Here is a 72,089-nt window from a genome sequence, read left to right on the forward strand (position 1 = left end):
CTATCTCTTAAGTCTTCTGAAACTTGGTCTTGAGTCTTGAATGGTGCTTCATACAGACTTTGGATCTGAACCTTGATACTTGCTAGTTGTAGGTGCTAGTTCTTGAGCAGACCACCTTTGTTCTCTACTTCCGTAATTTGGGCTCTTCTCTTTCTTCTTTTTTTTTCTTCTTTTTTTTCTTGTTTTTTTTTTTTTTTTTGTTTTTTGGTGACCAGCTTTTGTTGATCATCCCAGACTGTTGACTTGCATTCTTGGGGCGAGCTTCTTGTTGCTTCTATCTTGGATTGAGTGCTGGGGATTTTTGTTGTAACCTTCTGCTTTCCAGTGGGTCACTGCTTGATCTTGAAAAATGTTTCCCCGTTCTACAGGCGGACTCCTGACTTCTTCTATCTTCGACACGCAACAACCTCCGTTCTACAGGCGGGTCCCTGACAATCAAAACAAACAAAACAAACAAAATTTCCTAACCCAGTTTGTACTGGGAAGATTTGTGAGTCGTTAGCAAAATCGTAACTCACTTACACTACTGATGCAATGATGAGAGTAAACTAAAGACTAGGCTAGGATGTGCATCTCCTATGAGTAAAACCAAAACTCTTGCTAGCAAATGTGTCTGCTAAAATAAAAACCTCAATGACTCAAACTAGAAAGTGTGTCTTCTATGGTTGAATCGGAATGAGCTAAACTAGGAAGTGCGTCTCCTAAGGGTGAAAACTTCAGTGACTAGAACTAGGAAGTGTGTCTCCTATGAATAAAATCTCGATTAGGAAGTGCGTCTCCTACGGGTAAACTTCAAAAACTGGACTAGGAATTGTGTCCCCTATGGTTGAACTTAAAATGAATCAAACTAGGAAGTACATCTCCTAGGGGTGAAATATTTTTAGGAAGTGCGTCTCCTATCGGTGAAACTGAACTTAGGAAGTGCGTCTCTTATGGTAAAACTGGACTTAGGAAGTGCGTCTCCTATCGGTGAAATATTTTTAGGAAGTGCGTCTCCTATTGGTGAAACTGAACTTAGGAAGTGCGTCTCCTACTGGTGAAACTTGCTTAGGAAGTGCGTCTCCTACTGGTGAAACTTGCTTAGGAAGTGCGTCTCCTACTGGGTGAAATATTTTTAGGAAGTACGTCTCCTATTGGTGAAATCAACTTAGGAAGTGCGTCTCCTACTGGTGAAATCAACTTAGGAAGTGCGTCTTCTACTGGTAAAACTTGTCTTAGGAAGTGCGTCTCCTATCGGTGAAATATTTTTAGGAAGTGCGTCTCTTATTGGTGAAATCAACTTAGGAAGTGTGTCTCCTACTGGTGAAACTTATCTTAGGAAGTGCGTCTCCTACTGATAAAACTTGCTTAGGAAGTGCGTCTCCTACTGGTGAAACTTGCTTAGGAAGTGCGTCTCCTACTGGTGAAATATTTTTAGGAAGTGCGTCTCCTATTGGTGAAACTGAACTTAGGAAGTGCGTCTCCTACTGGTGAAACTTATCTTAGGAAGTGCGTCTCCTACTGATAAAACTTGCTTAGGAAGTGCGTCTCCTACTGGTGAAACTTATCTTAGGAAGTGCGTCTCCTACTGATAAAACTTGCTTAGGAAGTGCGTCTCCTACTGGTGAAACTTGCTTAGGAAGTGCGTCTCCTACTGGTGAAACTTGCTTAGGAAGTGCGTCTCCTACTGGTGAAATATTTTTAGGAAGTGCGTCTCCTATTGGTGAAACTGAACTTAGGAAGTGCGTCTCCTATGGTAAAACTGAACTTAGGAAGTGCGTCTCCTATGTTAAACTGAACTTAGGAAGTGCGTCTCCTATGGTAGAACTGAATTTTAGGAAGTGCGTCTCCTATTGGTACAATTATTCTTAGGAAGTGCGTCTCCTATTGGTGAAATTATTTTTAGGAAGTGCGTCTCCTAGTGGTAAAACTGAACTTAGGAAGTGCGTCTCCTATTGATGAAACTTGCTTAGGAAGTGCGTCTCCTATTGGTGAAACTTGCTTTAGGAAGTGCGTCTCCTATGGTGAAACTGAACTTTAGGAAGTGTGTCTCCTATGGTGAAACTGACTTAGGAAGTGCGTCTCCTATTGATGAAACCTATTCTTAGGAAGTGCGTCTCCTAATGGTAAAACTGAACTTAGGAAGTGCGTCTCCTATTGATGAAACTTGCTTAGGAAGTGCGTCTCCTATTGGTGAAACTTGCTTTAGGAAGTGCGTCTCCTATGGTGAAACTGAACTTTAGGAAGTGCGTCTCCTATGGTGAAACTGACTTAGGAAGTGCGTCTCCTATTGATGAAACTTGCTTAGGAAGTGCGTCTCCTATGGTGAAACTGAACTTTTAGGAAGTGCGTCTCCTATGGTGAAACTATTCTTAGGAAGTGCGTCTCCTATTGGTACAATGGATCTAGGAAGTGCGTCTCCTATTGGTAAAACTTAACTTAGGAAGTGCGTCTCCTATTGGTGAAACTATTCTTAGGAAGTGCGTCTCCTAATGGTAAAACTGAACTTAGGAAGTGCGTCTCCTATTGGTAGAACTAAACTTAGGAAGTGCGTCTCCTATCGGTGAAACTTAACTTAGGAAGTGCGTCTCCTATTGGGTACAATAAACTTCAGGAGGAAATATATCTCCTATGGGTAAAGACGTGGAATGTATGCCTCTGTTATCTGGGCGGGCTCCCAACTTCAATACTTGAAACGTAAAGACTGAATGTATGCCTCTGTTATCTGGGCGGGCTCCCAACTTCAACACTTAAAAGTAAAGACTGAATGTATTCCTCTCGTTATTCAGGTGGGCGCCTGTCCAAACTAAGACATAAAAGTATTCCTCTCGTTATTCAGGTGGGCGCCTGGTGGTAAAGATATGAAAAATGATATGCCCGCATTATACTGGTGGGTGACCTAGAACAGAAATGAAAAGACAGAAATGTATTCCCGCGTTATACTGGTGGGTGACCTAGAACAGAAATGAAAAGACAAAAATGTATTCCTTTCATTATTCAGGTGGGCGCCTGTCTTCAATAATAATTCTGAAAATAAGATCCTATTTGAGGGCGGATGATCCCAACATATCCTATTTGAGGGCGGATGAACCCGACATATCCTATTTGAGGGCGGATGAACCCAACATATCCTATTTGAGGGCGGATGAACCCAACATATCCTGTTTGAGGGCGGATGAACCCGACATATCCTATTTGAGGGCGGATGAACCCAACATATCCTATTTGAGGGCGGATGAACCCAACATATCCTATTTGAGGGCGGATGAACCCAACATATCCTATTTGAGGGCGGATGAACCCGACAGATCCTATTTGAGGGCGGATGAACCCGACATATCCTATTTGAGGGCGGATGAACCCAACAGATCCTATTTGAGGGCGGATGAACCCAACAGATCCTATTTGAGGGCGGATGAACCCAACATATCCTATTTGAGGGCGGATGAACCCAACATATCCTATTTGAGGGCGGATGAACCCAACATATCCTATTTGAGGGCGGATGAACCCAACAGATCCTATTTGAGGGCGGATGAACCCGACATATCCTATTTGAGGGCGGATGAACCCGACATATCCTATTTGAGGGCGGATGAACCCGACATATCCTATTTGAGGGCGGATGAACCCAACAGATCCTATTTGAGGGCGGATGAACCCGACATATCCTATTTGAGGGCGGATGAACCCGACATATCCTATTTGAGGGCGGATGAACCCGACATATCCTATTTGAGGGCGGATGAACCCGACATATCCTATTTGAGGGCGGATGAACCCAACAGATCCTATTTGAGGGCGGATGAACCCGACATATCCTATTTGAGGGCGGATGAACCCAACATATCCTATTTGAGGGCGGATGAACCCAACATATCCTATTTGAGGGCGGATGAACCCGAAAGATCCTATTCGAGGGCGGATGAACCCAAAATATCTTTAAGACTTGAAAATGTCTTACCTCGAATACTTGCTGGGGATTGGGATGAATTTTCCTTTTCTACCTTCCCCAATTTTCTTTTTATTATTCTTTTTTTTATTCCTTTTTTGTTTTGTTTTTGCATAGCTTCTTCCTTCAAAGACTACCTCCCTTGATTTACTTACCTGTTGGGGGGTAAAATGTTATCAGCTGGGGGTACCTGACTTCCAGAAAATTTTCTAAATGGAAGGAAAATTTTCTGCCCCAGTTTGATAATATCCCTTGTGGCACGCAGTTCTGGCATCAATGCCATTTCCTTTACCTGTTTCAAATCAAACAAAATTGTTAGTTTAAAACATGGTGGTTGGTTGTGATACTCCTACTGGGATGGCTTTCCCTTTCACCTTCCTTGCTCTGCGTTCAACAGCTTGTTGGGGATGATCTTATGTGCTGGGGATAATCCCTTCCTGCTGGGGGATATCCCTCTTCTTTTGTGGCATAGCTTAGAAACTGGCATTTCCCCGACCTTTTAGTCTAGTATGGATCTCGCCAAATCACGCTCACCGCTTTCCTTGCTTTGTTCATGGGCCTTGGCCTTGAGGTTTATAACTTTTGTTTTGGCAAGGATATCTCTCTTGACGCTTGTCAATCCTTTTGTCAATTCCCTTTGCTGGGGATATCTTTTTGACACTGGCCTCGCGCTTGTTCCTCGCTGACTATACCATTTGAATATACTAGTCAGATCTCATCTCGGAAAGCTGATTGCCTAATTGAGGTCATTTCATACTTGTTCTGACCAGACAGACTCTATTGGGGATTTTTCTATGAAAGGAGAAAGATAAAAGGGAACAGAATATAAAGATAAAGGGGAAAAAACATGACTCTTTAACAAAAGAAACTATAAATAAAAAACCCTATCAAATGCAGATACCGACTCTAATGGCCATGACATGCGTATGTGGCTTATCCTCTACCGTCAATCATCTTTCAAAATCTTCAATTGGCGATTCCCCATCTGATTCTCAATCTTATTCGACTTGTAGTGCCCGGAGGGTTTTCACTATCAAGTCTCTCTCATTTTTGGGTTTTTCTCTCAGCTTTCATCGCCTTATGGTGCCTGTGAAGGTTTTCACCGATAAGACTCTCTCATTTGTATCACTTTCCAGCTGGGGGATTTGGAGTGTTGCCGGTATGACTCTTTCTGTTGGAGATTAGAGTCCTTTCTGCTGCGGAACAGAATGTTATGTTCGCCGGTAAGACTCTTCATTTGTCTGACTTGGCAACTTTTGAAGACTGATCGGAAGGTCTTTCTTTGGACCGTAATGGGGGTTTTGGACAGGCTAGAAAGAAAGGGTATAAAAGGCTCAAAAATACATTAATTTTTTTTGGGTTATTAGTTACAACCTTCGGAATTAGATTTATTTACAACGACCGCAACCTCTACCCCAGTTTCTTGCTTGGGGATATCTTAATTGTTTTTTTTCATTGTTTTTTCAAAACTATGACCGAGCCGTGAAGCGCCTACGTATCCTCTTTGAGGAATCAAGTCAAACGTAGTTCCCAATTCCTCTTTTCCATTTGACTTTTTTTTTTTTTGTTATCACTTTTCTTTTCTTTTCTCTTTTCCTTTCTCATTTCTCCTTTCTTTTTGTCGTTTTTTTTCTTTTTCTTTTATTCTTCTTTTCCCATTTTGTTGTTTTCTTTTATTTCTTTTCTCTTACCTGCCATGCTTGCGTATTTTATTCGCTGCTACTAATTCCGAACGAGGGGTATGAAAGAAAATAAATAAGGCTCAAAGGGCCAACGAAGTTTAAAGTGTTTGGGTAGCAGAACAAAATGCCTTCGTCATTCCAGTCTTCAACAATGCCAAGTGCAAACAACACAATTAAACAATAGATTTATAGTCTCTTCCGATGGTGCTGGACTTGACAATTATATTCAACATCTGTTTGTTCATTTGTCACTTCTAAAGCACCGTTGGGCGACACTCTCATTCTCATTATTATGAACGACCCTCATGCCAATTTAGGCGAATCTTTCTTTAACGGTTTTCTTTGTGTTTAACTTGCCCCAGTTCCACATGACTCGGGCTCCAAATAATCTCAAACCGTCCTTATTTTCTTTAAATGGTTTGACCGCCTTTCTGGGGTTTCATGATTAACTTTAAAGACTAGGCCCAAAGTGTGTGCGCATGTCATGTCACTAGAATCGGTGCTGAATAAAAATGACATAATGACTAAACAGAAAGATGACTGGGAATAATCAAAGACTGAATTTTTTGCATTGGACTGAACAAATGGTTTTAAAAACAAAGCAAACCGGAATAAAATCCTAAACAACTTGGACAAAACTTAAACAAACCGCTATGACAAAACGGAAAGATAAGCGGAAAGACATTGACACAAAACAAATCCGAATTACAATCCTAATAATCCGAACAACGGAAATGACAACAAAATAGACCATCAAAGATCCTCTCCGGTTGACCCAAAATGGAGTGTCTTTCCAACTATCCAAGCACGGCATCTCCGGCTGACCCAAAATGGAGTATCTTCCAACTGCAAAGCATGACATTTTAGCCATTGAGCTCTATATCAACATTGCCAAGACCATCCCCAACTTCAGTGTTATCAACATCAATCAACAAGTTCTCAAGATGATTCGCCTGCTCCATGTCACTGTCGTCGATCACAATTGCCCCTTCCTGAATCATTCTTTCGATTTCCTTTTTCAAAGAACGACAGTCTTCAATGCTATGTCCTTGGACATTAGAGTGGTACATGCATCGTACAGCAGGATTGAACCCTTTTGCATATGGATCTGGAGTATAGCCAAGGAGCGGCTCAATCAGTCCTGAAAGCTTTAGCTTTTCAAACAAACTTGCGTAGGACTCCCCAATTGGCGTGAAATTGTTTCCTTGCCTTTGTTTTCCCCCATGCCCCTGTTTTCTAGGGTCGTTGGGTGCTTGGAAACGATGTGAAGGCAAGACTGCATTACGTGGTGCTGGCTCTCGCCAGCAGGGGTGACCTGATGGTTGACCCTGCGACCGGACCTTGTTTGGAGGATGATATTGAGGCGGATTATATGGAGCTCGGGGGCAGGCTTGGGCATGATAGGCTGAAAAGAGTGGCTCTGATGGTGGGTAGTAGGGTTGTGGAAGGTTGTATGGAGTGCGTGGATTGGGCTGGTAGTGAGGGGAAGGACCTCTGAATTTGGACCCAGTACCTGCTTCGACTGATGCGACCTCGAGCACACCTCCCGCGCCGCTCTGAATAGCTTGGGTCGTTGCCTTGAGCGCTGAGTAATTTAGGATTTTGTCAGACCTTAGGCCCTCCTCTATCATGACCCCTATCTTTACCACTTCATTGAAGGATTTCCCAACCGTTGTCACCAAGTGACCAAAGTAAGTTGGATCAAGTGTTTGCAAGAAGTAGTCCACCATTTCTCCCTCTTTCATGGGAGGATCAACTCTGGCCGCTTGTTCTCTCCAGCGGAAACCAAACTCACGAAAACTTTCCCCAGGCTTCTTTCCAGTCCTCAGCAATGTGAGACGGTCAGGGACTATCTCGAGATTGTACTGGAAATGACCTGCGAAAGCTTGCGCCAAATCATCCCAAGTATACCACCTACTGGAATCCTGCCTGGTATACCATTCTAGTGCAGATCCGCTCAGACTCTGGCCGAAATAAGCTATCAGCAGCTCATCTTTGCCACCTGCCCCTCTCATTTTGCTACAAAATCCCCGCAAATGTGCCATGGGATCACCGTGCCCTTCGTACAAATCAAACTTAGGCATCTTGAACCCAGCTGGGAGTTGGACGTCCGGGAAAGGGCATAGATCTTTGTAAGCTACGCTGACTTGGTTGCCCAACCCGTGCAGGTTCCTGAAGGACTGCTCCAGGCTTTTGAACTTTCTCAATACCTCCTCTTGTTCAGGGGCTTTAACCGGCTTTTCAATCTCTGCCGGTACTTCCAAGTGTGGATTGTAAGCCTGTGGCTCGGGGGCATGGAATGTAGGCTCATGGGGATAGTATTGCGTATCGTGAGCCTGAAACAATGGCTCACTGGTCGTTCTTTGCAAGGTGGCTGATGTGGGTCCCACAAAGGTGGGAACATTTGGTGTTGGGAGAGGTTGATGGAGTGGTGGAGCTTGGGAATCATGTGGGCTTCTTTCCTGATGATAACGGGGATTCGGAAGGCTTGTTGAAGGGCCGGAATGAGGGTATTCCGGCATGTGCCCCAGTGGCTCAGGGCTCTTTTGTGCTTTGGCTAGAGCTAGCTGCATTGCATTCATCTCTAATCCCATCCTTTCTATTTTTTCCATCGCTTCCTTTAACAAATGGCTCATCGACCTTTCTTCCTCGGTACTATTCTCTGAAGTAGTCATGCTTGTTGCTATCGGTCCTTTGGATCTAGTTTGGTAAGGGTGTGTTGCCAGAATTGTTTAACAACTAACTGTCTGGATGTCGGAAAACAACAAACTTGTTAGCGTTAGAGTTTAACAGATTTGATAACAACACATTGAGGATGCAATGCTCCTAGGTAGTTAACCATTTCTAACATGCTTTGCTTCGAACAACATGCGTCATCCCGACTTGCTTATTTGCCCCTTTAAAGTACTTTGGGAACCCCTGTATTTTATCCTATTTTGTATTTTCTTTTTCTTTCGATTTTTCATTTTTTTCTTTTCTCTTTTTCGATTTTTTTTTCATTTTTCCTTTTTGATTTTTTTTCATTTTTCCTTTTTTGATTTTTCCATTTTTTTTTTGTTGTTGTGGTCGAATCTTATGGAGATTGCCTACGTATCATGACCCCGCATGAATCAGACCTTGCGTAGTTCGGACCACTAAAAGATAAACAATACTAAACATTTTTTCATATTAGAACAAACTGGGTTTCAAAGGTTTGAAGATGACCTACAAACTCGAAAATCAAACAACCCACATATTCTAATCAAAAGCTTTACAAACTCAAAAAACAAAAGGCTAGCTCCCTTTCTCTGTTCGACAAATGCAACCAAACGGTTATTTTTGCAAATGTAGCCCCTTCCAAATTTCACATAAATTTTGAGGCCGGGGAGGATTATTTTGACACTTTACAAACTTGTCCATTCTTTTACGAAAATAACCTTTCCACAACTGAAAGATACTCTAAGGCTATTTCGGCAAGAACGGTTTATGACGCGGCCAAATCTGGCTCGGCTTATTTTATTAAAATTCAAACGGTATTCACCTGACCGCCGACTCTTTGTTTTTCTTCAAATTATAATAAAAAACTGGTGTTGCAAACACGGCCTTTCGACGTCTCGGGGACGAAGCTTTTTAAGGCTGTGAGGGTCAACTGGACCAAATCTTAAAAAACGACCCGAAAGTGGCTGTTTATGCAACGTCAGCCTTCCGGCGTCCCTTTCGGGAACAGTCGGCTATTTATGATAAAACAACATCACCAAAATTAAAATTTGACATATATTTTTGTTATTTATTTATTTTTGCCTTTTTTAGCAAAAAGGTGGGGTTGGACCCGATGAGGGTTGCCTACGTATCTCACATCCGGTGAGAATCAAACCCGCGTAGTTCGGGCGAATAAACTATTTTTGAGAGGACCCTTTTCCATTTTCTATATTTTTTTTGTTTTTATTATTTTTCCCACAACAATCAAATAGACTATTATTTTTCATTCATAACAAACAAACAAATTAACGAAAAACATAAAACATTCCTTCTTCTTTTCTTTTTTTGAGAAGGTGGGGTTGGACCCGATGAGGGTTGCCTACGTATCTCACATCCGGTGAGAATCAAACCCGCGTAGTTTGGGCAATCAAGGATAAGTAGATGAACTACTTATTATTATCTTTGTGAAAGAACTACTTTAAAAGAAGAAAGGAAGTATTGATTTTCTTTTTAAAAGAAAGACTTCTAAGATATTTTTTTTTTTAATTTTCATTTGTTTTTTCTTATTCTAAAAGAAAATATTTTTGGAATTCTACTTTTAATAAAAGAAATGCTTCTAAAAAATATTTTTGAATTTTGAATTTTCTTTTCAATATTTAAAGAAGAGGGAAAATATTTTCGGATTTTTTTTATTATATATATACATTTTTTTTTAATAATTAAAAAAAACCTTTCTAAAGAAGCCAATAATGGAAAATATTTTTGGATTTTTGTTTTGAAAACTGGGAGTCTAAAAAAACTTTTCTAGACTTTGCAAGAAAATATTTTTGCAACAAATAAAGATATATATATATTTTTGGAAATAAAGAAAACTTTTGGATTTTTATATATGTATATTTGCAACAAATAATAAAACCGCTTGCAAAACAAACTATTTTTTTTTTTAAAACAAACTATTTTATTTATATTTTTTTTTGAACAACCAAGACAGAACAACGATTTTTTTTCCTTCTATTTTTTCCTTTGCCTTTAATAAAACAAACTAATAAGATGCTTTTTTTCATTTTCTCAAAATTTCGGCAGAGTTTTGACAGTATTTGAGTATTGGATTTTTTTCAACAATAAACAATCAATTCTCTAGCCGCTATTTTTTTTTTTTAATTTCACAATATTCATAATATTCAAACACCGGTCAGTGAGACAAAATAAATGCGCGGAAAACAAATAGGATGCATCAGGATGGTCTTTTCATATCAGGTTGCTAGTCCTAGACGGACCCAACCCCTGTGTTGAGTCCCCTAAGTCAAATGCACATGATGCAAATAAGCGTTCCTACTAGGGATCCGGCATGAGGCTTTGTTATACTAAGTTTTTAAAGCCTAGGTGTTTGTTCTAGACCTGGCTTACCCGAGCGGACAACTCGAGCCGAGGATGGGAGCTGTGTACCGGTAACCAAAAGGCCATCCGATTTTGCAACTCCACCGAATCCTCGTTCTATTTTGGTATATGACACTAACAGAAAGAAGCCACGACCAGCGTGCACTCCTCAAGAGAGAGAAGAGAGGGGTTTCGGCACAGTTTATATATACAGTCCAAATAATATCAAAGCAGTAAAAGCAGCATTTAGCACATTAGGCTCAAACACGTAAAAAACCAGATAATAAATAAAGCCAAATAATAACAATTATTTTAAGCTCGAATTCTTAACCCTGAACCAGTGGTTCTGGGTTACAGATCCCCAGCAGAGTCGCCAGAGCTGTCACACCTCCTTTTTCCGCACCCGATGGGGTGCAAGGGAGTTTTTTCCAATTAAAGGACAATCGAAACGGGATTGGTTTAATTATTTCAGAGTCGCCACTTGGGAGATTTAGGGTGTCCCAAGTCACCAATTTTAATCCCGAATCGAGGAAAAGAATGACTCCATATTACAGTCTGCGTACCAGAAATCCGGATAAGGAATTCTGTTAACCCGGGAGAAGGTGTTAGGCATTCCCGAGTTCCGTGGTTCTAGCACGGTCGCTCAACTGTTATATTCGGCTTGATTATCTGATTTTATACAAGTGTGAACTTATGTGCAAAATTTAACTTTTAACCGCTTTTATCATTTACTGTTTTTATCAAGAATTGCAACGTTGTGAAAATGTATCTCGAACCGCGTTACAATCAATGTACCCGTGGTCGTCGACACACTTTGACTCCGTTGAGATTTGGATTTGGGTCACATCAATGTGCACCCGAGTTTAAGGAAATTAAATTATTAAAGGCGCGCCTAAAGCGACTAGCGTATTTATTTTGGGTAGGACCGTGGAATTTTACTAAACGGTCCATCCCGAAGTCTAAACAATTTTTAAAGCAAATATTTACTGAGGGCCCCGCAATTTGTATTTTTATTTGGCGAGGCTCATCTCATTCTTATTTTTTTTTAATGAATTTGCAACGTCATGGACACGCATCTCGAACCACGTCACAATCAATGTACCCGTGATTAGAAACACATTTCGACTTCGTTGGGATTTGGATTTGGGTCACATAAATGTGCACCCGAGTTTAGGCAGATAGCATTACTAAAGGCGCTCCTAAAGCAACTAGCGCATTATTATTTGGGGCTAGGGCCGTGAAATTTGTTAAACGGCCCGTCCCGGAATCTATGTATTCAATACATATATTTTGTGAGGGCTCCGCAATCTGTACATTTTTATTTTTTGGCGAAGCTTGTCTCGTTTTTTTTATTATTTATTTTTATTTTTATATTTTTAAAAGGATGCCATTTTTACGCCTTTAACAATACTAAACCTTACGGCCTCTTTACAACTCAAATCCCATAACTTGTTAGAAGTTTAATAAAAGGAGTTTAGCGAATGAGTGTTTCGGGAAGTAACAACATGCACTAATACTAATAATTTTTTTTCGAATGTCCAAAGCAAAGGAAAGGATGAACAGATTAACGTCAAACTTGTGTCATAGAACGACTAGTCCAACCTAATTAAATGACATCAAATAAACAGGAGTAACATAACATAAAAATGAACCAAAATGCAGACAGTGAAACATAAGCAGGAAATTATCATATCAATTGATATATTGCAATTTCGAACATTGAACGTAAAATTTCTTTATCCAATACATCGAGGCTTACTAACCTGAATAAACAGAAACTTATAGATCCATGGACCGAACCTCAACATCGACTTCAACGGACAAACTCGACGCGCCGGACCTCGACGAACAAAGACGACCTCAACGGACTGCACGACAACAGTGAAAGAACCACGATAACATGGCTGGTTTGGCCGCGTTTGGATAGTATAACTGAAGCAGTGGTGTTTGGATGGTGTTCAGTGGTCGTTTGATCCACTGCTGGGCGTGAGGAAACGATAGGGACACTGGTTGTTTCTGTTGGTCGTGGTGCTGGGGAAGGTGACACAGCAGCGGTCGACGAACGGGAGGGAGTTGGTGGCGCGACGGACAGTGACGACGCAGCAACAACAGATGCTGCTCGTCCGGCTGGGTTATGGTGGTTTGGACAGTAGGGTGGTGGTGTTTGGACGACGAGGGAGTGAAGGACGCTTGGTTCGATTCACTGCTGGGGAGCGAGGGGTCGTTTGGACAGTAGGGTGGTCGTTTGGGTGGTGGTTATGGCGTTTTGAAGGGACGGGCTGTTTGGTCGTTGATGGTGGTGATGGTTGAGTCGCGCTCGGACAGTAGGGTGGTTTTGACGATGGAGGTTCGTTGGAAGCTTGGTGGTCAATGGTCGACGATGGCGGAGCTCGCAACGGCAACAATGGCGGATTCAAGGAGGAGGAAGGTGATGGTTTATTGGTGTCGGACAGGATGGAGCTGGTTGTTTGGGTTGGTTCTGGTGATGGGTGATGGTGCGTGGGGGTGTTTGGACGATGGGAGGAGCTGGGGTCTAGTTCCTAGGGTTTTTCTTTTTTCTTCAGGAAGAAGACGAGGATACAGTACCTCTTTTTTTTAAAAAAAAAAAAATTCATCCCCCCCCCCGTTCCTTTTATGCTTTTGTCCGTTTTTTGTACTGGGTTTTGCCCAGAAAAATGAGCCCACGCGTGGTGGGGTTCGAGGCATATGTCCCCCACGCGTGGTGGGGTTCCCCATGTGTCCTGGACACGGTTTATTATGGGCTAGGTCCGAAAATTAGGCCTAAAACCGGGTAGTTTGAACCAGAATATTATTCTTTTGCCCGGACCCGAGAAATAGGAACACGTTGCTTAACTAGTCCTATGTAAGCAAAATAACTACCAAAAATAATACTAGTATTTAAACAAAACTATATCTTTTTTAAATATTTTTCAAGGTTTAAAATAGCTACGAAATATTAATAAAACTATTTGTAATTTTCGTTTTTTAAATAATAAGATAAAATATGAAGTAATTTTTTTTTTTGTATTTTTCAAAGTTAAAATGACTATAGAATATTAATAAAACTATATTTTTTGTGTAATTTTCGTTCTTTAATAAAGACAAAAATATGAAGTAATATTTTTTTGTATTTTTCAAAATTATAATGACTATAAAACCTTAATAGAACTATATTTTGTTTTATTTTTTTTGTAATTTTCGAAATTATATAAAGTAAAAAATAAAGTGCAATTTTTTGATTTTTTCAAGTTTATGCGGGATACATAAACTAAAATTTATATATATATATTTTTTGAAATTTTTCTTTTTGCAACGAAATAAAGTAAAAATAGTTAAAATAGTTATACTAGACCCAATTTCACATATTCACGCTAAAAATGTGAAAATCCTCGGGGAGGGTCAAAAATCACGTGCTTACACCAACAACCGAATAATCCACCCCCTTTCCCTTCTCAAGGTACTAGTTCTTATGGTAATGATATGAGCATAATTGAAATGATGTTCGAGCAGATGATGAAGAGGAATGCGGATTCGGATGCACAGTTAGCTTCTTACAACACCTCTATCCAAAACTTGGAGGTGCAATTAGGTCAAATCTCTCAGTCATTGAATACTCGCCCGAAGGGTGCTCTACCAAGTGATACGGTAGTGAACCCAATGGGTGGGAACAATCATGTTATAGCGGTTACAACAAAAAGTGAGGGAGGCGGTGATGCGAATGCCTCTAAGCAAAAACATGTCGTGGATGATGATGTTGAGTTGCAAGATGACGAAGTCCCTTTGGTAGTTGAAGATGTGGTTGATGAAAATATGAACAATGAAGTGAGGATTGATATTCAAGCAGTCGAGATGGAAACCCAAAATGATGTGAAACCGTCTAGGGAACACATAATTGACATGCCGGAGCCGGTTGTTCCAAAAGCCAAGGCTGCTCTTTTGCCAAGGCCACCTCCACATTATCCTCAAAGGCTCGCGAAGGAGAAGAATGATAACTAGTTTAAAAAGTTCATTGATATGATGAAAATCTTATCTATTAATGTTCCTTTGGTGTAGGCACTTGAACAAATGCCGGGTTTTGCAAAATTCATGAAAGACTTGGTTACAAAGAAGCATTCTATGGATTGTGAAACTATAAAGATGACTCACCAAGTTAGTGATATAGTGCATTCAATGGCCCCGAAACTTGTATATCCCGGTGCTTTCACCATACCTTGCACCATTGGGAGTGCAGATTTTGCCAAGGCTCTATGTGACTTGGGAGCTAGTATCAATTTAATGCCCTTCTCGGTTTTCAAAACTTTGGGTATCGGGCAACCTAGGCCAAATTCAATGAGACTTCAAATGGCGGATCGATCGATGAAGCAACCTTTGGGAATTATTGATGATGTGCTTGTCCGGGTGGACAAATTCATTTTGTCGGCCGACTTTGTCATTTTGGATTGTGAAGTGGACTATGAGGTTCCTATTATCTTGGGAAAACCTTTCCTTGCAATGGGGAAGGCATGGTTGATGTTGAAGCGAGTGAGCTCACTTTCTGAGTGGGAGATGAAAAGGTCGTTTTCCATGTTTGCAAATCTATGAAGCAACCCAATAGCACCGAGGTGTGCTCATTTGTAGACCTTGTCACAGCTGTGATTGTGGATGATACCAGTGCTATGATCAATGTGGAGGATCCTCTTGAGCCCGTACTATTAAATCTTGATGTCAATGAGGATGCAAGTAGAGTGGAGTGCGTGAATGCATTACATGGGATGAGCTCTTATTCTTATGAACCTAGAAAATTGTCTTTGGATCTTGAAAACCGGAAAACTCCACCAACAAAGCCATCAATTGAGAAGTCACCGGTGTTGGAGTTGAAATCACTTCCTCCACACCTCAGGTATGAATTCTTGGGCTCAAATTCTACTTTAACAGATATTCTTTCTTCTTTCCTTACTAACATGCAGGTTGAGGCCACTTTGGCGGTTCTTCAAAAGCAGAAAAGGGCAATTGGATGGACTCTAGCTGACATTCAGGGAATAAACCCCGCATTTTATATACACAAAATTATCTTGGAGGATGATGCAAAGCCTTCCTTGGAGCATCAAAGAAGATTGAACGAGGCTATGTAAGAAGTGGTGAAGAAAGAGGTGATCAAATGGTTGGATGTCGGGGTTGTGTACCCCATTTCTGATAGCTCGTGGACTTCTCCGGTGCAATGTGTACTGAAGAAGGGTGGTATGATTGTGGTGAACAATGACAACAATGAACTTATTCCTACTCGGACAGCCACAGGTTGGAGGGTTTGCATGGACTACCGGAAGCTAAACAAGGTGACCCGAAAGGACAATTTCCCATTGTCATTCCTTGACCAAATGCTTGATCGTCTCGCGGGGCATGCTTTTTATTGCTTTTTGGATGGTTACTCAGGGTATAATCAAATCTTAATTGCCCGGGTGGACCAAGAGAAGACCACCTTTACTTGTCCATATGGAACCTTTGCTTTTACTCGGATGTCGTTCGAATTGTGTAATGCTCCAGCGACATTCCAAAGATGCATGATGGCTATTTTCACCGACATGGTGGAAGATATATTGGAGGTCTTCATGGATGATTTCAGTGTGGTTGTTGATTCCTTTAAAGAGTGTTTGGGTAATTTGGATAGAGTGTTGTCCCAGTGTGAAGACACAAATCTCGTACTCAATTAGGAAAAAATCCATTTTATGGTTGAAGAGGGTATAGTGTTGGGTCACAAAATTTCAAAACGAGGGATTGAAGTTGATAAAGCCAAGATAGAGGTGATTTCAAGGCTTCCTCCGCCCATTTCTGTCAAAGGGGTGAGGAGTTTTCTTGGGCACGCGGGTTTTTACCGGAGGTTTATAAAAGATTTTTCAAAAGTGGTACACCTCTTGTGCAAGTTGCTAGAATAGGATGCAAAGTTTGTGTTCGATGAGGTATGTATGCAAGCATTCGAGATTCTCAAGATTAAGTTGACCACTACCCGGATCATTACCGCACCAAATTGGAGCTTGCCTTTCGAGCACATGTGTGACGTAAGTGACGTTGCGGTTGGGGTTGTTTTGGGTCAAAGGGTTAACAAGATGTTTCATCCGGTGTACTATGCAATCAAGACCATAAATGAGGCTCAACTATACAGTCACCGAGAAAGAGTTGTTGGCTATAGTATTTGCAATGGAAAAGTTTCGGCCGTATCTTATGGGGGCCAAAGTTATAGTGCACATTGATCATGCCGCCCTTAGGTATTTGATGACAAAGAAAGATTTCAAGGAAAGATTGATGAGATGGGTGTTACTATTTTAAGAGTATGATCTAGAAATTGTGGACCGGAAAGGTAGTGAGAATCAAGTGGCAGACCACTTGTCCCGTTTGGAGGAGGAGGGGAGGCCTTGTGATGGCCTTGAGATCAATGATTCATTTCCCGACGAACAACTCCTTGCGGTGTCAATGAATGATATGCCATGGTTTGTTGATGTTTCCTATTACCTTGTGATAGGAGTAATCCCGTGTGAGCTCTCTTCTAACCAAAGGAAGAAGCTCAAACGGGATAGTTTGGATTTCTATTGGGATGAGCCATACTTGTTCAAGATTTGCACGGATGGGGTGATCATAGATGTGTCCCAGAGGAAGAACAATTGAGTATCTTAGAGGCTTGCCATTCTTCACCCTTGGTGGCCATCATGGTGGGGTGAGGACCGCCTCGAAAGTTCTTAGTTGTGGATTCTATTGGCCCACCTTGTTCAAAGATGCGGGTGATTTTGTGAAGAGGTGTGACGATTGCCAAAGAGCGGGCGAAATTTCAAAGAGGGATGAGATGCCTCTCAGTACCATTCTTGAAGTGGATATCTTTGATGTTTGGGGCATCGATTTCATGGGTCCATTTGTTAGCTCTTATGGGAATACTTACATTCTAGTGGCGGTTGACTATGTCTCAAAATAGGTTGAAGCCGTGGCTTTGCCGAACAATAAAGCCCAGAGTGTTGTTGCATTTCTTAAAAAGAGCATCTTCACAAGGTTTGGCACTCCTCGTGCGATTATTTGCGATGGGGGGTCTCACTTTTGCAATAAAGCTTTTGACACGTTGCTTTCCAAGTACGGTGTCAATCATAAGGTTTCGACCCCATATCATCCTCAAGCTAGTGGTCAAGTGGAAGTCTCCAACAGAGAAATCAAAAGTATCTTGTCAAAGACGGTCAATGCAAATAGGACGGATTGGTCGAAGAAGTTGGACGACGCTCTATGGGCATATCGGACAGCTTACAAAACTTCGATTAGGATGTATCCGTATCAGTTGGTGTTTGGGAAAGCATTCCATCTTCCGGTTGAGTTAGAGCACAAGGCCATGTGGGCTTTGAGGAAGTTGGACCTTGAATGGGATGTTGCAGCTAATCTTCGTGTTGAAAAACTCAATGAACTCGATGAATTTAGATTCCATGCCTACTCCAGTTCGTCCTTGTATAAGGACAAGATGAAGTACCTTCATGACAAATATACTCGTGGAAAGGAGTTCAATGTAGGTGATTTTGTTCTCTTGTTCAACTCCCGGTTATGTCTGTTTCTGGGAAAGCTCAAATCCAAATGGAGTGGACCGTTTGAAGTTGTGTTTGTGACCCCTTTTGGTGCTCTTGATTTGAGAAACAAAATTGGTGAAGTCTTCAGAGTTAATGGGCATCGGGTCAAGCATTATCTTGGAAAGTTTGATGACAGCCGCGTGGTAGCGCTCCTTCATTTCAAATGATGTGATGGTAACATGCATCGTGTCGCGACGTTAAATCAGGCGCTTCTTGGGAGGCAACCCATGTCTTTTTCTTCTTGTTTTCTTTGAATTTCTTTGTAGTGTATGATTGATTTTTGTGCTAATTGGTTGTGAGATGTTGCAGGGTTATGTTGATGCAGTGTAAGACATGATGGAAAAATTGAACAAGTCTCTGATGTTGCCAGTGCGGCCGCACTACACTTTGTGCGGACCGCACTGGTGTGAGCCAATGTAAGGACTCTCTGAAGTTTGTCACCGCAGCCGCATTACATTTTGTGCGGACCGCGGTGGACCTCTGCGGCTGCGGTCTGTTTTTTGCGGACCGCAGAAGTTGCCTTCTCAAACTTCTTCTAAACAAAGCCAGCGCGGACCAGCGGTCCATTTTGTGCTGCCGTACTGGTAGGTGAGAATGGGTCCCAGCGGCCATTCTATAAATAGAACCCAGGGACACCCGTTTACAATTTTCGCATTTTTAACTCTCAGAGACCTAAAGCCTTGTTCATCTTTTTTTCCTTTGATCATACCTGTGTATTTGCATTGCCTTGATTCATACAATTTCAATACCTGGTAACATTTCACCCAACTCTTTTTAGTTTAATTGTTTAATTTCATTTTAGCTTTATTTCTATTAGCTGGTAGTTTCTCCTCTAGAATTTCTTCAGTTTTTAGGTTAGTTCAATTAAAATGATGATTCTGATGAACTTCTTGAGTATAATGTAGTGGGTAAACTGAGTAGGGACCCTAACTAGGTGTAAATTTGAACTAAGTAGCTATATTTCTAACCCTAACTCAGTGCCATAACTGGGCACCCTTCGCGGACTGCGGTCAAGTTTGTGTGTTCCGTGGTGCCCTAGTGCGGTCTGCATTACCACTTTGTGCGGACCGCGACGATGAACCTATGCAAGGTGACCTTAAGCCCAGTGCGGCCGCACTACATTTTGGGCGATCCGCACTGGCCCACCGCGGCCGCAATACTACTTTGTGCGGTCCGCGGTGGTCAGATTCAGAGGGGGGTATTCTGAGTCCCACCCCTGTGCAGACCACAATTGTTTCTGTGTGGTCCGCGGTGGTCTCAGTGCGGCCGCACTCCTTTTTGTGCGGTCCGCACAGGCCATGTTCTGCAACTATTTCTGCAATTGTGTTATTCTGTTATGCAATTCTTACTACACTAATGTCTCACCGTCTCTGCCGATACTAACAAAGTTAGATGATTGTTCTTGCAGACAATGGTTACTCAAAGAGGAAGAGGCTCAAAATAACCCGGGAGAGGTGAATCCTCCCGGAGAGGCAAGGGCAAGAAGATGATCTGACGCAATCCCCAAGTGAGAGAAAGTATTAAAAAAATGTGGAAAACAATTAAAGCTGCTGATAGAGCTTGTGACCAGTCGGGGAGTGAGTACATGCCTTCCCAGGATATTTCCTCTGATTCTATGCCCGAATATGTCCCTAACTGGCCCGGGAGAATGAGATTGACTGATGATACTCCTCCACCCACACCCACTGCCCAAGAAGCAGATGATGTCTCCACTGAGTCATCTAAGGGCTCAGCAACCAGCAGTGGTGAGTAATCCACCTCCCCCACAGCTTCATTATCCGGGGAGAGTGCAGGCGGAGGTGATGAGGGAGATGAGGAGGTACTTGAGGGGGGTGAGCCTCAAGTTGGGGGGATTGCCCGTACTAGGAAACCCGAAGTGTGGGAAGACAGGTTTATAAGGCAAGTAGCATACCACAAATTCAGGAAGTGGTGGCCAGTGCGAAAACTGATTTTGGATAGGAGTTTCGTAGATAGAAATCTTCTACCCCTAAACCCCGATATGCATAGACAGTTTAGAACAAGAGTGGGGTGGGAGAACTTTATAGATGACTGCGGGAAGTCAAATGAATACTTGGTCAAGGAGTTTTACTGTAATATGGCCCACATCGTCAAGGGCTCTAAAGTGACTAAGGTTCGAAACAAAAAGGTGTTATTCGATGGGAAGTCTCTGAATGAATATTTGGGCTTCAATGAGGAAGATGAGTCTCTCTATATGGCAAAGCTGGAGATGGGCGAGGAGGTCCGTACATGGTTAGCTCTGTACTTGGAAATCCCAGGTACCGTTTCGGAGTGGTTGACTGTTGGGGTCAAAATATTACGGAGGACCCTAAACTTTGAAGCTAGGGGTTGGGAGACGTTTGTGTGCAGCCGATTAGACCCAACTTCCCATGATCAGACTCTACCTCTCCACCGGGATGTCCTAGTTGCTTCCATCATGGCAGGGTATCCCATCAATGTGGGGAATGTGATGTCCCGCATCATCTCGATTGTGGGTACTGAGACTGACAGGAACTACACTTTCCCCAACACTCTGACCATGTACTTCAGAGATTTGAAGGTAAAAAAGAGGCGGTTTGACATCAAGGTCAAGGCTACAGCTCCATTCTCATGGTATAGCTTGAGGGGACCAGACAACCCCAAGGACAAGAGCTACAAGGCACCCGCTTCCGCGCCAACTGGCCAGTCTGAAGAGCCAGTTGTGGTAAAGGCCCCCATTGAGCCTGCCTCTACCTCTACTAAGATGCCTCCCGGACCCTCCACTCTAACGTACAAAATGCGGGATGTAACATCTTTCCCCCCAGAAACATTCGTCCTTGAATGTTTAAACTTGCAAGATATACATATATACTCATCAATTATAAATGTATATATCTTCCCGGGCAGCCTCTCACGGGGTCAGACGTCGTCCCTCCATAAAACTATTTCCTAATCCATTTGTCACCTACGATTCTGTTTATCTATCTTCTAGTCGTTATCACCTACTAGTTGTAATCTTAATAATCGGGTTCATACTTTGCTTTAAAGCTAGCCTTGGTTTTCCTTAACCCTTCAGACGTAATGCTAAATCAATCTTATATTAATCATATTAACTGGACAATCTGCGTTGATAAGATCGAACATTACCCATAGTAACCGTACCTGACATCATTTGGTGTAGCCTCTGGGTCCTGATGACCTGCCAAAGCATATATGCGGTTCTGACTACCGCCGGAGCTAGATGCTCTACTCCTACCTCTACCTCTACCAGCTGATGCTTGCGGGCCTCGCTCTTGAGGGCGTACTAAGGAGGAGGAGACTGTTATAGATCTGGTAGGTTGAACCATCCCGCTTCTACCATTTATAGGACAATCCCTCATGTAATGACTAGGGTCTCCGCAGGTATAGCATACATTAGACCCCTAACGACATTGTCCAGAATGAGCTCTACCGCATTGACTGCACCGCGGAGAGGGCACCCTTATTTGCAGTGAATCTCTCCGATTCTGAAAACCCGAAATTCTCAAGCCCTGACCTGACTCAGAATAGACAGATCCTTCATAATACAGCTTCTGCAACTGTCAGACACTTTCAACAGGGTATGGTGACATAGGATCGCACAGAAAATCCTCAGGTCGCCTAGCAGACCTAGCGTTCTTACGCTGACCCCATCTGGATTCTCATATTGTTTTCGTTTCCGATCCTCTAAATTCTGAGCATAATCCTGGATGCGGGAAATATCCATACCATCGAGCAGAACGACCATGGAGCATTCATTAATCAGGTGCGGCCCAAGTCTTACCACAAACCGGTGCACTCGGTCACTCATTTCAGCCACAATCGAGGGGGCATACCTCGCCAAGGAATCAAACTGGAGGCTATACTCCCGCACACTCATATCCCCTTGTTTAAGTGTCAGGAACCTATCTACCCTTGCCTGACGAATCTCTGCCGGCAAGTAATGACACAAGAAAGCCCCTGAGAACTCTTCCCATACCGCTGGAGATGCATTTGTCCCTTTAGATAATTCCCAAATTTCCTACCACTGAACCGCAACTTCCCGCAATCAGTAAGAGGCCAACTCTACTGACTCAGGGTCTGATGTGTGCATCACCCTCAAAGTCCTCTGCATCCTATCAATAAATTCTTGCGGGTCTGCATCCTTGTTGGACCCGGTAAACACTGGAGGGTCCAGGTTGATGAAGTCTCTAACTCTCGCGCTAATGACCTTGTTAACGTGACCAACACTTGTACCTACCTGGCGCTGAGCCTGAGCGGCTACCAATCTAGTCAACAACTGTACTGCACTCCGCATATCCATATCTTCATCCTGAACAATAGGTGGAGGTACTGGGTTCCTCCTCATCTCCTCGTGTGCTGACAAAATCGGAGAATAATGCGAGGGTGTCGTATTTCCCCTCGGGGCCTCACTCTGGCCCTAATTAGACATTGGTACTCTACGCATGCCCTCATCTGCCACTACTTTACCCTTCTGACTAGCCGTAGCATTCCTGGTCATAGGCATTGTTGCATATATAAAACAAGTCAAAGGTGAAGGGCTTTATTCCCTATGACTCTTCTCTGTTGCACGGTCTAATATCAAGAAGAAAGGGTAACCGGTTCCTAAATGCACTGTATTTTCTTACTTATACAACGTGGTGCACAACACATTTATAAACAAGACTCTACTAGACACGGCTTGCAGACAACCCTAGCACAGATTTGCTCTGATACCACTTTGTCACGACCCAAATCAGATGGCCACGACGGGCACCAGGTGCCTACTTAACCGAGCGTCACGTACCTTATCTTTTTTTTTTTCCTATAATACTCGTCACGGCTATGATAGACCACACACACATATATATATATATATATATATATATATATATATAATTAAAAATATTAGAACTTAACTCACATATTTAATTCAAAAATAGTTATATAGATACATAGGGGCCGACAAGGCCGTTGACATGTCATACCTAAAGCTATACACAAGATACTATTTGCAAAACCTCTAAGAAAACATGACCATAACATATAAGTCGGGACAGGGTCCCTAACATCCTTATAAAACAAAGTAACATACATAGAACGTGACTCGATAATACTCCAGGAAGATGTGAAGTTCACCAACCAAAAGTTGAGATCTGGAGGTAGCCTACAGTAGATGGTCCTCACCTCGCCTATCTACACCTGTGTGGCATGAAACACAGCGTCCTCGCGCAAAAGGGACATCAGTACAAAGAATATACCGAGTATGTAAGGCAACAATGAAACGTAATAATAATAAGATACTATCTCAGGGAGAGATAAGAGTCAACTTATAACTTCTGACTTATCGCTGAGGGCCGTAACATATAGAATAAAACTCATCTCGTATAAATAAATAAAACTACAATACAATAGTTCTAGTTACCTCATTTTCGTGACGTTAACTGCCCAACTAATCAGTGGTAACTGCCCGACCGACCGACGCACGGTGGTAAATGTATGACTACCCAACCGGTGATAAATAATATATATAACTGCCCAACCGGTGGTAACTGTCCAACCGGCCGTAGCCTGGTGGTAAATGAAGATGCATGACTGCCCAACCGGCCGTAGCACGATGGTAAATGTATAACTGCCCAACCGGCCGTAGCCTGGTGGTAAATGAAGATGAATGACTGCCCAACAACGATTTCCAACTCTCCAATGCTAAAATGGCTATTTTCAGCATTTACGATATCGATATACATAAACTCTAAAGGAACATGAAATTTCATAACTATATACACATGAAACTTGTACTTTACAATTTCAAAACACATGTACTACAAACTTTGCACCTTATACGTGAATTTCATGGCTTTAATTTTTTTTTTTTGAAATACTTTAGTTATCAATCAAATTAGAATCTCTAGTTTTGATATCACTGTATGATTTTTATGTGACTTTAATTGCAACTATGTATTTGGTTCTCAATTTTGGACTTGTCGGTCAAGATAGCAATCGAAACTTCTTCACCAGCTAATTCGATTTTTTCTTAATTATTGCAGGTGCATGAAACATTATATAAAGCAAACACATTCTAAAGATAAGGCCAACCATAGGCATATCACATCTGGTAATCATCAAAATTCACAGGATATCGAAATAGAAATGCTTGAATATCACTTTATGGGGATAAATAATATAGACACCCTTAGCTGCTAAGAGTAAAACTACTTATGGAATAGCATTACGTTTACGTATCGTTAATTAGATCATACCAAAATAATAAAGAAAGAATAACCTTAACATACCTGTTTAAGATTAATAGACTGGAGATACCCTTGACGACAACAATAGAATACTCCGTTAAAGATCTTGTGACAAAATTTTCAATCAAAGCTTTCTTTAATCCAAAGCCATACATCAAAAGTGCAAAATCACACCTACCACAGTAATAAAGAATTGGGAAGGAAAGCACTCCAGGTCTAAGCACGAAAAGCCATTCTGAATACAAACTTTTGTACCTATTGACCAAATCATTTACTTCTTTCTCATGTTTGGGTGCAATATTAGTTGCCACATCTCTCAATTCCTCTTCTAAGTGTGACGCCTAGGCACAACGTGAAGAGTCATTAAATTGAATTGGGGTGCTGCCACGTGGGGTGGGGTTGGATTTTAATATTATTTAATAATCAATTAATTAATAAGGTAATATCCTGCTACCCGGTAATTAACCAATTACCCGCATAATTAAGAATTGTCTCAAATTACTTAAAAATTTTACTTATTTTTAATACACTTTATACATCATACTATCACGGTCATATGGTACCTTGTATGGTACTAGTCCATAAATATCGAGTATCATTGCTCGGCCCGTATTTTATCCCAAATCGGCAACCTTCAACGAAACTCATTTTCTTTTATTTGCTTACCTTCTATCCGTCATGTCACTTACTTATTGCTTGTTATAAATAGCATAAATGTTTATGATCTTAAAATAATCTCATTCCCAAGTCTAAGTCGCTTAACGCATGACGAAACTCTAACGCACGAAATGCGGGATGTAACAAATAGGATTGCAGGATCTATATGCGAAGCCTATCTTGCAAAGAAAACTGCCCATTTTTGTTCTTACTACTTCGACACGCATGTGCCATGTGCAAGAAATTGTCTCAATCAGCACAATATCGTGATTGAGAATGATCCATTATATCCACCAATGTCCATATTCAATTAACAAGGCCGAGGTTCTAAAGATCGATCAAAAAGGGGCCTAAGTAGTATGGAGTACAAATCAGCTTCAAATTATGTGCTCCTAAATTTTCCGGAAGTTCAACTCTTTCTTAAGTAAGTGTTGACATAAGATTAATTTACATGGACTACTATTTAATTTGGTTGATGAAACTAACAAAATTTTCAATGTGTCGCTTAGTGACTTCGTGAGTCAATTTGGCCATGATGTTGTATATTCTACATTTGAGGCATGGTTTAAAGAGTGTGTAAATGCATTTTACATACTTTCTCACATGTGAACATACATACTTGGTCACTTGTGAATATACCTGATTACTTGTGATTTATTTAACACTGCATGTAGGTCAAAAATCCAAACAACAGTGTCAATCAATTTTTGAGAGATATATCTTGGGGACCTGCACCTACGGTTATAACTATGTCTAAGTATTTTATGAATGGTTACAAATTTCACACTGAGGAATGCTCCAAGTACATAAAAAAGGTAATAACAATGGGGTGTGTGTGAAAGGTGGCGAAGGCAACCAGGATGGGAAAAATGATTATTATGGTATGATCAAAGACTATCTAGAATTATCATACTCAGGTTGGCCAAATAAGAAGATCATACTTTTCCAATCCAAGTGGTTTGACCCAACACCTAGAAGAGGTACAAATGTACACTCGCAATAATATAATTGAGGTTAATAAAAAGAGGGAGTATGATCGCTATGATCCTTTTATAATTGCAGAAAAAGTTAGGCAAGTATATTATGCTCCATATCCATTGCGGAGGGATAAGGCCGATTGGTTGGTTGTAATCAAAACTAAGCGTGTTGGTAGGGTAAAAGTTTAGAATGTGCTGGATGTTACTTACCAAAACGATACCTCAAGTGTTAACCAAATGGTGGATGATCGGTTAGAAAATAACTTGGAGCATCTTCAACGCATATTAGAAGAAGTTGATATGGATGAAATAACAATCATAGAAAATGAGGACGAAGAATCACCTGATGAAAATGAAATAAGTGAAGAGGAAGAATTTTCGGACGAGGAAGGATACTTCGAAGACGACTAGCATGTTAGTTTTTTCAAGCGCTCTCAACTTATATATTTATATTCTGAATTCTAATATTTTTTTTTAATTTATGCAACTGACCGGTAGGGGTCATGGTAGGTCTATGAAGGAGAAGAGGCATATTTATCATGAGGATAATGCAACACCCTCACTTCCTTCTACTCCATACTTGCATCCCTCCGCTTCTGATGGCTAGAAGAAATCTTATAGGCGCACATCTTTTCCATCACATTCATCTACTCATCAGATTACCTACCTTTCACTCACCCAACAATATTCTTGTCATTTTCCACCATAGGGTTATACCTCGCTTCCTCCATATAATCCTGCATATAATTACATGGGTCCACCGAGTCAACAGTCACATGGACATATGGTGATAAGCCCGTCATTTGCTCCATTTGATTCACCACCAGTTGGATCGCATCCATCTATATTTCAGCCACCCGGATCACAGCAGTGGTCTGGATCGCAGTAAGGGTCTAGATCACATCCATCTTCATCAGAGACCCCATCTCTCTCTCTACGGAGTTCGTCTCCTAGCATTTCTAGACTTCGTCTTCGGGATAGTAGCGCTGAGCCAGATGTCTCCCCTTCTACGCACGCTTCAGATTTATCGATGGATGATGATCTAGAGGAAATGCGGTATGATCGTTATCATAGGATGATCATCGGGCCAGAGGCAATGGATACGATTTATTTATTACTTCTTTATTTTTGTTGAATTATAATAGCTAGTCTTGTTTATTTAATGTAATTGCTATGTTGCAGGTTCATACCTAATCATCAGAATACAAAGATAATCACAGAAGATATGGTTGGATGTTGTCGGTGTTCCTAAAAAGGGGATAGCATACGACCTTCCAGAGAGATCGGCGCTACAAGGCTGGATTGCAAGGTATAGGGACTTCTGCCCAGAGCGAGGCAATTGATAGGTTGACTCTCTCGGCTATGGAGAAGAAGATCGCAAAGATGTTACCAGAGTTTGAAGAGACAAAGGCTAGAGAACAAAAGAGAGATAAAAAATTTGATACCCTTAAATTTAAGCTAAAAAAAGGGACCAACAATTTAATGTCCTTCAAGGTTAGCTGGCCAATCTTCTTGCTAGTGGTGCTTTCCCAATTCCCAGTCTCGTGAGTCTTCCCCAGATGCTAATCCTTCTCGTCGTGATCCTTCAAACCATGTCGACGATGAAACTTCTAATAGTGGAGATGGAGATGATGCAATACAAAACACTCATTGAATGATGTTTGAACTTTTAACTTGTGAAACGCTTTGTTGTTGGGTATTTTGAGACTCTATAAATATTGATAATATAGTTTTGATAGTTGTTATTGTTGTTGTTGTTGTTATTGTTGTTATTATTGTTGGTATTGTTGTTGTTACCGGTTGAATGACAACAATGTAATGCTGCCATTATAGGTGATTGGTTGCTAGCATGTGGTGCAGCTATAAAACATCTGTATTCTTCCAAAATTTACCCAAAAAACTGACCGCCTACCTAACGAAGTCGGTCGAAAATGTGCAATTGAATTTCCCAGAAATTTAAATTTACCGATCGACTTTGATCGGAATTTTTCATTTTAAATTTTAAATATTTTAATAATACCGATCGACTGCGGTCTGAATTTTTTATTTTAAATTTTAAATATTTTAATATTACCGACCGATTTCGGTCAAAAATGAACAATTTTTTTTAAAAAAATGAATAATTAAGATTCCGACCGATGTCAGTCGCTAATTTAAAAATAATTAAAAATTATTTTTAAGAATGCCAACAAAATTCGGTCGGTAAATTTATTTTGTGTCAGATTTGGTCGAAGTGCGTTGAAAATTACCGACCGAATTCGGTCGCCTCGCATTAGCGACCATTATTTTTTCGACGAATTGAAAACGGTCGGAAATCGATTGATTTTTGTTCGATTCCGACCGATTTTGATCGGTTTTTCTAGGCGTTTTTTGACAGTTTTCTAGTAGTGAGAGGAGATAGTTTTCTAGTAGTGAGAGGAGATACAAGCAGTATGAACTTTGTTCCTAACTCAACCCAAAAGCTACCTCGTGAGTTGAGAATTTTTCAAGTCATGCACATAAGGATCAAGTTCCCCATCGCCACTCCAATGTCATGTGGGACTCATCAACACCCCCTCGCATGCCCAGGCTTGCCAACTGGGATGGGTCCAGTTCTCATACCACGATAAAGAAATGGACATTGAGTCTAACTTAATCCCAAAATAAGTTCATGAGGTGAGAATTGTTCCAGCCATAAGACCGAATCTCCCATCCCCATCCGATTCGGGACTCAACAGTAGTAGCTGGTAATGGTGACCGGCGATGAAGGTGATTGTTAATGGTGATTGGAGGTGACTCAACAGTTGCGTGGTATACTAAGTTCCAAAGTAGCTTTTGTATTTACTTCAACATATTACTTTTATTGCCTTATTAATGGTTACTGTGACTTGTCATTCTTCAAAAGTTCGAGAAAAATTTAAACTTGAACCAAACCCACTTCCGAAACAAAATCAAATAAAAAGAAGAAGAAGCTGCATGATTGGTAAAGTTCATTTGCTTATGGCACAAAACAACAAAATTGATTGCACTAATTGCGTGACCATCTCAACTACTCACAAAAAGTTTGGAATCAGATTGCATATTCGTGTTTACTATAATCCTTCCAAAAGTAAATATGTAAAGCAATACAGTTGGGTGACACTATCTTTGTCCATGTTAGATTTAAATTAGCATATTTTCTGGCATAAAAAACCTTTGTGCGTGTGCCATACACAAGCACGTATAAGGATATAGCAGAAATATATTGTGAAAATCTACTAAATTGCTTTTCAAAAGTACATTTAACGTGGGCGTGGCCATTAACTAGAATTGAATTAGCGAGTGCAACAGACATTTGCTGATTAAAAAGGTTATGCTTTATGTTGTCCTGATTTTTATCCAACTTCACTATTCCTTGTCTTTTACAGCAAATCGTATCCAATAGTTTATATAGGTTCGTGTGTCCAATAAAATTATAGGTGACATTTGATTTTCGAAATGTATAATTGATTGGATATATAATTATATATAAAATTATATAGGTGCATAACATCATATATTTTTTACTAAAAGTTTTTATTTTTAAATTTGGTTTAAATTAAAACCATAAGGGATCTCGTATAATGAGAATTTCCTAATTAAAAAAGACGAATTGTAAGCATTTTCTGGACGTGACTTTGATCCACCCATATTTGCTCCAGAGTTGCTTTAGATCTACATCACTTCTTTCCTAATTAAAGATTATTATCATCTTAATAGTATTTATGAAATACTTCTTTCCACCGCGAGATGGTATTGATTTCATGTAGCAAATATTTGTGTGAATTAAGTCTAAAGGATTTGAATTCCTTTTAACTGATTGGATGTTTAACATACTTAGATTCCACACATATTTAACATTTTGATTTGTCGCATTCAAATTTAGGCAATACTTCAAATTCAAAGCCGAAGCCGAAACCGAGCCGAGCCGAGCGAGCAAGCAAGCGACGGCGCGAGGCTTGCCTTCTTCTCAGACACAAAAAGTTTTAAATCAGATTGCATATTCGTGTTATATGTTTGATCTTCCAACAAAATAATATACGAAGCGCTACAGTTGGCTCACACTATCTTTGCCATCTTAGACATAAATTAATTAGCTAGCATATTTCTGGCATAAATTAGGCTTCGTGCGTGTGTCAAACACGAGCACGAAAAATGTTTTAGTGTAAAGCTAATTGGTCGCGTCACCAAATTAGTACATATAATATGAGCATTAGAACTAAATTAGTGAGTGCAAAATACAGGTGGCTGCCTAACCTAATTTTGAACCAACTTCACTAATTAATCCGTTTGTCTTTTACTATATAGCATTTCAAATATATTATATAAGTTCATGTATTCTTCAATAAAATTATAGGTCCCATTTGATTTTTGTTAATGCATGCCTGATAAGTGATAAGAGAACTTGCATATGTACTTTGGAATGAATAATGGTACTAAAAAGACCTTGCACCCCCTCCAAGTGTTGGTTAATCTCTAATGAACACCAAATTATATTCGAGGGATTGATTCTGAAGCGACTATACTTATTTCATTGCACCTCTGTTATATATGTCTTTGTCAATTTCGATCCATAACATGTGTAACTCGTCTTACCTATTAATTCAAACATGAGTGGATTTAAGGGGGGGGGGGGAGTGAAGTGATTATTTTAAGGCTAAATGGACGAGTAATCCATCCACAAAGTTGGATTAATTTGAGCTAAATTACTAATCCCATATCAACTACCAAAAATAAGAAACTCAAGTTAATTGGGGGAATAAATGGTTTTGAAGATGACATACTTCTATTTATTGATTGATACTATCTTCTGTTTCGTCCAAGCAGGATTCGAAGTATTGGTCATATAGGGTAAAATTTCTTTCGTTGTGGTTTATCAACCATTCTTGAATACCAAGATGGATTCTATACAAAAAGAATTACTTCTACCAAAGAAGGGTCCATAACTTGCCGATAATTTTCGTGCATACTAATGGTACTGTTCAACCGATCATTTGTCATCATTTTTTGGACGTAGCGGTGATCCAATGATATGAGTAGGGATGTACAAACCGAACCAGAAAATCGTATCAAATCGAAAAGTCAAATCAAACCGTTTAAAAAATTCGACTAGTTTTGGTTTGATTTGGTTTGGTATTGAATAAAAAAACCCGAACCAAACCGACATATAAATATATAATTTTTATATAGAATTTTCTTTAAAAAATGTCTAGAAATATTTGGGATTCTCTTGCGGGATATAATATTTAATAGTATAGTAAGTGCTACATATTTATTAACCTTAAATAATGGGTTGTATGATTACTTTCTCATCAAGTATTACTGAAATGCGTCAATCTCTTTGTTTTTTCATATTCATATCATATGTTAACATCTATTAAATTATTACTATATCTTTTGATCATTATTATTTAGGTATCATATTGATTTTTATGTTTAATTACTAAATTCAGTTAACCTTGAAAGTGTGCATCAACGAAACATTATTGTCATACGACTAAAAAAATAACTATTATATGTTACTAAGAAATTCTCTCGTAAGAATATTTTAATAGATAATATATTTGTCAATTTTTTATATTCTTACTAAATATATATTTACTTATCAAAAATTTTACAAAGTAAGATCGAAATAATATTTAAGTAACAAAAAAAACCCGAAAAATCCGACAAAACCGAACCAATCCAAACCGATATAGTTGGTTTGATTTGGTTTTGATAAAACCCGAACCAATCCGGTCCATATACACCCCTACATATGAGTTTCAGAGGTGCTTTGTTAGACAGATATACATCACTTATTTCTTAATTAAAAATCATTATCATCTTAATAATATATAGAAATTAAATCAGTCACCGCTAATTAGATGTATCGTTTAGAAATAAGTCATTATTCCATGTCTGATGTCTTTCCCCACTAATGATCACCACCAAACTCTATTAATATCTTCTGTATCGCCTATGATATCACAGTAAAATTTAGGTTTGGTAAGAGATGACCGCCTAAACTAATAACGAGGGCATAATCAAGAGATTTTGCAATCATGATTTTGGAAGGCAAATTTGAGCCAGAAGCACATATAATTTTGTATACTAATTAATGGATCTTTCAATGTCCTTTACAAAAATAGCGCATGACTAAGAAACTTAAAGGTCGAACCTAGCTCAACAACTAAGAGAAATCGGTTGATCCATAACAATTTCTCCTTGTTTTCTTTTTGCATAAACCTGTTCAAATTTGAATTAAGAAGTGAGAACAGTACAAGTGCTGTTATAAGCTTGGGTCCTATGTCTTTTATTATAAGAATTATGAAGAAGAAGGAGGCACTCGATTTGGTGATGAAATTTGGGTTTGATAAGACCCCAAACAACATGAAAAGTTGAACTAAGATGCACGCGTAGGAGCAGAGGCAATCCTTTCCCAGATTGGAGCATGTCTTGCATATTTCTTCCTGCCCCATACATTGCCTTCTCCCTTGTCCCTACATTTAGCTTGAAGTATGTTGGCCCATTGCTCCCTGCATATAGCTCTTCCCCCTAACAAAGGAACAGTGACAATGTTGTTACGGCGGGTTTATCTGATTCCAGTACTTTCGACTACAAATACTAGTAAATATGAACCCATAATTTTAAAACTACAATAGGTTCAATGTTAAAAACCTTAAAGATTTAATTGATAGTTTAAATTTTAAATCCGTCTCTAACATTATATAACCTCTTTTAGTATTTTTTTAACATTTGAATGACAGTTTAAATTTTGTTTTCTCACGTGTAAAAAATATTTACATAATTATATCACTTATAGAGTAAGTACAAGTAAATTTTTATGGATAAATATCATAATTGGGTAAAAATGATAATTAATTAAATCTATTATCATATGTTAAACTTATATAAACCTGTTGAACATGAGAAAATTGCTAGAATTTGCTTATTTGTCCCATGAAAGAGGAGCTCTAGTCCAAAATATATCTCTTTTTTAAAAGGTTGGAGAAGAACTTTTGACAGCTTCCCTTTAGTTTGTTCGAGTTAAAAAGGAAAAAGAAAAGAGATGTAACAAAAACATGTTGCTGTTCTCTTAATTAAGACGTATTGTATGGATCATATATTGGTGTCAATTTTGACCCAAAAACTGAGCGACATATTTATTTAGTGACTAAAATGAGTGTAGCCTAATCAACCATCAAAGATGTTGGGCAACTTGGGCTGTATTCTTAGCCCAAATCAACTAATATGGCACTTTCTGTTGAAAAACAAAAAAGAGAAGGGCACACACATGATTTCAGAAGTACAATATAATTTTTAACAACTCAATTATATATATTGCTAAGTTCTAAAAACAAAGTAATCAGCAAGCTGAAAAGTATTTGAGATTATATGTTGAACTACTCTTAACTCATCTTGATCCAACTCATCATTTTATAATTCACCTATTGACTCTAGCTCATTTTAACTTATGCTAATTAAAAATCTTATGACCATTCTGAAAATCAAAGTACTTGGTTACTTTTTCTGATTAATTAGTTAAACTGCAGGTGCATATAATTGAAGTAAAAAAAAACATAAATGGTAAAACATAATTGATAAAACCTTACTTGTGCTGATATGAAAGGGAGCCTTCCAAAATACATTTCCATTGCAGGGGGGTGAATGTAAAGCCCAAAGAGCTTAGACTTGTTATCTATTTGTAAACTCATGGAATAATTGCATGTAAGCATTTTGGTATTTACACCAGTTCCATCCACTCCCTCTCTTAATCCAAATTCACGAACACCGGCAATCTACAATAAAAAAAATTATTAAAGTAAAATACACTAAAAAAGCAAAATTTTATTAATGTAATACGTAGTTTAACATGTGATAGCAGATTAATTAAGAAATATTTGTTTGTTATTGACATGATATAAGCTCTACAAAATAACACTAATGCAAATTAAAGTAGTGACATCTGATAGACATTCAAAGAAGAAAGATTATTTCATTCACACTAAAATTATCAAATATCGGGTTTGACAAATAAGCTTGTATGCCACTCAAGAAAGCAAGAAAATGAATAGACAACACACTTGTGGCTTAGACAACTAAAATAGCAGACACACATACACATGTCAAACTTGCTTCACTATTCTTCATCAAAATTTCTTATTATATGTACTAAAGATACTGAAGAACTGCAATTCAATGAAAAGGACAATGTATTTCCTTCATCAATCATTATATAGAAACATAATAAGTATTCTAGCATAAATATGGCGATGCCAAAAGTAAAAAGGATAAATAAAATGATACTTTAAGTGATGAGTGGCTAATGAGGATGAATTCCACAATTGTAAATAAAATTTTGTCAGATATGATACAGATAAAGCGGTGTTAGTAAGAATTAGTTTGATATAAACATTGGGTGTGAATAATTATATTTTCACAAATTAAAGGTTAAAGATAATGAAAATGTGCAAATATAGAAATATAATGTTTTCCGACCAAAATGAATATTATCCCATAAATCAAAGATATCAAAGAAATACAATGTCTTAAATATTTATATACTCGCGCTTAAATATTTATATACTTTTTGTCCTTTGACATGCTGAATTTGAGATAAATTCTCTGATTTATTAATTATATATATTTTTTTAAATTAGCTGTTCTACTTTCTATATTAGAAAGTTGGAACAGAAGTAAAATATATTTTTACATTTTTCCGCTCTTCTTTTATTATATCCAAAAAGTGAATGCTCACTTTTGCTGTAAAAAAAAGTCTCAACATTTTAAAAAGTCTAATTGAACTTAACGTTTTCCACCTTTAATTAAAAATAAAACAAAACTTATTAACTTGAATTGTCATGCCGAAACTTAACGCCTTACAGCTTGTTTGGATGATTGTTACATATCGTTTCATAATATATCGTATCGTACTGTATTGTATTATATTGTATTGTATCGTTTGATAAATATAATATTTGAATATATTATGTCGTTGTCATCGTTTCATGATATCACGTACCAACGATATGAAGAATAAACTTGCAATATTATAAAGAAAAATTATGATACAGGGTAAAATTATTATATAAAAAGGTAGGGTAAACGATAAAATAAAATTATTTAATAATAATGAAGGGTGTGTGTCTGGTCACCTCCGGTAGCACGTGTCCTCACCATTCGGGAGAGAATGGAAGACAGGTGTTTAGAATTGTGGCATCAAAAATCTCGCACGACAAGGAAATCAAATGAAGTGGAAATTTTCCAAACAGTAACATAGTCTCTGGTAGATAAGTATGAGATTGAGAGAAAAACACAAGGTAACGATGCGACCACACCAAATCGGTTGTTACATAAAGTGGCACATTTCGTCATTATATAACGACGAATTTAACGATATGATACAATAAAATTTAAGTAACAATCAAAACAAATATTGTATTTAAAGTAACAATACGATACAATACAATGGGTAACAACCATCCAAACAAGTTGTTAACGGGGCATTTGCATCTATACCCGCTTTTTGTGTTACGTTTTAACTTGTGCGCGCTTTGCAAAAAACATTGCAAGCGTACCCGCTTTTTCACATAACTTCAGCATACGGGGCTGAAGTAGCAAAGACAATCACACAAAACTTCAGCATTCTAGTAGTCAGGCCTGAAGTTCAGCTCAAGAACTGAAGTTTTTATTTTGTAACTGGCGAACTTCAGCTCTTTTGTAACTGGCGAACTTCAGCTCTAGAGCTGAAGTTTTTGTTTTGTAACTGGCGAACTTCAGCTCTAGAGCTGAAGCTTTTGTTTAGAGCTGAAGTTTTGGTTTTGTAACTGGCGAAACTTCAGCTCTAGATCTGAAGTTTTTGTTTTGTAACTGGAGTTTTTGTTTTGTAACTGGCGAGCTGAAGTCTGTATCTGAGGGAATCACTATTGTTTTTGGTGTTTCGCGGCTGATCAACTTTGATGTTGCAAGTACATTCACCTGAAATTCCAGGCACGAAGACTACAATGACAAGGCATGTTAATACTACAGCTTTATAGCAGTACGAACAAACTTGGACATTGTGGTTATTCATGGTCAGATGAAGCTAAATAGAGGAGAAAAAAGAGGTTAAAAAATTTAAAGTGCCAGATTCTATGTTCTAAAGTATTCAAGAGATTGTGCAGATCCTTGCTGTTTTCTGTGGGTGTTAGAGTCCAGTTAAACAAAAAAATAGTACAAGGAGACTGGCACTGAGAGATCAGGAAGAAAGTGTTCATTTATATAGTGTCATTGCATGGGAAGAACGTCTTAAGGTTCTTAGATGAGATTCTCCTGTATATGATTCGAGAGAGTTGCAAAGCAAGTTGCAACGAGGAGGAGAAAGGGGGCTGAAATTATTTAAAAAGTGAGTATGAGTTAAAAGTTTAAAAAAAAATAAGTATAAGTTAAAATGGGGGCGATTAAATAGGGGCCCCATGCAATTTTTAGGTTGTTAACGGGATAGCTAAATTGGGATGGAAATAGCTTTTTCACTACTATAGTTCTTTAAGATAAATAGATAAATAGTATTTTACCTCTTCCTAGCTACCCAATTAGAAATATTCAGTAACTAAATATTTGTCTCTAATTTCCTTCTTTTTCTTTTCCCGAAATTTTGGCTCTAATTTTTGTTCTTGCTTACTCCATAGGCCGAATGTTTTCCCCTCGCTTGCCCTATGGTAAGTTTTAATTTTTAACCTTGAAGTTGCCCACGGAGCAAGCATGTGTCAAAAGTTAAATACCATTCCAAAAAGTGTCATATTTCTGCAATTGTTTGGTCGACCCAGCATTATCATGCCCAGTGGGCCTTGAGTTGAACTTCCTCAATGGGCCTCATGTGGAGTTTATATCGAGTTAGGGCCCTTCATACTTTCTCCGACCTATCTTTACTAAATGGGCTTTCAGTCAAAAACGCTAACTTGATACCTTGGTCTTTTTAATGCATTTACAAGAAATCTTATGTCTTTTCAACTTGAAAAGTTTTCCCTTTTCAATAAAACCATATGTCAATGGTTTTTCCATAATTCAAATAATGTGGTAATCCAACAAAATTCTTATTCTTATACTGGTATATTTTAATTAGGATCATCTAGGTCCTATCAAAAATCAACAAAAATGTCTTCTCCAAACAAACGATCAATCCAAATGTAGGTTATCAGGAATAGAACACAAAAGTTCTCCAAAAAAATTGAAACGCACGATTTTCTTCCATATTTTTTTTTGATAAAAGGTTTTTTTAAATGTAATCTAAAACCAAATCCCACGCCATATTATAATTTGGAACTCTAGAAAGAATGTCTCATAGATCATGTCTGCCTTTCGACTAGCAATGAAGGAATATAGTAATGATAAAATAATCAATAAATGACAAAAAAGGAATAAGAATGCGCTTCAATATAATGGAAAAAACAAATAGTAATAAGTAATGTTGAAATAAATAAGCTTAAAAGAAATATGAAAGAAGATTGTTACCTCAAGAGAAACCTTAGGTGGAGGGGGCTTTGTGGCAATGTAGAAAACAACCAAAGCAATTATCATACTCACAATAAGCCTCCAAGTTACTTGCAAAACAATCCACGGTGTCGAATTCGAATATCCCAAAGAAAAAAACCTCTTCCAATTTCCTTTCCCATAATAATAATCCTCCTCTTCATATTCATATTCATATTCATATTCATTCCCCTCTTCAACACTATTACCACTTTTCCCATGTAGCAATAATTTTGCACCGCAACGTTTCTCATGATCAATCTCAACGTTCTCATCATTAATTCCTGTTTCATGGCTCTGAAGCGAGTCGCACGATATCTTCTTCTCGTGATGTGAGAACGAGTGATTAGATCCACGAGACGAGTATCGAGAGAGAGCCAATGGACCGACTTCGGGTTGAGGGATTGGGGAATGACATACTGAAAACTCGTTACTATTATTATTTTTGTTGTTGTTATTACTATGTCGAGTGAGTTCTCCGCTATTTGCATGCGAGATAGTAGATGGACTTTGGACGAAATAAAGTGTATAAGGAGAATTTCGAAACAAGGCTTCCTCCTCTGAATCCATCCTGTAGTTAGCCATTGTTTTTGAGATGAAATAGGAGAGAAGGAGATGAAGAAGAAGAAGAGAGGGGAGTATGATTTCAGTGACGAGTGAAAGTGTGTCTGGAGGGTATTTTAAAACAAGAAAAATGCAAATTATAAAGAGACGTTGCTTTTGAGGTTGGCTTAGCTTTAATTACTTGAGCCATCATTACCCTGAGAGGCTGCAAGCCATATATCACATTGTGAAACTCAATGCTTTTTAAATTATTTATTTTTTAAAACTTAAATTCTTTTACTTCTCAATCCTTTTTCGTTTTTGTATTATTTAAGTGGATTTTGTAATCATAATTGTGTATTACATAAGTAATACCGGAAAAATATTATTACTCCTAAGTGGTAGTTGAAATTTAACTTTAAAAAAAACATCAAATTGAAAACGTCACGTACCAAATAAAAAAGAGTGATGTGATAATGAGGAAGGACTGGGTTACAATTTTACTTATTTTAAATATTGTTGTCTTTTTGTGGAAAATAACCAAAATTTGGTGTCTTCAAGAAAAAGACTGCTCCCTCTTAATCTTTGGATATTTTTTGGCAAGGGGAAATGGTAGCAAGGTTAAGGTAGACTGTTCATTTGCATTAGTTTGGCCACTTTTCAAAAATAATTTTTTTTTCCGAAAAAACTTCTGTATCTCAAAGTAGAATTGGGAAATAGTAGTTAATTCGAAAGAGATAGGTCAGACTAATTCTTTTACTTATCATTATTAATTAATTTCATAATTAACTGTATATACTGGAATATATATTCATGATCAGTTTTTAAGTATATTATAATATTTATTCTATTGTAGTAAATTAAAATAATATAGCAGTATATATATGTTACCAGATTATAAATATGTCACATTAAGTTCAGATTTTTTTTTTTTGGTAATTAATTAACTTTATTACCAATTGAAACATATATACAATACACAAAAAACTGCTTGTTGGACATCATGTCCCAACAGTCAGTCATAGCTCAAAAGAAGCAACAAGCCAAACAAACAAAAGCTACTCAAAAACCAAACTACTGTGGGTAACTATTGAACCTCTGTAATGGATCTCTTGGATAATGTGCCTAAATATTTGTAAATATGTAATTAGAATCTCAATATTTTGGTGAATGAGAATAACAGAACTTCAATTTATAGAACTCCAAACTTTTTCCTATTAGAAAAAGGACTAGCTAAATATGGAAGCATTATATTTTACTTCTAAGAAAAGAAAAATCCAACTATGATAAATATGTTATCCTTTCCTTCATAAGATAGGAAAACCAATTATAATAAGAAAATTTGGACAAACACTTATCACTCCTACCCCTACCATATATAGTGTAGCCCATTGTAGCTCATCCTCCCCGTTCATTGGAGGTAAAAGTAAAATATTTACTTATACGGTGCTTAAACTCGTTACAATTTTGAAATTTCATTAAAGCAAAAATGGCAATTAATCATTTAACACACATGCTGAAAAAACTAATGATTCATTTGTCAAATAGTATCTCCTTCACATTACATTTTACTTCTATTTTTTTCGTTACGTACCTTTTTATATTTTGATCAAATTATTAATGTAAGAATCGAATTTTGTATAAGTGGTGTTACTCTTTAAATAATTTTTAGTTTGTATAAGTGGGTTTCGTCTTTTATGAAAATAGAATAGTGAAGAAAAACATCGACTTGCATGTGCAGAGTAAAATATTCTTCAAAAAAGTCATAACCCTCTATTATTTCCTTAAACTATAAGATTTCTTTCATGTTTTTCTAAAAGTGAAATGACTTTCTTGATAGTCAGCAGGGATTAAAAATAACTAATAGTGTCCAAAAATTATCAATAATCTTGATCGCTATGAGAAGGTTTCACGACATCAATTTTCAATAAAAACAGGAAGAAATTTGCTATTCTAACCATTAGTATAAGCTTTTCAATAAAATTTTAAAAATAAATTTATTTTTGATATTGTGTAAACTAAATTCTTCCTGTAAATTGTAGTAATTAAGATTAATCGAGCTACTAGTGTAAGCCACCTCCATTATATGCAGCTGGTAATCCCATTGTTACGATGCTTTGCCGAAAATTACGGAAGGGCCCCTGTCTGTCATAATTAAATTGATTTAATTAACCTCTAGTGCCTATAAATAGACTATACTATTATATTGTATGCTTTACACCGAATTGTTTCCCCTTTTTATGTCCGAGGGAATGATGACAATCTAAGCACGCTTTTTCAGCATCTAACGGTATGCTTCCTTTCCAATTTATTTATTTTCCATGTCTCACGTTTAGCATTGAGCCCCAACAGACCTTTTGTTTTGTTCTTTTATTTTTTATTTTTTATTTTTTGTTTGTCTCTGGGGTAAAGAAAAAGGAGAAGAGTCGAGTGAAAATGTATCCTTGCACTTTTTAGATGCAAGCTTACTATATATTTTATTTTATTTTACATGTTTTGTTACTATTATTGTTATTATATTATTTTTAATAAAGAATGATAAAAAGAACAAGAAAATACGAAACTATCAATAATTTGGAGCTATTACTCATCAGTGTTTGCAGCAGAGCGCAGACATATTTCATATTTTCCCAAATTGAAAAAACTACTGGCCATAAAACACTTGATTTCTCTATAATTTGCTATAATTCTAGATTTATGGAAAGGGGGGAGGTGCATGTAATATTAATAAGAAATAGTAAAAATAGATCTTTCTTGTTTTTGAAGGCAGTAAATGAATTGACCTGCAAGATTTCTAATGGTTGCTATGATTAGAGTTGATTATGAGACCATCCAAAAATATAAAGCAAAGGATGGCATTGGATCTTGCTTTATTACAAAGAAATCATTCAACCCACCTATATATTATTAAAAAAAATGTAAGATATTTATCTTGTGCATTTTACATTCATTTTCGTTTATTTATACAAAAATAAAGAAAAGGAACTTTACAAATCCCTTTTTTTAAGAAAATAATAATGCTCATTATCAATTGTACTAGAATGTATAAGTCGTAAAATACAATTGGGACGAGGATGTGTCTGTTATTTGTGATTTACCCAGTATTAAACATTTCATATAATACAAGGGTATGTGCTCCACATCGACGGTTAACGTTTATTGTAGATGTTTTGTTCAAACCCTCTCGATTCACTTAATGTCACGATCCGAATTTTTCATCATCGGGATCGTGATGGTACCTAACATTGAACCTGCTAGGCAAGCCAACATTACAGAATATTTCACTTTTTCCTTTATCTTTAGATAATTAAAATTTTACAAAAGTAAATCAGCGGGAATAAATGCGGAAGAACACGGTTTAAAAGATTATCTTTAAGCTAATGACGAAAGCCGAAATAAAATCCACCCAGAACTGGTGTCACAACTCAGGAACATTCTACGAGTACTACAAATAATGGTTTGAACAAGAAGTTTACATCTGTCTCGAAAGTAGATAAAACATAGATGAAATAGGATAGAAGAGGACGCCAGGGCCTGCGGATGCCTACAGGAATACTTTGGGTCTCCGGAACGCAGCAACAACAACCAACCTCTCGATCAACCACTAGCTCCAAAATCTGTACAAGAAGTGCAGAGTGCAGTATCAGTACAACCGACCTCATGTACTGGTAAGTGCTGAGCCTAACCTCGATGAAGTAGTGACGAGGCTACGGCGGGGCATATAACATATATAACATGTAACAGTTTATACTAAAGAAAAAAAAAATACAGAATGTAATAAAGCAATAATTGGCATTAAATAAGTCCGGAACCCAACTGTTCTACTAGCATTCAGCTATAACCAATCCTTAAGGGAGTTTCCACATCTCAGTAATGAACTTCAACAGAAATGAATGCTAAAACAACAACTGATGCGGCGTGCATCCCAATCCCAACATATCAACAATAACAGTATCAATATTCACCTTTATTACTCCTTGTGCGTCTTGCAACTCGATCCCACCAGTCCACTGTTATTACTCCTCATCACATATCACCCTTATTCCTCCTGTTGCGACGCGCAACCCGATCCCACCTGTCCACCCTTGTTACTCCTTGTTGCGGCGTGCAACCCGATCCCACTAGACAATCACATTCACCCTTATTCCTCCTGTTGTGGCGTGCAACCTGATACCAATATATATATATCAGCACCAATCACAAAAATAAAGACAAGTGTTTCACAAGCTAACTCAAATCCTCCACAACACTTATACCTCAATCCACACAATGGAATATCACTACGATTATGAAACTTCACCAGTGTAAACTACTCAGTGAGACCAACCAAGGTGTACCATAAGGCACCAATAAACCAATATAAACCAACAGAGTAATAAAGAGAAACCATGAAATAATTAAATACTTCAATAAAGAGAACAATAGTTAATATGAAGCAATTAGGCATGGAAATATTTATGAACAAGTAGCAATTAAGACATGAAAACAGTTATGAGCAAGTAGCAATTAAGACAAGAAATAGTATAATAGGAAATAGGGAAGGGAAACAGCTAAAAATGGTAATTTGGTGGCGCATAGGTACTCGTCACCACACTTATACGCCACACACATAGAATTTCACTTAGCAAATAAGTCAGGAATTCCTATTCCCTCAAGTCAAGGTTAGACTAAAGACTTACCTCAAGCCAACGGGTATTTCAAAGCTCAATCACCGCTTTACCTCTCGATTCCACCACCAATTCACTTGTATCTAGCTATAATTAACTTAATAACATCAATAAACGCTAAGGAAACCAATTCCAATGCATAATCAAAGATCTCCCAACATTTTCCCCAAAAAGTCAAAAAATTGACCCCGGGCCCGTTTGGTCAAAGCCCGAGGTTCGCACCAAAACTCGATTACCCATTCATCTCTGAGCTCGGATATGCAATTGGTTTTGGAATCCGACCTCAATTTGACATCTAATTCCCTGAATTTCGAAATTCCCAAATTTCACCCAAAAACACCCAATTTTCCATGAAAATCCCTAGATTTTGTGGTGAAATCTTGCAAAAAGATGAAATAGATTGAAAGAGTTGAGTTAGAAATCACTTACCTATGATTTGGAGAAGTTTGGATCTTTGGAAAATCGCCTAGGGAGGTTTAGGGTTTGAAAATTTGAGAAATGAGTTCAAAGTTTCGTCTAAGTTATTTTTGGATCAGTTGCATATGTCGCATTTGCGATATGAGCTTCGCAATTACGAAGCTTGCAAATGCGAGACTGGTTTCACAAATGCGAACTTGCTGCATGTCTGCTACTGTCGCAATTGCGAACAATTTGACGCAATTGCGAATGTTGACCCTCCCTGTTGACTTCGCAAATGCGAAGGAATGTACGCAAATACAAACATACTGGCCCAGCCTTTGGATCACATTTGCGATGAAAGGCTCGCAATTGCCAAGCATGTGAAACTCGTAATTGTGAAGCCTGATCTCGCAATTGCAAGATTAGAGGCCTGCAACAGCTGAAGCATACGAACAATATTTTTCCTAAGTCCAAAACAACCCCGTGGCCTATCCAAAACTCACCCGAGCCCTTGGGACTCTAAACCAAACGTGCACACAAGTCTAAACAATTATACGGACTTGATCGTGCGATCAAATCGCCAAAATAACATCTTAAACAATGAATTTAACACCAAAACTCATGAAATTCTCAAGGTAGTTTAAAATTTCTAACGTTTCAACCTAAGATCCGAATTACATCAAATTACCTTCGTTTTTCACCAAATTTCACATACACGACTTAGATGTTATATCAAACCTGTACCGGGCTCTGGAACTAAAATACGGGTCTGATACCAACGAGGTCACACACCATTTCTATTTCTAAAATTCTTTTATTTTCCAATAAATAATTTTCTTCAAAAATTCATTTCTCGGGTTAGGGACCTCGGAATTCAATTCCGGGCATACGCCCAAGTCCTATATTTTACTATGGACCTCCCGGGACCGTCGAAACACGGGTCTGGATCCGTTTACCTAAAATATTGGCCAAAGTCAACTAAAATCATCTTTTAAGCTAAAAATCATTATTTCTTAATTTTTTCACACAAAAGCTTTCCGGTATCGTGCCCGGACTGCGTACGCAAATTGAGGAGAGATAAAAGGATGTTTCCAAGGCCTCGGAACATGAAAACGGATTCTATAACAAAATATGACCTTTTGGGTCATCATATTCTCCACCTCCAAAACAATCGTTCGTCCTAGAACGAACATAGAAAAGTACCTGAGTCGATGAAAAAATGGGGATATCAGCTCCGCATATTAGACTCGGACTCCCAGGTAGCTGACCTTTCCACTCCACATGAACCGACGGATAACTCTTCGATTACTGACGAACCAGCCGGTCTAGAATAGCTACCGGCTCTTCCTCATCGGTCAAATCTTTGTCCAACTAGACAGTGCTGAAGTCTAACACGTGGGATAGATCGCCATGATACTTCCGAAGCATGGACACATGAAATACTAGATGCACAACTGATAAATTCGGTGGCAACGCAAGTCTGTAAGCCGCCTCTCCCACACAATCAAGGATCTCAAAAGGTCCGATGAACCTAGGGCTTAGCTTGACCTTCTTCCCAAATCTCATCATGCCCTTCATGTGCGACACCCAAAGCAACACTCGCTCTCCGACCATGAATGCTATATCACGAACCTTACGATCATCTTTTGCCTGAACTGAGCTGTACGAAGCCTATATTGAATGATCTTAACCTTGTCCAAGGCATCCTGTACTAAATCTGTACCCAACAATCGAGTCTCCCCCGGCTCAAACCACCCGACCGGTGATCAATACCGTCTACCATATAATTCCTCATAGGGAGCCATCTGGATGCTCGATTGGTTTGTTGTAGGCAAACTTCGCTAACGCTAAGAACTGATCCCAATAACCTCCAAAGTCAATAATACATGCTCGGAGCATATCGTCCGAAATCTGAATAGTACGCTCGGACTGTCCGTTCGTTTGAGGATGAAATGATGTGCTCAACTCGACCCGCGTACCCAACTCACGCTGTATTGCCCTCCAGAAATGCGAGGTAAGCTGCGTACCTCGATCAGAAATGATAGACACGGGCACACCATGAAGATGAACAATCTCATGGATATAGATCTCTGCCAACCGCTCCGAAGAATAGGAAACTGCCACATGAATGAAATGCACTGACTTAGTCAGCCTATCCACAATAACCCATAATGCGTCAAACTTTCTATGAGTCCGGGGGAGTCCAACAACAAAGTCTATAGTGATACGCTCCCACTTCTACTCAGGAATCTCAATCTTTTGAAGCAAACCACCAGGTCTCTAATGCTCGTACTTTACCTACTGACAATTCAAACACCAAGCTACATGTGCAACAATATCCTTCTTCATCCTCCTCCACCAATCATGCTACCACAAATCCTGATACATCTTAGCGGCGCCCGGATGAATAGAGTACCGGGAGCTATGGGCCTCCTCTAGAATCAACTCACGAAGTCCATCCACATTAAACACACAAACACGACCCTGCATTCTCAAAACTCCATCATCTCCAACTATAACCTTCTTGGCACTGTGTCCCTATGGACAAGCAAGTGAGGATCATCATACTGCCGATCTATAATACGCTTAATTAATGAAGACCGAGTGACTATGCAATCTAAAACACGACTGGGTTCAGAAACATCAAATCTCACGAACTGATTGGCTAAACCCTGAACACCCAAAGCAAGCGGTCTCTCACAGACTGGAATATACGCAAGGCTGCCTATACTGGCTGACTTCCGACTCAAAGCATCGGCCACCACATTGGCCTTTCCGGGGTGATACAAGATGGTGATATCATAGTCTTTTAATAGCTCCAACCACCTTCTCTACCTCAAATTGAGATCCTTTTGCTTGAACAAATACTGCAAACTCTTATGATCCGTGAACACCTCACATGACACGCTATATAAATAATGCCTCCAAATCTTCAGCGCATGAACAATAGCTGCTAGCTCCAAATCATAAATTGGATAATTCTTCTCATGAATCTTCAACTGCCGCGAAGCATATGCAATAACCTTGCCATTCTGCATCAATACCGCACTAAGCCCAATACGAGATGCATCACAATAAACTGTATATGGCCCTGAACCTGTGGGCAACACCAACACCGATGCCATAATCAAAGCTGTCTTGAGCTTCTAAAAGCTCACCTCACACTCGTCCGACCACCTGAACTAGGCACCCCTCTGGGTTAACCTGGTCATCGAGGCTGCTATAGATGAAAACTCCTCTACAAACCGACGGTAGTAACCCGCCAAACCCAAGAAACTCCGGATCTCTGTAGCTGATATGTGTCACACCTCCTTTTTACACCCAAGAGGGGATATAAGGGAGTTTTTCCAATTTAAGTGACATAAATCGAAATGAGATTATTTATTTCTTTCAGAGTCGCCACTTGGAATAGTTTATTTGGTGTCCCAAGTCACCAGTTTATTTTAAATCCCAAATCGAGGAGAATTTTGACTTTATTTAAAAGTCTGCGAAACTATAAATTCTAAGTAAGGAATTTTGTTAACCCAGGAGAAGGTGTTAGGCATTCCCGGGTTTCGTAGTTCGAGCACGGTCGCTTAACTATTAATAATTGGCATATTATCTGATTTACTACACGTTTTAAAACTATTGTGCATTTTAACTTTATAACCACTTTTAACTATTTTGGGAATTATTCTGGAACAAGTTACGATTGTCGTACACTTGTTTGCTTGATACACATTACGAATCATGTCACGAGAACCATACCCACGATCTATAACATGTTTAATTTATTAATGTTATTAGATGTTGTGTCTGAGTCACATAAATGTATCCCCGAATTCGAAAATTATGTATCACAACTATGTCACGGGAACCGTACCCGTAGCTATGATAATTTTATTATAAACACGCCTAAAGCAAACTACAAATGTTCAAAGTGTTTTCTACACTAGTTATGAATGTTCCAAGTATTTTTCACACTAGTTTTGGTATTAATGTGAGGGCCATAGATTATGAAATTTATTTGTGGATTGCGCGCCTCAATTTATTTCAAAAGATTGTACTGAACTACTAGTAATTCATTAGTTAAAACCGACATTTGTCAAGTTCGTGCCTAAAGCGGACTATGAATGTTCACATTTACTTCTTAAAACTAACTTGAAATTCAAAGTAAGGCTACTAATTAAAGATATGCATTGAGTAGATATACTGAATTTTAATTATTTTAGAAAGGTTGTTCATTGTAGGAACATTTGGATGGGTGTATACAAGTAAAAGAAACAGATAATCAATTAATGAAATATTAGGTGAGGGGAAGGGGAAAAACAGTGTCTGTCATTTAATACATATTCAAATCTCAACAAGCTATGTGCAAAATACAAGTGAGCTGGACTTGAATTCCAATTTTATGTAACTCAAAAAAAAAAAATTATGGCCTCCATTGCAAACAATTACATGGACACTCACCTTGAAAATAAACTAATACACCTGCTTAGATACAGAGTTTTCCATGCGAAACAGAAATCCAACACATCAAATACACAGAAAAGAAAATCGCTGGCATTCAAAACTTCAAAAGAAGACTACCTAAACTCTGGCATTTATAGTTCTGGCCATTTCAATCACAATTCTTAATAATTAATGCTTTCTAATGTATACAAAAATCATTTACAATAACAACTAAACTATGCATGATCTGATAAAATCTTCAGCTCAAAACTCCTTTCCCAGTGACTTTAAATCTCTTCCTTAGCTTTAGAGCTTACCAATATAACCAACTAATGGTCAGATCTGCAAACTACAGCTAGGTAATCAGTAGCAAACAACTTTCACATCCTCTAATTAGCACAAATCTACATATTTCATATACAGAACACTATAGTAGAGCTTCTGTTTAGACTACTGCCAAGTCTGCATGATCTAAACAACAACTTCAACCTTAAAAGTAAAAGACATTTAATAACTGATGCCTCATGCTACTCATAAATCGAACAAGAATAGCAACATTTCTGGAAGAAATAAAAGAAAAGGAAAAGACAACATGACATTCAAATAGCATGTTATATCAACTATTAGATATCAATAGACCATTTTCATTGTCTTAACACTCCAACCATTGCACAAATTAACAAAGATGAAAAAAACTAAAACAGATTTAAGACTTTAAATAGGCTGAAAATTCCAAGAACAATGCAAGAGTATAACATAAACAATCCAACTTCATTTATAGTTCAAATAAAACTAATAGGGTGGATAAACACACCTTTAGCAGAGAAACCACAACAAGAAAAACTAAGAGATATCTGAACTTCACTAGTTGCATCTCAACCAACAGTAGAAATAAAACAGCAACATTACTAGGAGAAACAACTTCAATATCTCAGCCAACAAAGCAATATAGCAAGAAGAACAAATGAAATCTAAAATTCTTGGTTCATCTTAGCAAAATCAACAATCAATAAACCCATAATTTCTGCTCTAACTTCTGAGAACCAGCAAAACACTTTAAGACTAAAAAAAGCTCGAGATTTTCTTAAGAACACTCTTTTGAAGAGAAATTTTAGTTCTCAGTCGTTTGTCTATGTTTTCCTCTCCTCCTCCTTTTTTTCTTCTACCACGATCATTGGAAAAGGGGTCTTTTATAAAGGGAATTTAGGACAACCAGATCTGATTTTCTTAACTCAAATACAACCCTTAAACCTTTTATTTAATTCACTTGCACCCCTGCCCAATAGAACTTTCCCATTTTCTTCCTAAAATGATCCTTGTGAGCCCTCATCTAGAAGCTTCCCTTTTGTTAGGATAAGATTCTCTCAATCCCTATCCAAATTGAAACCCTTAGTACCCTTGTAATTACCCCCTAACTTAATATTCTGACATTTACTCTAAGTGATATTGGACCTCTGGGCCACTTAAACCGCATGCCCAATATTTTACTTGGGCTTTTGCACTAATAGACCCAAATCTGAACCCACACCAAAAATAAAACAGTTATGTGAAAACTTAAGCAAACAAAATTCTGACTAACTGGAAAAATAGATTAACGATGCATTCAAAAGACTATACATTAACAAATGCAATTACATCTAATTATTGAGATATTACCACTGATGAATCAATCATGAACCAAACAAAAACAACGTTTAGACAAAAATTGTTAACATATGAAGGGTTATGAAAACAGGGGGAGATGTATACCAATTGAATCGAACAAAGCTTTGATATCCCTGAGAAACAGTGACGAATCAACTCGAAGTCCGGCAGGCAAGAATCTCGGCCAAATGGTGAGAATTGTAACATGAACACTGGCTGGACTCTCTTCCACAGCTAGTGCTTCATGCAACAATTCCCAACACATGCCAAAGAAAAGATGAGGCAGAGGTTCAAAGAAATTTGGACATTCAAAGGTTTAAATGCCCAAAATCCGACCAAACTTAGAAGGGTGGGTTAAATTTATGAGTGAATTGATTCTTCACGATGAAAGTGGGGGGTTCAAACAGGTTTCACTATGAATGGAGGGCTAGGTCAAGAAAAATCGAACAAAGAACATAAAGTTTGGATTTTTATTCTTAGATCCCTAATTCGGAGAAAATGAGTGGTCTTTTGGAGAAATCAATGGCGGGCTATGAATGAGGGGGTAATGGAGATTGTGTGGTTGAAGTTTGAGGGGATTTGGAGATGGTCTGCCACCGTGAGACGATTTTCGGGTGGTGGAGGAACGGCGGAAGGTCCAGTGGTATTAAGAGAGACAGGGATTTAGGTCAGGGGCAGTGGTACTGATACCAGAGTGTCTGGACCGTAGTAAAGGCGCTGTCTTCAGTCCACACAAGTGACCCGAGGTAGTACCGCAGACGTCCGGGCCTTGGCGTCTCCTCCTATCTTTTCTCTTTTTTTTTTTTTTACTTATTCAGAGACAGACTTATGTATTTCATTCAGACCTTGTTTGTAGTATTCTTAGACAGTCCGTGACTTGTGACACCAAATTCTGGATAGTATTGTACTTCAAATGATGTAGCAGTGTTTGGTTGGAATATTAAGTTTCGGCTTCCGCATTTCCGATTGTTTAATCTTATTTTGTTGTTTAATCACTTAGTATTTTACATTATTTAATATGTTTAAATAAAAAGGGAGATGAATTTGCAATATTCGGCTTGCCTAGCTTCCACGAGTAGGCCCATCACGACTCTCGAGGGCGGAAAATTCGGGTCGTGATAAGTTGGTATCATGGACAGTCGAGGTCGACTTGATGCACCTGCTGAGGCTGGGTGCTTTCTTGAATATTAACTTTTGTCAGACAAAACCCTGTAAAACCAATCTTGTCATCTTTTCTTTATATTAGTTTTGGAGGAGAGTTAGGCCGAAAGAGATTCAAAGAAAAGTAAACAACGGACAGGATAATGAATTTAAACGAGAAGTGTCCCTTTCTGGGAAAGGAAAGAAGGACTTATCTGGAGTGCATGCAGACTTCAATAGACATGACATGCTTCTTGGATTAGATACCCGATCTGTACAAACCATCCAACTCTCATAAACCCATCATAACTCATACCTCAAAACCGAGAAACCTTGCTAGGACTCTATCAGTGCCGATGGTTGTAAGGGATCCCTTTTTCGATCAGTGGTGCCCTTTGCGGGTTTTCACCAACTGACCTCTCTCATTTCTCTTCTCACCATCGCCTTATAGTGCTCTTTGCAAGTTTTCACTAATAAGACTCTTTCATTTTCAATTTCTCTGCTCACCGCCGCCTTACGGAGCCCGTGTAGGTTTTCACCAATAAGACTCTCTCATTTTATTTCTCTCATTTGATTGTATCAGATCCAAGTAACCAACATCATCCAATTTTGAACATCTGTAACAATTGATCGGAAGGACTTGAACAAGATTCGGGGTAAAAGAATTTGGATTGAGTTACAACTTTGGAACCATTCAGGCGGGATCATCGTCGAACCATTATAACATCTGCCCTAGTATCACTTTTTGGGGGAATTTGGATTTTTGTTTTGGTGTAACTGAACCCCAGAGAGAGGCTACCTACGTATCCTTTTGGAATCAAGTCAAACGTAGATCAGGAAACTTTGTTTTTCGATTTTCTTTTTGTTTTTTGTTGTTTTGCTTTGTTTTCTTCTTTTTTTCAACATTCTTGGGTTCCAAAGAGGGTAATCAAAGAAGGGTAACCAGCTCAAAAGGTTTGCAAACGGTTAACAATGTTTGGGTAGCGAGAATGAAAACCTTCGTCATCCCAATCGGAGAATATCAGAACCATATAAGGGTTAAACGTAATACCTTTTGACCGCGTCTGCATTGACAGTTGTTTCAGGGTCATTTCCTTCAATGTCTCCCAAGTACAATGCTCCTCTTGGCAACAATTGTCTTATAATGTACGGACCCTTCCAGTTTGGAGCGAATTTTCCTTTTGCTTCCTTATGATGCGAGAGAATGCGTCTCAAGATGAGTCGCCCCACTTCAAAGTTCCTAGGCCGAACTTTTTTTTATAGGCACGGGCCATTCTTTGTTGGTACAACTGCCCGTGGTAAATTGCGGCCATCCATTTTTCTTCAATCAGGGTTAACTGTTCTAGATGGGTCTTGACCTATTCATTGTCCTCAATCTCAGCTTTAACGATGATTCGAAGAGATGGAATTTTAACTTCTATGGGTATTACGGCTTCAGTGCCATAAACCAATAGATAGGGTGTTGCCCCAACTGATGTGCGCACAGTGGTGCGATATCCCAACAATGCAAAAGGCAACTTTTCATGCCATTGTCTAGAACTTTGAATCATTTTCCTGAGGATTTTCTTGATATTTTTGTTCGCTGCTTCAACAGCGCCATTAGCTTTGGGAGGATAAGGGGTAGAATTCCGATGCATTATCTTAATTGTTTTGCATACCTCCCTCATCAAATGACTGTTCAAATTTGTAGCATTATCCGTAATAATTGTTTTAGGAATACCAAAATGATAGATAATGTTGGAATGCATGAAGTCCACCACTGCTTTCTTGGTGACGGCTTTGAGAGTGACTGCTTCAACCCACTTTGTGAAATAATCAATGGAAACTAAGATGAATATGTGCCCATTTTAAGCTTTCGGCTCGATTAGCCCAATGACATTCATACCCTAAGCAACGAACGACCACAATGCTAACATATGATGCAGTTCTGAAGGCGGTGCATGAATCAAATCGCCATGTACCTGACACTAATGACACTTTCGGACAAAACTGAAGCAATCCTTTTCCATGGTCATCCAATAATAACCTGCCCGAAGGATTTTCTTTGTAAGGACGTATCCATTCATATGAGGCCCACACACTCCTACGTGCACTTCATTTATGATTCTTCCAGCCTCTTGGGCATCCACACATCTTAAAAAGTTCAGATCTAGAGTCCTTTTATACAAGACTTCTCCGCTCAAGAAGAAACCACTGCGAGCCTTCTAATGGTTCTCTTTTGGTCTCCATTAGCTTGCTCGGGATATTCTTTTGTTTTCAAAAATCTTTTGATATCATGATACCATCGCTGGATATCTATTTCTAACTCAACTGTATTGCAATAACCATGTCTTTCTCGGATTTGAATTTCCACTGGGTCAATGTGGATATTGCCTGGATACGGCAGCATCGAGGCCAAAGTAGCTAATGCATCGGCTAACTCATTGTGAAACCGAGGAATGTACCTGAACTCAACGAATTTGAACCGCTTGCTAAGATCTTCCACATGTTGCCTGTATGGGATAAGTTTGATGTCCCGAGTTTCCCATTCACCTTGAGCTTGTCGGATAATCAAGTCAGAATCTCCCATGATTAACAATTCTTCCACATCCTGATCGACTGCCATGTTCATGACCATAATGCAGGCTTCATACTCGGCAGTGTTGTTCGTACAAAAAAACCAAAGCCGGGCTGTGGCTGGATAATGCTGACTAGTGGGTGAAATCAAAATTGCCCCAATCCCAACACCTTTCGCATTCACATCTCCGTCGAAGAACATTTTCCAAGAATTAGTGTCTTCTAGAATTACCTCAACTGAATTTACTTCCTCGTCCGGAAAGTAGGCACTCAAAGGCTGATATTCATCATCAACAGGATTCTCAGCTAGGTGATCCACCAAGGCTTGAGCTTTCATCGTCGTGCGGGTGACATAGACTATGTGAAACTCGATGAGCAGGATTTGCCATTTCACCATCCTTCCTGTGGGCATTGGTTTTTGGAATATGTACTTCAAAGGATCCAATCTGGTTATGAGATAGGTGGTGTAAGCCAATAAATAATGCCTAAGCTTCTGAGCGCCCAAGTTAGGGCACAACAAGTTCTTTCCAACAAAGTGTACTTGGCTTCATAACTAGTGAACTTCTTGCTTAAATAGTATATGGCTTGTTCTTTCCTCCCGATCACATCATGTTTCCCGAGAACACACCTAAAAGAATTCTCCAACACTGCCAAGTACAAGAACAAAGGCCTTCTAGGCTCGGGAGGAACCAACACTAGTGGATTCGACAGATATTCTTTGATTTTGTCGAAAGCCTCCTAACACGCATCTGTCCATCTAATCGCTGCATCTTTCTTCAACAACTTAAATATGGGCTCACATGTGGAAGTCAACTAAGCAATAAATCTGCTGATGTAATTCAACCTTCCCAATAGACTCATAACCTCTTTCTTGGTTCTCGGAGGTGGCAAATCCCAAATGGACTTTATCTTTGTTGGATCTAACTCGATGCTCTTCGATTGACTATAAACCCTAAAAGTTTCCCAGATGGTACTCCAAATGCACATTTAGCTGGATTCAAATTCAAGTCATACTTATGCAGACGCTCAAAGAACTTTCTCAGATCCTGCACATGGTCGTCCTGCATTCTGGATTTACTGATCACATGATCCACGTACACCTCAATTTCCTGGTGCATCATGTCGTGAAAGATAGCATTCATAGCTCTCATGTAAGTTTCCCGGCGTTATTTAAACCGAACGGCATGAGACTATAACAATAAGCACCTTAAGGTGTGGTGAAGGGTGTCTTTTCTGCGTCTTCTTCATTCATCAAAACCTGATGATACCCAGCATAACAATCCACGAAAGACTGTATCTCATGTTTGGCACAGTTGTCAACAAGGATCTGGATGTTTGGTAATAGAAAGTTGTCCTTGGGGCTTGCTTTGTTCAAATACCAATAATCAACACATACTCGAGTTTTCCCATCTTTCTTTGGCACTGAGACCACATTAGCCAACCACGTGGTGTATCAGACCACTCGAATCACACCGGCTTTTAACTGTTTGGTGACTTCTTCTTTGATCATGTCACTGACGTCTATTTTAAACTTTCTCTGTTTTTGTTAGATAGGTGGATAACCGGGATAAGTTGACAATTTTTGCACCACTAAATCAACACTCAGTCCTAGCATATCATCAAAGAACCAGGCAAACATGTCGTTAAATTTGAACAAAAGTTGGATCAATGCATCCCTAGTTCTTTCATCAGTGTGAATGCTTATCATGGTTTCCTGGACCTCTTCCGAACTACCCAAATTAACTAGCTTAGTTTCATTTAAGTTTGGCTTAGGCCTATTCTCAAATTATTCCAGTTCTCAGTTTATTTCCTTAAAAGCCTCATCTTCATCATATTCTGGTTCTTGATTCATTATTTCACAGTTAGACAGCATATTAGGATCTAGGCATGAAGTCCACAAACATGTCATATTATTTAAGTCTGCATTATTAGAACAGGATTCCCGCCTGACTGGGAACGGAGTAGCCTTCCAATTTTGAAGCTTGCCATTGGGCCCCATATATTGCACCTCAACAGTGCTTGAGCCTTCACCCGGCTAGACCATGTGAGCCTCATATAACATTTGCCTCATTGCCCCACAGATGTCCTCAATTTCTTTGGCTGTGAAGGCCTCATCTTTTTCCTCTATGTATATTGGCTTAACAAACATTCTGGCGAGATGCGGGACCGGCTGAGGCAGAACCTACCCATCATTCTTACATTTATTAGCCCATTTTATGTCGGCTTCTATATCTCGGAAGCCGACACCAAATAAGTTCTCACTGGCAATCAAAATGATAGGCTCTGTAATGCCTTGCAAAGATGCCCCGAGCCCTTTTCCGGGCTTGTAACCATGTTTGATCATTTCACTGGCAACCATGATTGACGCATTTGACAAGAAGGGTTGAGGGCACGAGGTTTCTTCCTCACACTGGTCCGCGACCACGATCTCAAAAGCTTGGTAGACTATATGCTCACTATCTCCCCTAGCCTCCAAACATAGGACGGATGGGTCCCTGTAGATTGATTGCTTTTCTTCTCCGTGGACCACGATTTCCTAGTTTTCATGTTCAAACTTAACCATTTGGTGGAGAGTAGAGGGTACAGCCCCTGCTGCATGGATCCAAAGTCTTCCTAGGAGAAAATTGTAGGAGGTGTCCATGTCCAAAACCTGAAATGTTACTTCAAAATCCACAAGGCTGATGGTTAGGATCAAATCAATATCCAATATCGTATCCCTCTTGACGCCGTCAAATGCACGCACACAAACATTGTTGGGCCTAATCATTTCATTCCTAATTTCCATTCTCTGTAGGGTCAAGAGAAAGCAGATGTCAACCCCAGATCTGCCATCCAACATAACACTTTTCATGTAGCATCCTTCACACTTAACGGTCAAATGAAGAGCTTTGTTGTGGGCATCCCCTTCTGGTGGCAAGCCATTTCGACTGAAGGAGATCCAGTTGACTTCAAAAAATTGTTCCGCCATTATTTCCAATTGCTCAACCGTGGTCTCGACCGGAACATATGCTTCATTGAGCATCTTTAACAACACTTTCTGATGCTCATTCGAGCTTATCAACATGGACAAAAGTGAGACCTGAGAGGGGGACTTCTTGAGTTGATCAATCACAGCGTAATCCGAGGTTTTCATTTTTCGGAAGAATTCCTCTGCCTCTTCAGCACTGACTGGCTTTTTAAGCAGAAAACATTTCAGTTTGGTCTTTTCCAATTCTTCCAAGTTAAGGTACTTTCCAGATGGGTTCGTTTCATTTACTTTCCCCATGATTTCCTTTTCCTTGTAAGTCACCACTGCTTTGTTGTAGTTCCAGGGGACGGAAATGGGGTCCTTCATGGGCTTCTATGGTGCACGGCTGATAACCACGAGCTCATTCAACCTAGGTGAAATTATCGGCCCCCCGCCACATAAGTCCCCTTTGGTACGTACATCTTTGGTACTTGTAGTGTAACCTTGTTTTGCTCAAACCTTTTCGGGGGATTCAACATGAACTGTTCTTTTCTGGCGGCCCTGGGAACATAAAGAACGACATCTTTAGGAGGTACTGCCCCTGTCTTGGCTTCTACATCCTTTTCTATGCTTTGAGGAGGGGAGTTGCTCTTTTTCTCATCCTAGTTTGCTTTGCTTCTTTGGGCTTCTTTTCAACATCGACAATAACAATGATAGGCTTCAAAGCTGGGTCGAACTCTCTGTCTTCAAAAATCATCCTAATAACTGGCCCGTTGTTGTGAGCTGGTAATAGGTTATTGGTTACATTGGGGACCTCCTCAACACTACCCGTTTTTGTTCTATTAAGTTCTCGACCGTTCTCTTAAGGGTCCAGCAATCTTCAGTGTCGTATGATTCTGCCCCTGAATGATAAGCACATCGGGTACCTAGTCGGTAGGAGGGTGACTCTAGGTTTTGCCTATTTGGATGTGCGGGCTGCAACAAACCCATTTGGACCAACTTTGGGAAGAGGCTGGAATATGATTCACCGATGGGTGTGAAGTTGGTTTTTCTGGGTGGTTCACGGGCATGGGCGTTATAAGAAAAATTATTCTGTGGTGGATTGGGGATTATATGGAGCTTGGTGAGGAGGGTTGTTTCTGGGAGGTGGAGCTCAGTTTTGGTTATAATGTTGTTGCGACCAAGCATATGGATGGGCATTCATTACTGCATAAGGCTGAGAAGTTATGGCATATGCCACATCTTGGTGAGGTTAGTAATATTGTGGGGTGCTTGAAGAGGAACCAAAGTAACCTCAGGGTTGACAGGGGTTTCTCAAACTTGAGGCCATCATTTCCACTTCTTCATTCTTTTTCCGGTTTGCTGCAGCCCCTGACCCGCTCTGGATTGCTTGGGAGGTGGCTCTTATAGCCGATTGGCTTAGGATGCGACCCGTTTTCAAATCATTCTCTACCATTTCCCCAATATTTATGGCTTCTGCAAACGGCTTACCCATAGCAGGCATCATGTTCTGGAAGTAATCAGCCTCTTGGGCTTACAAGAGGACACTGACCATCTCGGTCTCATCCATTAGGGGTTTCACCCTGGCAGCTTGTTCACGCCACTTAATAGCGTACTCTCGGAAGCTCTCTGAAGGTTTTTTTCTTGAAATTGGATAAAGAGTTTCGATCTAGAGCTATGTCCACATTGTACTGGAACTGTCTGACAAAGTCTCGAGCTAAGTCATCCCATATGTGCCAGCGGGAGATGTCTTGATCCATATACCATTTGCATGCGATTCCAACTAAACTCTCCCCGAAGTAAGCCATCAAGAGTTCTTCTTTTCCACTCGCTCCTCTTAACTGATTGCAATACCTTTTCAGGTAGGCTATGGGTCTCCATGTCCATCATACTTTTCAAACTTGGGAGTCTTGAAACTGATGGGCAGATGAATATGCAGGAACATGCACAAGTCAGCATAGGAGACACTCTTCTGGCCACTCAGGCCTTGTATGTTCTTGAGACTTTGTTTTATGCTTTTCATTTTCCGAGTGATCTCTTCTTGCTCGGGATTCTTTATAGTTCTCTCTTGTCCCGCGATAAACGCATACCGAGGTTGTTGAGGGTAGGAGTTTGTGGTGACATGAGCCGTATCCGATAGAAATGGTGGTATTTGGAAAGTAAAGGATGATGACTCAAAGCTTGGCCTGGGAAATGTTGGTTGTGCCGTAGCTGAGGTTGGTGGTGTGGTGAATATGTTAGAAGACACTCCAGAAATGAATGCCTAGGGGCGAACCTCAGAAGGTGTTCCGGCGAAATGGGCTGACATAGTGGGGTATCCAAATGGGGTGGTCGAGTAACTTATAGGGATGTTGGAAGTTATACTTGTTTTAGGAATCAGCTTGGGAAAACCAGGTATTGCACTAGGCGGCTCTCTACCGTTAGACCAAGTGTCCCACATTTCCAACATGCGGAGGCGCAATGCCCTGTTCTCTTCAGTAGTTGCTGACTCTGACGCAGGGATAACCGACAACGGGCTGTCCTCTAAGGGGGTAATTGTTGGTAAATGACTCTCTGACGTCATTTCAACACTTTATTTGATCTTGTAAAGTAACGGTGCGAAGCCAGGTTACCACAAAACCAACCACTTTAAAAGAAAGAAACAACTTTTGTTTTTTTTTCAAATTTTCATAAAAATAGAAACTTCTAATTTTCTCTATTACAACGACTCCATCATACAGACTTAAGGACTGAAAGATTAAAACATACACAAAGTAGGCTAACAGACTCTAAAAGAAACTGAAATACAAACTCGAAAAGAAAAATCAGGAATACATAAGTGCCTCCAATACTACTCCAGGGGCCCGCGAGACGTCAGCCGGTCTCGACGCGGGCCTACGTGCAAGATCTCCTTGGAGGAAATCCAGGTCATCCATTATCTGGCGAACAAAAGTCATCACTACGGCGAAGAAAGTGGATTTAGTCATATCCTCACACTCACGCCATTTCATGACGATGTAGTCAACAATTCCTCTAATTCTTTCTCTAATGATGCCTTTCTCTTGGAGTAGGCGCCCAATTTGTTAAGATTTAGCTTCCAGAACTTGGGTGTCATTATGGCTTTGCTCCTGCAACTGTTGCATGTCCTCCTCCAGTCGAGACATCAATGCATAAAAATGTTCCCTATCTGCCTTGAAGTTCTTTATGTGTTGAGCCATTTCATTCTCGAAGGTGGTTAGCTTTTTCTTTAGATATGCGACCTCTCTATCATATTTTATTTTTAATTGCTGAACAAACTCTGCCCGTCCTTCTGCATTCTTCGCCAATTTTGCTTGGGCTCTTGCCAATATAACTTAAGACTTTTCCAAATCAGTCCCATACTCACATACTTTCCGCCTAAGACCGTTTATGAGTCTTTCATCTATTTGGCTCATTCCCGGGTTTTCAGCAGCTATCTTCATTCTTTGAATCTGGGCTCGGAGGACTTCATTTTCTTGGGCCAACTTCTTCTTTTCACCTTCATTCGCAGCGGCTTACAACCCACTATCAAATTTAAGATCTCTGACTTGCTTTTCCAACTTGCTTTTGGTGGCCCTGTATTCATTTTCCTTTGTCAACTAAGCCCATTGTTCCTGCGACGCTCCAATAAATTCTTGGATGTAAGGCCTTTTGGTTGGCCTTTTAGGTTCATCCCTTGAAGTTACTTTCTTTCTATATTGAGCAAGATATCAGGAGAGACCTCGCCCCTGGACAAGTCACGTACTCGGGTGTTCGCCGTCAAATATTAGCACTCGTTTCAAATGTGGCGAACAACTTCTTCATGAAATTGGCCATCCGCATGGATTTCAACTGCATGAACACTAAGATCTTCATCATGGGGAACTACCTGGCATCTTCCCAACTATCTCAACACCTGGTATGGGGCATAAGGCTGGATACCTTGAAGGCCCATTAGGAGGAAGTAAGGACCGGTGGAAGGCATGTATACAATTTCTTAAACAGGAAGCCAACCCAGTGTCCACTCTATCTGCCTGGTAGTTATAGAACGAAAGCGGGATATCCAATCTCCAACCCCTTCTGGAATTTTGAACCCTGAGACCCTTGTGCCGAACTCCTCAATGCAGGTTTTCCCTGTAGGTCCGTAATTCATATATCGAGGACGATGACACATGTGCTTAATCATCCATATTTGTAGTAACAAATTGCACCCTTCGAAAAAATCTACTCTGGTTTTGCAAGTCGTGAGAGCTCGGAATATCTCAGATACTATCATAGGGGCGAGGATGCTATTGGCATTGGTAATCAAAACATTGATGACTCCAGCTACCCGTAGATCAATATTCCCGTCCTTCCTGGGAAACACTAGAAGACCTAAGAATGCCACCATGAAAGTGAAGCGTCTATGCTCTTCCCACTTTGATCGGTTCCCTTTGCTACATATTCCACCTTCCGGGTTGTCAAATCCTCTTACATGCGTGTACCGCTGGTATATGAAGTGTAAAGTGGAAAACCCATCCGCCAAATCTGCATAATGGACCTGCCTGCTTATTTTTAGCAAATCCAGAAACTTGTGAGGAGTGACGGCCCTTGGAGAGACCAGGTATTTATGTCTTAGACCCTTGGTACTCCCAGCATAACTCGCTCTCTCCTCCAAAGTAGGTCTGAGTTCGAAGTCCGAGAAATGCAGAATGTTATGAGCTGGGTCCCAAAATGTCACCGGTGCTTTTATTATGTCTCTCCTAGGCCTGATCTTTAGTAATCCGGTGAGCGCCCCCAAGTAATGGTTGACCATATCTCATCCCTGCTCACCCAAATCTTCCCACCATATGTATAGTTCCAACAAAATCTTGGTCATAACCTTTATTGGTAAATTTTGACTTGTGCTCATTCTGCACATTTAGATTAAGGTGATTGGTTTAAAATAAAGTGAAGTTTATTAAAGCTGATAAAAAGGGGTCATTTTGCAAAATTCAAATAAACACAGCTACTTTTCCAAATATGGCCTTTCAACACTTCAAAAGGGAAGATTTTAGAGTTGTGTTTGCTAGGTGGCCAAAAATTGGCAAAGAAACCGTCGGTAACTATTCTTGCAAAAACGGCCTTCCGGCGCCCTGCTGGGACGTTCGGCTATTTAGACAAAAACGGCATCACGCACTTTATTTATGACAACAATGACAACATTTTCAAATTTTGGTTATTTTTTTTAAAAAAGAGGCTAAACCCAATGAGGGTTGCCTCGTATTCCACATCCGGTGAGAATCAAACCCGCATAGTTTGATCAGTTTTGACGCAACAGAAAAATATAAACACTTTGAAATAATTTTTTTTTCTTTTTTTTCTTTTTATTTATTTATTTTTTCAAAATTTTCGGTTGAGTTTTGGGATATTTTGGATGCCAAGCTTTCTTTTTCTTCAAAGGCGGGTAATTTCCTCTCTCCTACCTTAATTTGATTTTTCCAACTTTTCTCCCTTATTCTAGAAGCCGGTCAACATGCAATCCGAAGCAAATAAGTGTACAAGTAGCAAGTAAAATGCATTAGGATGGTCTTTTGATTTCGGGTACACTTGTCCTAGACGGACCAACCCCTGTGTTGAGTCCCCAAAGCCAAATGCACATGATGCAAACAAGCGTTCCTACTAGGTATCCGGCATGAGGCTATGTTATTTTAGGTTTAAAACCTGGGTGTATCTTTCTAGACCTGGCTTACCCGAGCGGACAACTCGAGCCGGGAGAGGGACGCCGTACCGGTAACCAAAAGATAATCCGACTTTGTAACTTGTCCGAACCTCGTTCTAAATTAGGGTATGATACTAACAGAAAAGAAGTCATGCCAGTGTGCACTTCCCAAAAGATTAGAAGAGAAGGGTTTCACAACAATTTATATACATTTCACATAATATCAAAGAGGTAAAAAGTGGCATTTAGCACATTAGGCCCAAACATGTAAAAATCAGATAATAAATAAAGCCAAGTATAACAATTAATCTAAGCTCGAATTCTTGAACCCTGAACCAGAAGTTCTGGGTTTTTATCCCCAGTAGAATCGCCAGAGCTGTCACACCTCCTTTTTACACCCGAGAGGGGGATATAAGGGAGTTTTTCCAATTTAAGTGATATAAATCGAAATGATATTATTTATTTATTTCAGAGTCGCCACTTGGAATAGTTTATTTGGTGTCCCAAGTTACCAGTTTATTTTAAATCCCAAATCGAGGAGAATTTTGACTTTATTTAAAAGTCTGCGAAACCAAAAATTCTAAGTAAGGAATTCTGTTAACCCGAAAGAAGGTGTTAGGTATTTACGGGTTCCATGGTTCGAGCACGGTCACTTAACTATTAATAATTGGCCTATTATCTGATTTACTACATGTTTTAAACCTATTGTGCATTTTAACTTTATAACCGCTTTTAACTATTTAGGGAATTTTTCTAGAACAAGTTACGATTGTCGTACACTTGTTTGTTTGATACACATTGCGAATCATGTCACGGGAACCGTACCCACAATTTACAACATGTTTAATTTATTAACGTTATTAGAAGTTACGACCGGGTCACATAAATGTACCTCCGAATTTGAAAATTATTTATCACAACTACGTCATGGGAACCGTACCCGTAGCTATGATAATTTTATTATAAACACACCTAAAGAAAACTACGAACGTTCAAAGTATTTTCTGCACTAGTTATGAATGTTCCAAGTATTTTTTACACTAGTTTTGGTATTAATGTGAAGGCCATAGATTATGGAATTTATTTGTGGATGGCGCGCCTCAATTTATTTCAAAAGATTGTACTCAACTACTAGTAATTCATTAGTTAAAACTGACATTTGTCAACTTCTTGCCTAAAGCAGACTACAAATGTCCACATTTACTTCTTAAAACTAACTTGAAATTCAAAGTAAGACTACTAATTAAAGATATGCATTGGGTAGATATACTGAATTTTAATTATTTTGGAAAGGTTGTTCATTGTAGGAATATTTGGATGAGTGTATACAAGTAAAAGAAACAGATAATCCATTAATGAAATATTAGGTGAGGGGAAGGGGCGAAACAATGCCTGTCATTTAATACATATTCAAATCTCAACAAGCTATGTGCAAAATACAGGTAAGCTGAACTTGAATTCCAATTTTATGTAACTCAAAAAAAAATTATGGCCTCCATTGCAAACAATTACATGAACACTCACTTTGAAAATAAACTAATACACCTGCTTAGACACAGAGTTTTCCATGCGAAACAAAAATCCAACACAACAAATACACATAAAAGAAAATCGTTGGCATTCCAAACTTGAAAAGAAGACTACCTAAACTCTAGCATTTATAGTTTTGGCCATTTCAATCACAAGTCTTAACAATTAATGCTTTCTAATGTATACAAAATTCATTTAAAATAACAACTAAACTAATGCATGATCTGATTAAATCTTCAGCCCAAAAATCCTTTCCCAGCGACTTTAAATCTCTTCCTTAGCTTTAGAGCTTACCAATCTAACCAACTAATGGTCAGATCTGCGAACTACAGCTAGGTAATCAGTAGCAAGCGACTTTTACATACTCAAATTAACACAAATCTACATATTTTATATACAGAACACTATAGTAGAGCTTCTGTTAGACTACTGCCAAGTCTGCATGATCTAAATAACAACTTCAACCCTAAAACTAAAAGACATTTAATAATTGATGCCTCATGCTACTCATAAATCGAACAAGAATAGCAACGTTTCTGGAAGAAAGAAAAGAAAAGGAAAAGAAGAAAGAAAAGAAAAGGAAAAGACTGCCTGACATTCAAATAGCATGTTATATCAACTATTAGATATCAATAGACCATTTTCATTATCTTAACACTCCAACCATTGCACAAATTAACAAAGACGAAAAAAAACTAAAACAGATTTAAGACTTTAAACAAGCTGAAAAATTCAAGAACATTGCAAGAGTATAACATAAACAATCCAACTTCATTTATAGTTCAAATAAAACTAATAGGGTGGATAAACACACCTTTAGCAGAGAAACCACAACAAGAAAAACTAAGAGAAATCTGAACTTCACAAGTTGCAACTCCACCAACAGCAGGAACAAAACAGCAGCATTAGTAGGAGAAATAACTTCAATATTCCAACCAGTAAAGAAATATAGCAAGAAGAACAAAAGAAATCTGATATTCATGGTTCATCTTAGCAAAATCAGCAATCAATAAACCCACAATTTCTGCTCTAACTTCTGAGTACCAACAAAATACCTTAAGACTAAAAAAAAGCTCGAAATTTTCTTAAGAACACTCTTTTGAAGAGAAATTTTAGTTCTCAACCGTTTACCTATGTTTTCCCGTCCTCCTCCTTTTTTTTCTTCTACCCCAATCATTGGAAAAAGGGTCTTTTATAGAAGGAATTTAGGGCAAACAGATCTGATTTTCTTAACTCAAATACACCCCTTAAACCTTTTATTTAATTCACTTGCACCCCTGCCCAACAGAATTTCCCCCTTTTCTTCCTAAAATGATCCTTGTCAACCCTCATCTAGAAGCTTCCCTTTTGTTAGGATAATATTCTCTCAATCCCTATCCAAATTGAAACCCTTAGTACCCTTGTAATTACCCATATCTTACTGTTCTGACATTTATCCTAAGTGATATTGGACCTCTAGGCCACTTAAACCACATGCCCAATATTTTACTTGGGCTTTTGCACTAATAGACCCAAATCTGAACCCACCCCTAAAAACAAAACAGTTCTGTGAAGACTTAAGCAAACAACATTCTGACTAACCGGAAAAACAGATTAACGATGCATTCAAAAAGACTATACATTAACAAATGCAATTAAATCTAATTATTGAGATATTGCCACTGATGAATCAATCATGAACCAAACAAAAAAACTTCTAAACAAAAATTGTTAACACATGAAGGGTTATGAAAATAGGGGGAGAGGTATACCAATTGAATCGAACAAATCTTCGATATCCCTGAGAAACAATGACGAATCAACTCGAACTCTTGCGGGAAAGAATCTCAGCCAAATGGTGAGAATTGCAACATGAAAACTGGCTGTACTCTCTTCCATAGCTAGTGCTTCATGCAACAATTCTCAACACATGCCAAAGAAAAGATGAGGCAAAGGTTTGAAGAAATTTGGACATTCAAAGGTTTAAATGCCCAAAATCCGACCAAACTTAGAAGGGTGGATTAACTTTATAAGTGAGTTGATTCTTCAGGTTGAATATGGGGGATTCAAACGGGTTTCACTATGAATGGAGGGCTAGGTCAAGAAAAATCGAACAAAGAACAGAAAATTAGGATTTTTATTCTTAGATCCCTAATTCGGAGAAAATGGGTGGTCTTTTGGAGAAATCAATGGCGGGATATGAACGAGGGGGTGATGGAGATTGTGTGGTTGAAGTTTGAGGGGATTTGGAGATGGTCCACCGCCGTGAGACGATTTCCGGGCGGCGGAGGAACGGCGGAAGGGGCAGTGGTATTGGGAGAGACATGGATTTAGGTTAGGGCTTGGCTCAATTGATTTTTGGGGTGGATTAATGAACATAGCCCAAGGTCTGATCATTTAAGGGGATGAAGGGGTTGAAACGACGTAGTTTTAAGGCGTAACTACGTCGTTTTGGTGAGGGGATATTGGACCGGGTAAGGATAGTCTGGGCCTGGGCGGAATTGGGATGATATTTATTGGGCCAATTTTAAAGATTGGCCCAATTTTAAAGAAACAAGACAAAATACATTCTTCCTATTTTTCTTTTTCTTTGTTTTTCCTTTTCTTTAATTAATTTAAAAAAAAACTAATTAAATTAATTAAGCCCTAAATTAATATTACCTATAAAATCAAACTAATTGTCTATTTATAATAATTATAAAATTGGTTAATCCTAAATTAAAGAAGAGAAAATTACTAATTTATCATTAAAACCTAAAAATGTAAAATGAATGATATTTTTTGTGATTTTTATTTTAATAAAATAATTAATTAACAAATTAATACTAAAATATGAACACAAAAACTTAATATGCAATGCATAATATTTTTGACATTTTTGGGGCATTTTTCATGATTTTAACAAATTACACGTGCACAAAAAATGCAAACAATTAATAAAATCCTATAAAATTGCAAATAATTTGGAAAAAATCTATTTTCTTTAATTTTGTAGGAGTATTTCTAATAGGGTAAAAATCACATGCTCACAATGTGGGTTTAGGCCAGTCCTTGATTGCCTCAATCTTCTTAGGATCCACCCGAATACCCTCTGCTGATACAACATGACCCAAGAATGCAACTGAACTCAACCAAAACTCACATTTCGAAAACTTAGCATACGACTGACTGTCTCTCAGAGTCTGAAGAGCGACTCGAAGATGCTGCTCGTGCTCCTCTCGGCTGCGGGAGCAGATCAAAATATCATCAATGAAGACAATCATGAAGGAATCCAAAAAGGCCTGAACACCCGGTTCATCAAATCCATAAAAGTTGCTGGGGCATTCGTCAACCCAAATAACATCACTAAGAACTCATAATGCCCATATCGAGTTCGAAAAGCTGTCTTAGGGACATCAGATGCCTTAATCCTCAACTGATGGTAGCCAAATCTCAAATCGATCTTTGAAAACACTTTGGCACCCTGAAACTGATCAAATAAATCATCAATCCTCGGCAATGGATAGTTGTTCTTGATGGTGACTTTGTTCAACTGCCGATAGTCTATACACATCCTCATCAATCCATCCTTCTTCTTAACAAACAACACTGGTGCACCCTAGGGCGAGACACTAGGTCTGATAAAGCCCTTATCAAGCAATTCTTGCAAATGCTCCTTCAATTCTTTCAAAATGGCGGAATAGAAATGGGCTGAGTGCTTAGAGCCAAATCAATGCAAAAGTCAATATCCTTGTCGGGTGGAATCCCCGGCAGGTCTGAAGGAAATACCTCGGGAAACTCCAGAACAACTGGTACAAAATCCATAGAAGGAACCTCAGCACTAGAATCGCGGACATAAGCCAAATAAGCCAAACACCCCTTCTCGACCATATGCCGAGCCTTCATATAAGAGATAAACCTACTAGTAGAATAACCAGGAGTCCCTTTCTACTCTAATCGAGGCAACCCCGGCAAAGCTAAGTTCACGGTTTTGGCATGACAATCCAATATAGCATGATAAGGTGACAACCTATCCATCCCCAAAATGACATCGAAATCTACCATATCGAGAAGTAGGAGATCTACACTAGTCTCAAGATCCCTAATAATAACGACACACGAATGTTAAACTCGATCTACAATAATAGAATCACCCACTGGCGTGGACACATATATGGGAGAACTCAAAGAATCATGAGGCACAACCAAATATGAAGCAAAATATGAAGACACATAGGAGTATGTAGATCCTGAATCAAACAGAATTGAAGCATCTCTACTACAAACCGAAACAGTACATGTGATAATAGCATCGGAGGACTCAGCCTCAGGCCTGGCTAGAAAAGCAGAACATCGGTGCTGGGCCCCACCACCCTGAACTATATCTCTGGGACGGCCTCCTGCTGGTTGGCCTCCACCTCTAGAGGCCTGGCCTTCACCTCTAATGGTCTGACCTCTACCTCTAGCGGGCTGACCCCTACCTCTAGCTCCTTGACCCCTACCTCTAGCTAGCTGGGAGGCGGTGCCAGAATCATGGCACGAGAACTCTGCTATTGTGAGTGAACACCCACTAATCTCAGACAAGCCTTTCGGATATGCCCATACTCACCACACTCAAAACATCCATCTGAATACTACGGCTGGGGAAACTGAGACTGACCCTAATGGGCTGGCTGACCACGATAATAACTCTAAAGAGAGGTTCTCTGATAGGAGCGGGCGGTGCGCTATACGTTAGCTGTCCTAAAGGAGGTACATAAGGACCACGACCCCCTGAAGCTCTATGAGATTCCTGAAGTGCTGAATGAAATGGCCTGGGATGATGTCCCCTACAAAAAAGATCCCTGCCTCCAGACGAGGCACCACTGAACCTACCAGAATGACGAGGCCTCTTGTCACACCCCTGACCACTACCCTGAGCTAAAATCATCTCAACTCGTCTGGACACATTGGCTGCATCCTGGAAAGAAATCTCACTCCCTGTCTCCTTAGCCATCTGCAATCTGATAGGCTGAGCGAGTCCCTCAATAAATCTCCTCGACCTCTCTCTCTCGGTGGAGAGTATAAGAAAAGCATGATGGGCCAAGTCAATAAATTTGGTCTCATATTGCGTGACGGTCATAGAACCCTGTTGAAGGCGCTCAAACTGCCTCCGATAGTCCTCTCTCTGAGTGATAAGGAGAAACTTCTCCAGAAATAGCTGAGAAAACTTATCCAAGTCAAAGCAGGGGACCCTGCTGGTGTAGCCAAAAAAAATCCCTCCACCATTTCTTGGCGGAACCTGGTAAGCGAAAAGCAGCAAAGTCGACCTCATTGGTCTCCACTATCCCCATGTTCCGTAGAACCTCATGGCAACTATCCAAATAGTCCTAGAGATCCTCTGAAAATGTACAGCTATATGTAGTAATGAAAATCTTGGTGAACATGTCCAACCTCTACAAAGTATCTGTAGACATAGTTGCTCCATCGCCGGTTTGTCCTACAACACCCAGCGGGACTACCCCAACTGGCTGAGCTGCTAGAGTTTGAAACTGGGGAGACATCTGCTCCGGAGTATGAGAAGTGGGAGTCTGTACTCCTTCCCCATCTCGAGAGACGGCTGGTGCTATAGGAAGTTTGTCGGACTGAGTAACGCGCTCCACAAGGCCCACTAGACGGACCAAAGTATCTTGAAGTACCGAGGTAGCTATGAACCCCTCTGGAAACTGAGATGGCCCTGCTGGAACTGTTTGGGCCGGAACCTCATCATCAAACTCTACTTGAGGCTCCGCTGCTAGTGCTCCTGCTCGGGCTCTGGGCTGAGCTCTGCCCCTACCTCGCCATCTAGTACGGCCTCGGCCTTGTTCTCTGTCCCTCGTAGGAGTTGCCACTGGGGGCTCGGGCTGCTGATCAACTGATAAAGCGGTACGTGTTCTCGCCATCTGCAAAAGAAAAGAGTAGAGAGTTCAATTAGCATTGAGAGATCAAACCGCACGACCGAGATGAAGAGAAGTGAAACTATTCCTAACTCTATAGCCTCTAGGGGATAAGCACAGACGTCTCCGTACCAATCCCTCAGACTCTACCAAGTTTGTCCGTGAATTGTGAGACCTAAGCAACCTAGAGCTATGATACCAACTTGTCACGATCCGAATTTCCCACCGTCGAGATCGTGATGGCGCCTAATATTGAACCCGCTAGGCAAGCCAACGTTATAGAATATTTCACGTTTTCCTTTATCTTTAAATAGTTAAAGTTTAACAAAAGTAAATCAGCGGGAATAAATGCGGAAGAACACGATTTAAAAGATTTTCTTTAAGCTAATGACGAAAGCCGAAATAAAATCCACCCAGAACTGGTGTTAGAACTCACGAACATTCTACGAGTACTACAAATAATGGTCTGAACAAAAAGTTTACATTTATCTCGAAAGTAGATAAAACAGAGATGAAATAGGATAGAAAGGGACGCCAGGGCCTGCGGACGCCTATATGACTACCTTGGGTCTCCGGAACGCAGCAACAACAACTAACCTCTTGATCAACCACTAGCTCCGAAATCTGCACAAAGTGTAGAGTGCAGTATCAGTACAACCGATCCCATGTACTGGTAAGTGCCGAGCCTAACCTCAATGAAGTAGTAACGAGGCTACGACGTGGCATACAACGTATACAACCTGCAAAAGTTTATGCTAAACAGAAAGGAAATACAGAATGTAATAAAGCAATAACTAGAATTAAATAAATCCGGAACCCAACTGTTCTACTAGCATTCAGCTATAACCAATCCTTAAGGGAGTTTACACATCTCAGTAATGAACTTCAACAGAAATGAATGCCAAAACAACAACTGATGCGGCGTGTATCCCGATCCCACCATATAAACAATAACAGTATCAATATTCACCCTTATTACTCCTTGTTGCGGATTGCAACCCAATCCCACCAGTCCACCCTTATTACTCCTCATCACATATCACATGTATTCCTCCTGTTGCGGCGCGCAACCCGATCCCACATGTCCATCCTTCTTACTCTTTGTTGCGGCGTGCAACCTGATCCCACCGGACAATCACATTCACCCTTATTCCTCCTGTTGCGGCGTGCAACCCAATCCCAATATATATATCAACACCAATCACAAAAATAAAGATAAGTATTTCACAAGCTAACTCAAATCCTCCACAACACTTATACCTCAATCCACACAATGGAATATCACTACGATTATGAAACTTCACCAGTGTAAACTACTCAGCGAGACCAACCAAGATGAACCATAAGGCACCAATAAACCAATATAAGCCAACATAGTAATAAAGCAAAACCATGAAACAATTAAATACATCAATCAAGAGAACAACAGTTAATATGACACAATTAGGCATGGAAACATTTATGAGCAAGTAGCAATTAAGACAAAAAATAGTATAATAGGGAACGGGGAAGGGAAACAGCTAAAAATGGTAATTTGGTGGTGCATAGGTACTCGTCACCAGACCTATACGCCATACACATGGAATTTCACTTAGAAAATAAGTCGGAAAGTCCTATTCCCTCAAATCAAGGTTAGATCAAACACTTACCTCAAGCCAACGGGTATTTCAAAGCTCAGTTACCGCATTACCTCTCGATTCTATCACCAATTCACTCGTATCTAGCCATAATTAACTTAATAACATCAATAAACGCTAAGGAAACCAATTCCAATGTATAATCAAAGATTTCCCAACATGTTTCCCAAAAAGTCAAAAATCGACCCCGGGCCCGCTTGGTCAAAACCCGAAGTTCAGACCAAAACCCGATTACTCATTCACCTCCGAGCCCGGATATGCAATTGGTTTTGGAATCCGACCTCAATTTGAGGTCTAATTTCCCAAATTTCACCTAAGAACACCCAATTTCCCATGAAAATCCCTAGATTTTGTGATGAAATCTTACAAAAAGATGAAATAGATTGAAAGAATTGAGTTAGAAATCACTTACCTATGATTTGGAGAAGTTTGAGTCTTTGAAATTTTTTTTAGGGAGGTTTAGGGTTTGAAAATTTGAGAAATGAGTTCAAAGTCCCGTCTAAGTGATGTTTTGATCAGTTGTAGATGTCGCATTTGCGACAGGTTTCGAAGCTCGCAAATGCGAGCCAGGCTTCGCAAATGAAAACCTTCTGCATGTCTGCTACTGTCGCAATTGCGAATGTTGACCCTCCCTGTTGACTTTGCAAATGCGAAGGAATGTTCGCAAATGCGAACATGCTGGCCCAGCCTTTGGATCGCATTTGCGATAAAAGGCTCGCAATTGCCAAGCCTGTGAAGCTCAAAATTTTAACTTTTCAACCAAAGATCCGAATTAAATCAAATCACCTCCGTTTTTCACCAAATTTCACCGATACGATTTAGATATTATATCAAACCTGTACCGGGCTCCGGAACTAAAATACGAGCCCGATACCAACGAGGTCACACACTATTTCCATTTCTAAAATCCTTATATTTTCCAGCAAATAATTTTCTTCAAAAATTCATTTCTCGGGTTAGGGACCTCGGAATTCGATTACGGGCATACGCCCAAGTCCCATATTTTACTACGGACCTCCCGGGACCGTTGAAAAACGGGTCCGGGTCCGTTTATCTAAAATATTGACCGAAGTCAACTAAAATTATTTTTTTAATCCAAAAATTATTATTTCTTAAATTTTTCACACAAAAGCTTTTAGCCCGGACTGCGCGCACAAATTGAGGAGAAATAAAAAAAGATTTTCAAGATCTCGAAACACGGAAACGGATTCTAAAACAAAAAATGACCTTTTGGGTCATCACACTTAATCATCATTATTACCATTTCAATCTACATATTCATCGTGATTTTCCTTGACGTTGTTGTAATGGATTTGCATTGTGATATCACTAACTAAAGAGTGAACCCGACCAGCTATTGTTTTGGAGATGCCTTCACTAAATTCCCTTATGTTCCATCCGATTTTGCAGTTCTCGAAATTGAGCCTAGTATGGATTAGAGAAATTGGCAATGTACATACCAATTCCTAACAGCTATTAGGAAGA

General features: G+C 39.3%; 2 protein-coding genes across 2 annotated transcripts; both read right to left on the minus strand.

Annotated features, from left to right (window-relative positions):
• Window positions 1-32,153: 32,153 nt before the first annotated feature.
• Window positions 32,154-38,256, minus strand: LOC104221963 (uncharacterized). Its single transcript, XM_009773124.2, has 3 exons — window positions 37,564-38,256; window positions 33,687-33,872; window positions 32,154-32,628 (listed from the first exon to the last, which is right to left on the minus strand). The coding sequence occupies exons 1-3, from the start codon at window positions 38,164-38,166 to the stop codon at window positions 32,335-32,337; spliced, it is 1,083 nt and encodes a 360-aa protein (XP_009771426.1). The 5' UTR covers window positions 38,167-38,256; the 3' UTR covers window positions 32,154-32,334.
• A 14,328-nt stretch (window positions 38,257-52,584) lies between these two features.
• LOC138878106 (uncharacterized) lies at window positions 52,585-53,298 on the minus strand. The gene has a single exon (XM_070157764.1). The coding sequence runs from the start codon at window positions 53,296-53,298 to the stop codon at window positions 52,585-52,587; it is 714 nt and encodes a 237-aa protein (XP_070013865.1).
• Between the last annotated feature and the right edge of the window lie 18,791 nt (window positions 53,299-72,089).

The sequence above is a fragment of the Nicotiana sylvestris genome, chromosome 9, assembly GCF_000393655.2.
Source record: "Nicotiana sylvestris chromosome 9, ASM39365v2, whole genome shotgun sequence".
NCBI lineage: Eukaryota > Viridiplantae > Streptophyta > Magnoliopsida > Solanales > Solanaceae > Nicotiana > Nicotiana sylvestris.

What these genes read in the sequence shown, in the direction of transcription:
- LOC104221963 (XM_009773124.2), bottom strand. Translation starts at nt 38,166, where the DNA reads ATGGCTAACTACAGGATGGATTCAGAGGAGGAAGCCTTGTTTCGAAAT. An exon ending in CACCTAAGGTTTCTCTTGAG is followed by an intron (nt 33,873 to 37,563) that starts GTAACAATCTTC and finishes TTTTTATTGTAG; the next exon opens with ATTGCCGGTGTTCGTGAATT. An exon ending in TCCCTTTCATATCAGCACAA is followed by an intron (nt 32,629 to 33,686) that starts GTAAGGTTTTAT and finishes TTCCTTTGTTAG; the next exon opens with GGGGAAGAGCTATATGCAGG.
- LOC138878106 (XM_070157764.1), bottom strand. Translation starts at nt 53,298, where the DNA reads ATGAAAGCTCAAGCCTTGGTGGATCACCTAGCTGAGAATCCTGTTGAT.